This window comes from Morus notabilis, unplaced genomic scaffold (genome assembly GCF_000414095.1).
Source record: "Morus notabilis unplaced genomic scaffold, ASM41409v2 Scaffold112, whole genome shotgun sequence".
Lineage (NCBI taxonomy): Eukaryota > Viridiplantae > Streptophyta > Magnoliopsida > Rosales > Moraceae > Morus > Morus notabilis.
In genome coordinates, this window is record NW_010367100.1 from 298,020 (window position 1) to 350,170 (window position 52,151).

At 32.5% G+C, this 52,151-nt stretch overlaps 2 protein-coding genes and 2 pseudogenes across 3 annotated transcripts; 3 read left to right on the plus strand and 1 right to left on the minus strand.

Annotated features, from left to right (window-relative positions):
• Positions 1 to 9,534: 9,534 nt before the first annotated feature.
• Positions 9,535 to 16,017, minus strand: LOC21399841. 2 transcript variants are annotated; one of them, XM_024174628.1, is made up of 6 exons: positions 15,811 to 16,017; positions 13,123 to 13,755; positions 12,705 to 12,793; positions 11,803 to 11,902; positions 10,439 to 10,669; positions 9,535 to 9,962 (listed from the first exon to the last, which is right to left on the minus strand). In XM_024174628.1, exons 1-6 carry the CDS (start codon positions 15,967 to 15,969, stop codon positions 9,957 to 9,959), a joined length of 1,218 nt encoding a protein of 405 aa, XP_024030396.1. In that variant the 5' UTR covers positions 15,970 to 16,017; the 3' UTR covers positions 9,535 to 9,956. The 2 variants fall into 2 exon arrangements, with proteins under 2 accessions (XP_024030396.1, XP_024030395.1); XM_024174627.1 differs by having other exon boundaries at positions 10,410 to 10,669.
• Positions 16,018 to 18,244: 2,227 nt separating this feature from the next.
• Positions 18,245 to 21,810, plus strand: LOC21399843 (annotated as a pseudogene).
• A 5,666-nt stretch (positions 21,811 to 27,476) lies between these two features.
• LOC21399844 lies at positions 27,477 to 31,984 on the plus strand (annotated as a pseudogene).
• Positions 31,985 to 47,863: 15,879 nt separating this feature from the next.
• On the plus strand, positions 47,864 to 51,067 carry LOC21399845. Its single transcript, XM_010111888.2, has 2 exons — positions 47,864 to 48,082; positions 48,666 to 51,067. Exon 2 carries the CDS (start codon positions 48,753 to 48,755, stop codon positions 50,529 to 50,531), a length of 1,779 nt encoding a protein of 592 aa, XP_010110190.1. The 5' UTR covers positions 47,864 to 48,082; positions 48,666 to 48,752; the 3' UTR covers positions 50,532 to 51,067.
• Positions 51,068 to 52,151: the final 1,084 nt, after the last annotated feature.

The window sequence follows — 52,151 nt, forward strand, 5'->3', positions numbered from 1 at the left end:
TTATAAAAGCTTTAGCGATCAATATTAATATTGTTTAGATAGAAAGATTGCTGAGCTTGCGCTTGGAGTATCATGTCAACTTTTGTCTAATTAGTTGTTTTATGAGTTCTTGGCGTTCACTAGAGGAGGCAATTATTTGCAAAAGATTGATGCTTAAAAGTGTAAAATTATCATCCATATCTCATGGTTAAAACGGTTTCTTGTTATCAGGATTAATTATTTAAAGAGACTTGCCAATGAAACTTTAACGAATTTTAGGCCAGCCTAAGTTTTAGACTACTAATATTGTTCTTCAAATTATTAGTGTCAAACTATTGAAAGATGGTCAAGAAAGATCCTTGTAACTTTTGTGTGGGGTCAATAATAAAGTATTGCTATGTTTGTCTAACCTTGGGAAATAAGATTAGAAAAAGGTTTAGAATATGGAAGTGTGGTGCAGGGTCTAGGTCAAAAAATATGGATGGGTTGGGACACAATTCCGAAAGGGGTATTATTAGCACTCATCTTCAGTCGCCCAACTATGAGCATTCTAATATTTTGGTATTTAAACTTTTAATTTTACTAGATTATTGCCGAATTTATTATGTTCTTTTAGAGCTAAAACTAAAATTGAGGAAATATTTCTAAAATTTAACATAGATAATCAAATTAATTTTTCTCGCATTATAGCTGTAATTAAATATACATTAAAAGTTACAGTAAGTATAAAATATAATTTATAATGGATTTTAACAATAGTGAATAGGGCATTTTGTACATAATGTAATTATACTCACGTGATGGAGATTTGATTCTTTCTGTTAAATTTCAAGGGTTTTTGGCACAATTACTTCTCAAATTTGTCCTGATTTAGTAAATTACCCCTTAAATTTTTAATTTTGGCAACTTGTCCCCTGATTTATAAATTTATTGCAATGTGCCTCTTAAAATTTTTTTATTAGATTTAAGGGATTAAAAGTTGAGATATGGAAAGATTTGTGTTACATTTGAATTGAAATGTTGAAACTGAACGTACTTTTTTGACACTAATTTAACACAATAGTCATCAAAATGAGGCATATTGCAACAACTTTACAAGTTGAGGGAGCAACTTACTAAAATTAAAAATTTAAAGGTTAAATTGCTAAAGTATGACAAGTTTAAAGGGCAAATGTGCTAAAACCCCAAATTTCAAACACCCTTGCTAATTTTAATATTAAGGACCAAATTTGTCAAAAAAAAATTTAAGAAATAATCAACCAAAATAAAGAGAATAGGATCGAACTCTTACGATATTCATGATTAATATTAGAATTAAGGGTGCAGATTGTCGTATCTGCTGTGTTGAATATTTATTTTAGGGTTCAGAAGTCATGGTTGATGGCACATCATTTTAGTATCATTAGAAATTGTAGAACCAGCTGGCGGAACCAGATACTTCTTACCAACCATTGTAGTAGCCCACTGTCCCACAACAATACCACCCCATATTATAATTAAAGTCACCATTGCCCTTAATTAAAAACCACACAAATAAAATTGCCAAGAACCACTTTCAGCTAATTAATTAATTTCTTTCAATAATGTTTATGCTTAGGCCAAAAGGTGATGATTGCTAGCTATTATTATATCGATGAATGTTAACAATGTTAAAAGTTTTTTATATAGAATAATACCCATAGAATCAACTAAAGGTTGGATAATTTCTAACAAAAAAAAAAAAAAAAAAACAAAACTAGAGGTTAGATAATTAAAGCATGAGCTCAAAGCCTATAGTCCTAATCAATTAATTAATTTTTTAAAATGACCATAATGTAGTACTACTTTAATTTATTAGCAATAATAATTAATAGTTAGTGGACATAATTAATTAAGTTCGTCAGCTGTGTTTATTCTTTCATTTTTTTTTTTTTGTTGAAAGGCTGTGTTTCTTTCATTAATTATACGTATGATGTATTATATGATGTATAACACGTGCATATATATGGGATTTGGATTCCGTAATTTTGGCGTTATTAATCGTTTGAACACCGACCTAATGTAATGCTTTTGGTCGTATGCTTTTTGTATAATGACTATATATGAATTATAAACCGTGTACAACTCATATAAAATAAAACCCATAAAAACTAACACGAACGCCTAATGAAAAAGGTTTATTTTCGCCTAAATTTTCTGTTTGCCACGGAGGATAGAGGAAAATGCACGTGTTACGTTTATTAAGAACAAGTAAAAAGTGACTCGTGAACGTATAACTATAATGGGGAAAGAAAGTTTTTATAAGACTCTTTTAATTTGCTTGCAATTAGGGGTGGAAAACGGCAATAATAATGGCATTACCGTTGAAGCAGCGATCAATAGTGTGGCTAGGGCAACGGGACTAGCCTCGGTGGCTAGGGTTTTCATTTGAGTTTAATAAGATATTTAACGATAGCTTCATTTAATGTCGATTTTTAACGATGGTTTTAATCAATGTGATCTCTTAAAAAGACTTAGCTTCGTTTAAAATCGATTTTTAACGATGGTTTTAATCAATGTGATCTCCTAAAAAGACTTTTTTTGTTATAGTGTACATGTGACGAACGTTTTTGTTTTTTTTTTCAAAAATGATCGTTAAGTACGACCCTGTAAATATATAATAGGTGGTAGTGTTGCCAATTGATTTCAACGTGCATCCTCTAAAGAAATTAATGTGTTTGTGTTTGAGATACGTTGGTTCCTAAATGGAATTATATGCCCGATGGAAATGTCCATAATTGTAAATCAACATTATCGAAATATATTGCTTTTTAAAAGGATTCTCGAAACATACACTAATAAATAAGAAATTGAAATATGTAAAGATGTATTTGTATTTATTCGTACGCAATAAAACAGTCATGAGTAACTTACATATACTGACAACAATTATTCCATGTCAGAAATTTTCTTTAAAAGATATTTTATTAGCTTAGATTGTATGCAATCTTGGCCTAATTAGGAAAGTCATAATATGTAAAAATTAGCAAATCGGCAGTCTATTTGAATGTAACTAAGACAAATTAAAGTGTTAGCAAGTAGCTACCATGCTTATATTCGCATATCATATATATATATATAGCGTGCGTGTGTTGTCTATATATATATATGTGTGTGTGTGTGTGTGTGTGATTCACGGGCAAATAAAACCATATTATAGTTTCTCGTATCCATGCGTTTTGATTAATTTATGCGACATTCAACAGAACAAATTAAACAAATTAAGAAACGTAAGCATCAATCCTAAAGCCAGGATCTGATATGTAATGATTTTTCAATGCATGCATGCTTCATTTTGTATATTACTTAAAGAAAATGGTCAATGAAATAACGTTTAGAAAGGAGAGATTTTCCACGAAAATATATAAACGCATATGATAGCGAGCGATCAATAGTTTGAGAGGGAAGCCAAAGTCCGAAAATGGAAGTTAATTCAAAGCAGTAGACTTTTGTGACTGTTAGCTAGCCAGGAGTACTTATCATAGAGAAATCTTGTAGTTTGATTTTCGGGTAGAAAATTACATCGCGATTGCTCTAGAAAATATGGCTCCGTTCATTTCACCGATTCGAGTTTTCAATTCAAGTTGAGATGCGACTTTATGTGAGAGCTTTTAGCCCAGTTCATTTCACCGATTCGAGTTTATAATTCGAGTTTTGTTACAGTAAAAAGCTCTAAAAAGTCGCATCTAACTTTTTTGCTACAGTAAAAAGCTCTCACATAATGTCATATCTCAACTCGAATTAGCGAACTAAACGGGCCCTTTAATTGTAGCAAAAAAGTTAGATGTGACTGTTTCTGAGAGATTTTAACTGTAGCAAAATTGGAATTGAAAACTTAAGGGTGCGTTCATTTCACAAATTTGAGTTTTTAATTTTAGTTTTGCTACAGTTAAAAGCTCTTACAAAAAAGTCACATCTAACTTTTTCTGCTACAGTAAAAAGCTCTCGCATAAAATCACATTTCAACTCGAATCCTCGATCTGAATGAGACCTAAATAAGTGAAATCAACGATGCATGTATTAGAACTAAGATCAACAGAATTAATGAGGCCAATTCGAAGATATTGTTATTGCTTTCATAAAAGGAATTTGAAAGATTACTTTATCAATCCTTTCAAGAAAAGAAGTACCTTTGTCAATAGCCTTGTTGTCCAATGCCTAGACAATGTGATTGCTACCTCGTAACTTTCTAGGAAAGAAGTACCTTAATCAAGAACCGAGCGACCGTGAAAACGGACCAAACTAAACGAAACCGAACGACATGGATTTATTTATTTTTATTTATAATTAGTTTGGTCTGATTGATACGAATGTTCTATTTTTTATTGATTTAGTTTGCGGTTTTAGATATTTTGAACCAAGAAAACCAATCAAAATTCTTTTTTAATCTTTTTTAAAATATATTTCTCATGCTTGTTATATTTCTACAGCTTAATGTCATTTTACATTTTTATGATTTAAGTGATCAAGGTAACTAATTTAAAAGTAAAAAAAAAAAAAAAGGAAAAAAAACATTAACCGTTAATTTGAAAAAATCGACTCAAAATATTCATATGTCAAGGTTCATTTTAATTACAAGTTTAAACCGACCAAATCAAATTTAAAATGATTTGATTTTTTTTTTTAAATTTAAGCCCATCAAATAGATAAAGAATTGTTTAACATTTTTAGTTTGGTTGGTGATTTTTTCTATCAAACGGAGGAAACTGACCATAAACACTCCTAGTTCATCCACGGCTTTGTAAGTTTAATTTGATGATGATTCCATATAATATCTTCTAACGTTAAGTTCTAAAATTAACTTTCAATTTATTAGTTTTTTTTTTTTTACTATGCATGCGTGTATAATATTTCCATTTTTACGGGGTTTATGCCACTGCTTATTAAATATAATTTCTTTGTTATATATGGTCTGGTCCTAAGCTTTAAATAAAAATATAAAAAAACTACAGTACTAAAAAAATTCGGTAGCAAAACAAGAAAAACAAGAAATGAGAATTTTGCTTTTCGCCAGCATGAACGAGAAAAGGAAGAAAAAAAGAAAGAAAAACAACTTGTGTGAGAAAAACGCAACGTCCCACTATAAAAAGAGGTCCTGCCGACAAAAGAAACTCTTGTAAGTTGCAACTAAGAAGAAGCAACAACGACAACCTTATAAACTAAACCAACAATTTTTTGGGAGTGTTTCTATTGAATTTCCAAATCTTAAATCATGTATTTGAAATATTCAGTTTCATTAAAAACAGATTCTATACTACTAATCATATCAACTGGCTTCCTAATTGAAAAAAAAAATTATGTAATTACATTATTGTTATTCTTTTTGTTGTTGTTGTTGTTGTTCTTTTCCAATCTAACTGTGGCTGGACCAACAATATTAAAACCAATAAGGTGCATTTATGGTAGAAATTTTGTTTTAACCATTGTATTAGTTTTTCAACAGTCTAATTTGCAATAGGAGTAGTTCTGTATCGCGCACTGTAAATTTTTAATGTAGACATGTACAAATTTAATTGTTAAAAAATAAATCGAACGATTTAAAAAAAATAACTCCTACTAATATAGTAAAATAATATTTTTCACCGCAAAAATTCCCAATGAGCAAATCAATTTGTTAGATGAAAAAAGTTTATACCGTGTTTGGAATTGATCCCGTTTTTGTTTTTCACGTTTTTCAAGAAAAAAAATGAAAACGTTTCTAAAACGACGTTTGACGCAATAAAGACAAAAAACGGAAATGAAAATGATTTTTTAGTTTAGTTTAAAATGAGAGAAATGAAAAATGATTTTTAGTCGTTTGTCATTTTTTATTTTCATTTTCTCCTTTCTCGAGCACAAAAATATATATATATATATATTAATGGATTTTTTTATACTGAAAATAATTTTTAGATAAAACTACCAAACACATTTTTAAAATTAATTTTTATCTGAGATTGAAAACGTTTTTATTTTCATTTTCATACAAAAAATAAAATTATTTTAAAACAAATTTCAAACGCGCCCTTAAAATCCTAGAATGGACAGGAGAGGGTGAGAGGTCTCCCAAAGTCCCCACACGACTGTTTGTAACCACTGAGAAGAAGGAACAAATTTTATCAAAATTGCACGCACATGTTCCCTCTTTATTTGAAATTTCTGTCTAAACAAATTGTCCTTTATTCTTGTTTTTCTTCTTAGTCTTAATTACATAATTAAGGTTTTATAAATGTTTCCCGCGTTAGGGGAAAAAAGTTTGATTTTAAATGATGTCGAATGTGACGGGTTATTATTTGAACAAGCATAGCAACATTTAGAATCTGTCGGGACAAATTTATTCAGTGGTCACTATTATTATTTAAGGCATTTCCCTCTCACGATTTAAGATTCAACTTGCTTTTATGAGGTTTGAAGAATGACGCCCATCTACATTGCCACTGAAAGTTCAAACTGAGAATTTATCATTGATCATTGGGGGCTCATGCCTGAAGACTATAAGTTCGAATCTTGTCCCCGCCTAATCAGTAGAACATTGTTCACCGAGATAAAAGGCACAGAGCTTGAGAAAACAAAGCGAGCTTAGAGTAGCAGCCTATTACGGTTTTCAGGCCTCTTTACTTTAGATTATATTAATAAAACGTTGACACCCTTATAAAATGTGACGGAAAATCACAGGATAGTTAGGCCGCTCATTCTCTTTAATAAAATCGGTTCGAGTCGCCTTAGAAAAAGTCATGGCTCAAATCAATCCTACAGCAATATATCATGTGGAAATGTCAAGCTCAAAAAAAAAAAAAAAAAAAAAAAAAGAGTTTATATGATCTTGCACTACGTCTGGGAAAGAGAATTTGGAAATGGGATATTTATATTTTTCTACCTTATGTTTTAGGTTTATTCAAAATCTGTACCTTCAGTTTTTTATCTCATCAAATGTATACCTTCAAATTATATTTAATATATAAATTTATATCTTATCTCGTCAATAATTAATTTTAACTTTTAAAATGACCAAACTATCCTTAAGAAAAAGAGAAAAAAGAAAATTAAAACTTTTCAATATTAAAAAAAATAAAAATTAGAAACACAAAAAACACCAATTTCAATGGTATTTTGGGTATTTTTTAGATCAAAACTGTAAGTTTAAAGTTTCTTTTAGTTTGTTTCATTTTTTTATTCAACGATATTTTAGGTATTTTTAAATAGGTGTGTGCAAACCAATCAAACAGTTTATTTTATATGAAATGCAAACCAAACTAATTAGAAATTGGTTTAGAGATTTTCAAATCACACCAAACCAATTAAGGGATCTAATTCAATCCAAACCAAACCGATTGTAATTGATTTGGTTTGGTTTTCTAATTGGTTTGAACGAATATTTTACATCTTTTCAAGTCTCAACCATAACTGGTACTAATATTTTAGTTTATTTTTCTTTTAAAGACAAAATGAAATCAAAGCAATTAAATTATAGATATATTTATATAATATTAGTTGTGACTCATGATTTATTATGATATACAGCTTTTCTAAATATATGAAAGAAAACGAATATAGGCAAATTAGAGACACGTATTATTACAGAGGCTACATCACGTTAACAAAGGTGCAAGGCTTTAGAGAGAATCACGATCATAATCTAGAGGATTGGAGAATGAGAGAAGAGGAGTGGATGAGCTTATGTGTAGACTGATGAGACAGTGTTAGTTTCCTATAGATCGGTTATGATAGAAACTTTTAGGATTATGATCCCGTAATTTTGGAATAAAGTTTTTTAAATATCAATAAGTTATTGATATATGTAATATATAAAATTTTAGAAAAATTATATAGATAAAAATTCATTTGGTTTGGTTTGATTTTTTAGGGTTAAAACCACAAATTTAATTGGTTTTTTAAAAATTTAAACCAAACCAAACCGATTATTAATTGGTTTGGTTTGGTTTGGTTTAGTTGGTTTAAATGGTTTGAATGGTTTGTTGCACACCCCTATTTTTAAAGTTAAAAATGATGGTTGATTGTGAAAGGGTATAAATTAATTTTGATATTAAATTTAATTTGAAGGTATACATTTAATGAGATAAAAAAACTAAAGGTACCCAAAACATAGGGCATAAAAGGGTAAATATCCCTTTGGAAATTCTAGGTGACTGTTACTTATTTATGGGCCAGTTTGGCATTGTTATGCTGTTAAAAATTTTTGTTGATGTTGTGTTTTTTGTTAGAAGTTACTGTAACCAGAAGTATGTAGGTGTTTCGTAATTTTTTTTTCAAAACTGCCGTGAATACCAAAAGCAAAAATTTAAGTGTTTGGTAAACTATGTATAAAATTATTGTGAAGATGTATAATGACTAAAACAGCTATAATTGCACACATATTTATAGTTGGTCTTGTTTCTATTTTTTTTCCTATAAAAAAAAGTTTCATTTCTATTTTTAAGGTCAATATTTATAGTATTTTTATACCAAAATATTAAAAAAAATAAATATTATTTTAATTTATTATTTAAAATTAATATAAAAAATAAGTTGATAAATTATTATCTATTTTTGTTATTTTAAACATTTTGATAATTATAAAAAATATATTTAAGTCGAATTTAATTAGTATTTCATAAAATATTTTAATTTTTTAATAAATATTGATAAAATATATATTTTTCAATTTGGTATGAAAAAATAAAATGAGTAAATAGAAAATTAGGTTTTATTACTAAGGTTCTTTTAATAAATTTGGACAATAACAACAGAAACAGCTGCGCTAAAACAACAATGATCTACTTCTCAAATTATGTTGTTTGGCAGCAGTTTTTAGAAGCTACCGGTCAAAAGAATAATTTACCAAATACCTGAACCTACTATAACTTCTTTAAAAAAGTTAAAAGCAGCCTCTAAAAGTAATACCAAACGGGTTCCATATCAATAACTGAAGCATTTTGCCAATTTGTTTTTCATCGCCATTGTGTAATTTTCACTATTTTAACAAATGAATATGAAGGAAAATCTGGCAGCCAAATGAACAATTTTCGATTCAAACCAAAGTAACGGGGGAATACTACTATACTAGTGTGTAAAGGAGACGTGTATCTAACATGCGCGCGCTTCAAGAACTACGAGATTACATGAGTAATGGCCGTGACAAAACATGAGTTATCAATGCATACCTAAATGAAAAGTCCAATGGTGCTTCTTACTGCTACCATAACAAATGGCCAAACTTCTGTTATTCTAAGGCTGAACGTAAAACAAAGAGAAAAATGGCATCAATCGACCCGCGGGTGTACGGGAAAGTGATCAGACGGACCCGTCTTTTGTACTCCGCGTTCGGACAGCTCGTTCAAACAGCTCATCTGAGGACGAAATTCATAGATTACGTGAAAATATCAAGCTTACTCAAAATTGGTGCATCAAGAAATCCCAACTACCTAAACATATTAGAGTAAATTATGGCACTGCTTGCACGTGCAATTTCATAATTAACCGCTAAAGAATGCACAAGACAATTTCTAAGCAAACCCTTTCTAGCGACTTACAGCTCCCAACTATTCTTTCTACCAAAATTTCTTGCATTAATTTTTTCATACAATAATCAATTATATAATCTATAAAACTTCACTGGATACAGGACTCAACGAGCTTTAACACGCATCAAATTCCGACCATGCACAATTATGCATCCTTTGCAACGCTAAACAAGCAGTATGAAAAAAGAAAAGGAAAAAAAAAAAAAGTGAATTTGAATTGAGGCATGTTTTCAGCGCTCTTTCAATCAACGGTCAGCAACTACCGAATCTTTTCATCGATTATAATATGATGAAATGCTCTATTGGCAGGTTCACTCGTCATCTTCGTGAGGTTTCCAAGGCAAATTGTCTATTGCCAGAGGGGGAAAAAATCGAGCGCAAGTTCATACTCCGCTAAATCAGTTGAATGAACTTCAATTATTGCTTATAGAGACTGGATGCTTCATTCTGTTGTTAAATTCAACACTGGAAAAGTGACGAGGATTAAATATTAGTCCTTTGCACAAAAGGCTATAAACATGCAAGAAGAAGCAGTAGACTTCTACAGAAAAACAGAAGACAGAATTAGTCATTCTAATATCTTTTCTTTTTTTCCAAAACATGTACGACACTAAACACCTAAAACCTTGCATAAACCGAAAACTACACACCCAGGATTGATAAACAAGGACAAAAACAATTATTTGTCAATTCATTTAATTCAGAAAAAAAAAAAGAATTCTTTTACTGTCTTCAAGGAAACAAACAAACGCATAATCATAAAAGCTAGGATAGCCTCAAACGCATAATAGTGAGTATCATCCCTAGTGATAGTTCAAGACTTCAGGGAAAAACTTCAAAGAGTCCAAGTGTTACCAAATATGCAAAAGATGAGGCGGACCAAAAGTGTCTTGGTTTTTCATAAGAGTTTACCATTCCAGTCAGAGGGTTAATTTCGGTACCTCTGCTAGTTTCCGTTCTGCCGAATAGATCTTTTTACCGGTAAGAGAATCATTCATAGATGATAATTTATAGGCTCGTCCCAGTAGAAGATCTTGCAACACAGGGACACATGAAGGACTAAAGCAATCATTGAAGACCAAGCGACGAGTGTTTTCCGATAGAGACTGCGTAATGGCTTTTATGCTATCAACATAACCTTGTTTGCGATCAGCATCCAATCCATCAACAACCTATTTACATGAGAAATGAATTAATATAGGAGACATCTCATAGTATCATGTCCCCTCATTATTAGGACCTGGGAGATTTGTAAAATGAATAATGAATTCACAGCTCATGTGGTGCAAACATATGTTCATTACACCAGTAAAATCAATCACCGCATTGAACATCAGCAATGATTAGAAAGAGATAGTTACTCATATAATGTCCATGCAGTTACATAATAAAAATATAACAAAATTGGAAGTCCGCAAAAATGTTCCCCAATCAAATATTTAAACCTATCTCTAATAGCAATCAAAGAAATCAGACTTTGTGGAAAGACTTAAGTTTTGTATAGTAACTTATGCATGTATCATAGCCTCCCATTTTCTGAAAAATGATGATTTCAGTTTATACTACTCGTTAAAAATTCATTAATTGTGAATATGCCCATCCAATATTTAGAAGGCAAACTTGAAATATATACGTGAAAGTCAATATGTTATTATTCAATTAACAGTAAGAAAGTGCATTCACTCATTCCATCCTTTTGAAAAATAATATTGTATAGTTCTATGAACTAGGTTTTGGTATTCCTTCTCGAGCTTCTATTTCACACGCTAGGTGTAGCTGGCGGCGGCTATACTTATTGCACTACCTTAATGTAAATGCATATCGAAGTGTTGACAAGAAATGAAGAACAAAAAAGTACATAAAATAGTTAAAACAACACAGGGCAACCACAGGCAAAGATGAAGAACAAGAAATTGTCACCAGCCATCGAAAAGTATACAACGGAAATAATAAATTTCCAAATATACAGCCCGGCTGACTTGATACACAGTCTTGCGATATATGAAAAATAGAACTGAAGAAGACATCAAACCGTTAATTAAAAACAAATTTTCAGTATCAAAGAGATCCAGAAAAGAAAACCAAAATCAGTGTATCATTATACTTTTATTCATTAAATTCTCAAATATATTTAATTTCATAACTTGAATAAAAATAAGAGTTCCAGGCAAAGACGTAATGATAACCTACAAAACTAAAATGTGGTTTAAACCTTGCTTTACACTATCCATAATAATTCATAACAAAGTTGAATCGGAGAAAAAGGAGTATTATTGCAGAGTAAATAAACAGATTAACACATTACCAATAAAGAGACCCCAGATATATCAATGGCCTTCAGAGAAATAAGCTCCAAAAGTCTCTCAGGTGTTGATATGAGAAACTCAGGCTCGCAATTCTTCAACCTATTGATGAAAAGAAGTTTTTAGTGAGAAATGAAACAAGACAGAGATATGGTTGAGTTATACTAGAGAATAAACATAACAAGTGCATGAGAGCTAAGAACTTGGCAAATAACATTACAACACAAAAGGAAGATAGCTACATGAATTCATGCACGAATGCCCTCAGCAACAACCGTAATGTTCTAACCAAATAACCTATGGAGAGGCGTCATGATAAATGCATATTTAAACAAAAGGAAAATTTTCCTTTTAGTACCCTATATCAAAATATGAGTTTGGTACCCTCTACTTTTAATAATTTCATGCCGGTACCTTGACTTTTTAGAAAATCTTCTTTTAGTACCTTGGGATACTTTTTTTGAATATGAAATGACAAAATTGCCCTCATTATATAATATGTATAAAAACTTTTTAAAAAATCTTAAAGCTGCAACCGGACACCCAAACTTCACTCTGTCCCAAACATAAAGCAAAAATCTTAGTTGTAGGTTTAAGATTTTTTAAAAAGCTTTTTATATAGTTAATAATAAGGGTAATTTTATCTTTTGGTGTCCCAAAAAACTGCCCCAAAGTACCAAAAGAAGATTTTCTAAAAGGTTAAGGTACCAGCATGTTAAAAACAGAAGGTACCAAACTCATATTTTGATATAACACAGGGTGCCAAAATAAAATTTTCCCTAAACAAAAATAGTAGGATAGACCGGCAACTTGTCAATCTCTTTTCTTTTTTTTCATTTCTTTTCTTTCTTTTTCTTTTTTAAGTAAAATAACATTTAAATTGTATAGTCTGACATTTACATACCCTTGAATCTGGTGGTCTATGGAAGCACCTGGATGTATACTCACTGTATGTATTCCATGAACTTTCAAAGGTTTGCACACTGAACGTACCTGATATGACAATAGAAGAGGGGAAAAAATAGAAATTAACATATCCTCTGCATTTGATGTACAAACACAAGAATACTATTGCTTGTTGTTGTCGAATGGTTGAATAAGAGGCACAAAAATGATTGTTGGGCACAAACTAATCCCTTGTTAGTTGTTACCTCACTCTTAACATGTTTGTATTAAGTCAACTTGCATGTTTGAAAGTTCCTATGCAAGCTTCAAAATTAAACGAGTAAATGTCTAAAGACTAAAACTTTCATTTTCAAGAAAAGATTCACAGAACTGAAGAGTTCCAAAATGCCTCAAAAGACGCAATATATAGCACAAACCTTCACAGCTTTCTCTTGGGATGGCACAAGAAACAAAAGAAATGGGCTGGAATATGATAGACCTTCTTCCTCCTTTCTTGAAATAGTGTCAGCAGCACTGCAAACAATCCATGAAATTTGCTCTACAGTAGAAGACACGCTTGTCTCTAATATATCCTTTCCAGCTGAATAACATTTCCAAAACTCAATCCCCCAAGTACTAACAAACAAAGGTTTGTCCTCCTCGGCAGTGTGGGTGTCATCATGACGCAGTGCATTCTCTATTTCATTCAAGCACATAATAAGATACTTAGATGGACATTCTGAATTTTCAAAGTCCTGTTCTTGGTGATCACGCACACCTTCATTCCCATTGAACTGAGTCTTTGTTCTTAGCACCACATCATTGATAGACTTCAACGATATCTTTTCATTCTTCAAACTTGCAACCTTAGCTTTGTCATCAATGTCATTCACACTCGCATCAATTTTACCAAGAGTTGGTTTGCATGGAGGTACTTTCTTCTCCTTTGAAAACGCCTTCTCATCCTTTTTGTAAGGCCTAACTTTTCTGGTTACCTTTGTTTCCAGATCTTTTTTACCATGCCTGTCATTGAAGGGATCGTCAGGGGTAGGAACGCTAAAACACATCCCCTGTAATGTCATGAGAAAAGATATAAACAACTTTAATTTGGAAATCCGACACTTCCTTTAGAAATTATTTAAACATACTACTAGAAAAGAAAAAAAAAAAAGAAAAAAGAATAACGAGCAAAATGAGCAATCACTGGTTACTATGCGCATCACACAACTTAATAAAAGAATTCAACTTACGACCAAACGACATTTACCAAAAAAAAAAAAAAATAATAATAATAATAATAATAACAGAAAATAAAAGTTTACCAATTGCCTCAAGCCTAATGCAATGGGGTCATTTAGCAAGAATCTAATTGACTCATTTGCTACAAAAACTGAATTCATATTCACAGCATGTAAATATAAATATAACCAAAGCTATATATATAGATTATATGTGGTATATGCGAATCTCCAATGAAGAAGAATAAAGAAGATGCCCTAAATTGTAACAACTATAGGGACATAAAGCTCATAAGTCACACTATGAAGCTTTAAGAGAGAGTTATTGAAAAGAGATTAAGGGCCACAACTACCATCTTAGGTAACCAATTTGGGTTCATGCCCGGTAGATCAATCATGGAGGTTATTTTTCTTCTTAGAATGCTGATTGAAAGGTATAGAATAGCTAAGAAAGATTTGCATATGGTCTTCATAGATTTAGAAAAGGCATATGATAGGGTACCGAGAGAAGTGTTATGGTAGGTACTAGAGAAAAGAGGAGTGCATATGAGATATATCAAGGTAATAAAGGATATGTATGATGGAGCTGTCGCAAGTGTGAGAACTACTGGAGGCTACACGGAAGAGTTCCCCATTCGGATTGGCCTTCATTAAGGTTCCGCTCTTAGTCCTTATCTTTTCACTGTCGTGATGGACGAGCTGACAAGAGAAATTCAAGATGGGATTCCCTGGTGTATGCTTTTTGCAGACGATATAGTTTTAGTTGATGAACATTGAGAGGGCATTAACCGTAAGTTAGTACTATGGAAACAGACCCTTGAGACAAAAGGATTTAAGTTAAGCAGAACGAAGACTGAGTACATGCATTGTAGGTTTAGTAATTTGAGAGACTAGAGTGATGGAATTTTTTTGGATGGTGTGGTGATTGGGACTTTTAGGAAATTTAGGTACCTTGGATCCATAGTGCAATGTGAAGGAGATATAGATGAGAATATTGGACATAGGATTAAGGCATGATGGGTTAAGTGGAAGAATGTCATGGGAGTTTTATGTGATGATAAGATACCTATTAAGTTGGAAGAAAAATTCTATAGGACAACAATTCACTCAGCTATGTTATATGGTAGTGAATGTTGGGCCATCAAAAGACAATAAATATACAAGATGAGTGTGGCGAAGATGCGTACGTTAAGATGGATGAGTGGCCATACGAGAATAGATCGCATACGGAATAAATTATTCGAAGTAAAATAGGTGTAGCACCAATAGAAGATAAGGTGAGAGAAAACCGTCTGAGGTGGTACAGGCATGTACAACGTAGATCGTTAGATGTACCTGTTCGTGCTTGAGAGAACATCCAAATACCTAGTACTATGAGAGCGAGGGGTAGATCAAGAATTATTTAGGCCGACATAATTAGACACGACTTTCAAGATCTATAGCTTCATAAGGGTCTCGTGTTTAATAGAACAGACTGAAAAGGAGAAATTCATATAGTCGATTCCAATTATTTGGGATTAAGTGTTGTTGTTGAAATAGAAAAATACACACATAAATACATGACCAACCATTACCATGCCTACATTATCAACATCAGTGTCATTTTGATATCCACTCGTATCAAGTAAAAATATTGTGCACAACTCATCAGATAAATCATTCAATAAGAAAGCACAATCGAATTACTTCTCTAGCAATGTTAATCTACGCTCTCACAAATCATATAGATTCATCGCAAAAAAACTCATTCAAAACAAAAGCGCCACTTTCCTTTTCCACAAGCAAAAATCCACTTAAACCACAGCAAGATTAAACTGTTTTCCATAACTAAAACCGCAAAAAAAAAATCAAATGAAGCGAAAACGACGTTGCCCTTCGTGGAATCACCTGGCATTTGCGGCGCGTGCCGGACTTGCGGCGCTTCTTGGCGGCGATAAGGGCGGCGACGCGCGCGGAAACCGAGGAGGAACTCTGGGTCTGACTGTTGAGCTTCTTCCGATTGGCTTTGCTCTTCTTCCTCGTCACTATGTCGTCTCCTTTCGCCATGGAAACGCAGAAAGAAGGAGAGAGAAAGCAAAAAGAATCTAGAGAAAGAAAGAGAGAGGTCTTGAAGTGAGGTTGGAAATTTGGAACGGAGGGTTTAAGCCGAAGTGCAACTCCGTTATTTGGGATGATTGATAAGGGTTTGTACGTCATTTACATATGGAAAAACCTAAAATGCATGACTGTTACATTTTTATGGGTTAAATTTGATTAATACCGTGGTGAAAGAATTATATTAGTTCAAATTTTATTAATTAAGAATAAAAAGTAAAAATTTTATAACAATGCATTTGAATGATGAATTTACTAATTTTCTGGGGCTAAAATTACTTTTTTGTCCGGTCTTGTACATCATTTCTATAAGGAAAAACTCTTAAAATGTATGAGTTTTAAATTTTTACTGGTTAAATTTGATTAATACCATAGGTAAAGAACTATATTAGTTAAAATTTTATTAATTAAGACTAAAGAGTAAAAATGTTATAAAACGGTGAATTCACTAATTTTCCCTTGAATGTGAATGGGAAATTGGCCTCGGGCTGAAATTACTTTTTTGTCCAATGGCAACATCTAAATCTAAACTACATGCCGTTTTTGGGAGAGTGAATTGGTGAAATACATCGTTGGTGGGATATAAATAAACGACATATTGTTTCTGCTGTTCAGAAAAAAAATACATATATATATATATATTTCTTTTTTTTTCTTGAAAGAAAAGGACATATTGTTTTGGTTTGACGAAGAATCAAAATGTCGTTTCCAAGTGACTTATTTCCTTCTACCGAAAAAGATTGTCGTTTTATCTAAACTATGAATTTCATAGAGCATGTTACGATGATTCTTAAAAAAAAAAAAAAAAAGATATGTCGTTTTCACATGGAATATAAACGAAATATATGTTTTTCTTTTTTTCTATTTTTTTTTCTCATGACCAATATTTGTTCGGCTCACTCGGTTGTAAATTTAATGGAATATTCAAGAATGATTACAAGTACAAATTCAACGTGAAAAATACTTAAAAGAGACCGCCAAGAAAATGAATCTCATTTGTGGGTCTCGCAACACCTTCTATTAATAGATGGCGCTAAGCACCATCGGTGCCCAATAACATTACTCATTTAACTCAAGTTTTGCCAAAACTCATATTAGGAAATTAAACAACAAGAGTCTTTTGAGAAAATCACATAATTTACATTTAAGAGTGTATGTGTATAAATTTTTACCATTTATTATTGATTAATACCCTATTATTAGTACAGTTATTTGACTAAAAAAATTATTAATTAAAAGTAAATGATAAAAATTTTGATTTATACAAATCAAAATGTCGTTTCCAAGTGACTTATTTCCTTCTACCGAAAAGATTGTCGTTTTTATCAAAACTATAATTTTCATAGAGCATTTTACGATGTTTTTAAAAAAAAAAAAAAAAACGATATGTCGTTTTCACATGGAATATAAACGAAATATATGTTTTTCTTTTTTTCTATTTTTTTTTCTCATGACCAATATTTGTTCGGCTCACTCGGTTGTAAATTTAATGGAATATTCAAGAATGATTACAAGTACAAATTCAACGTGAAAAATACTTAAAAGAGACCGCCAAGAAAATGAATCTCATTTGTGGGTCTCGCAACACCTTCTATTAATAGATGGCGCTAAGCACCATCGGTGCCCAATAACATTACTCATTTAACTCAAGTTTTGCCAAAACTCATATTAGGAAATTAAACAACAAGAGTCTTTTGAGAAAATCACATAATTTACATTTAAGAGTGTATGTGTATAAATTTTTACCATTTATTATTGATTAATACCCTATTATTAGTACAGTTATTTGACTAAAAAAATTATTAATTAAAAGTAAATGATAAAAATTTTGATTTATACAAGAGTATTTTTCTCCCATTCCTAAGTCTTTTTTGTTCATTTAATTCGTGTCCTTTTCTGATCCTAAACCACTCCCCTAAGTTCTTTTTAATCTCATGTGGCATCCTAAGTCATCCAATAAGACAAACTACAACTTCAATATTCTTGTCTCACGTAGAATTGTTCTTCCACTAAAGGGGGGGAAAAAATCATGTAAGGTTTTCATTTAACTTCAGGCCAAGTTAGTTGACTTTCCGGCCAGTTGAATTTTCACCGCCGAAAAATTAACAAAACTAACCACATTATCAGTTCAACAAAACTAAAGAAACCAACCCATAAGATTATCTTGTAGCCATTTTACATTCTTCAAACACATAAAGAGAACGGATCAATCAATCCCAATTTAGTGATGGAAATTACAACCACGGAAAAGGAAAATCATACTAATGAAGCTAACATTCAGAAGAAACTTGATGCTGGAGCTCTTTTTGTGCTCAAATCTAGAGGTACATATAATTACTAATTAGTGTAAACAAGAATATTAATATATAAATATTTAAGTTCATAAGCTGTTGTAATTGAAGTGTTTTCTTGTTGATGATGTAATATAGGATCATGGTTGCACTGTGGATACCACTTGACAACTACAATTGTAGCCCCAGCGCTGCTTAGTCTTCCCTTCGCTTTGTCGTTGCTGGGTTGGTTTGCTGGGATCTCGTGTCTTGTAATATCAGCTTTGGTAACTTTCTACTCCTACAATATGTTGTCCTTGGTTTTGGAGCATCATGCTCAGCTCGGATGGCGTCAGCTCCGCTTCCGCGAAATGGCCACTGATATCTTAGGTGCTTCCACATCTGTTCTGTCATGTTTAGTTTACTGATTCGATTTTTTTTTAATTTGAGTTGAAATGTGACTTTATGTGAGAGCTTTTTACTGCAGTAAAAAAGTTAGATGTAACTGCTTCTGAAAGCTTTTTATTGTAGCAAAACTCAAATTCAAAATTCGAATCGGTAAAATGAACGGGGCTTATATATTCATGTCACGTATTAAAATGTGTGAAATTGTTAAAATGGGCAAGATTATTTCTAGTGGTTTCAAGTATGCATAAAGATGATCATTTGTATGCACGTATAGGACCAGGATAGGGAAGCTATTTTGTTGGTCGAATTCAATTTGGTTTATGCTATGGTGCCGTTATAGCCTTCATTCTTCTTGGAGGGCAAAGTCTTAAGGTACTCAGTTTTAATTCGTTTGCCATTTTATAGGATATTCTAAAGTGTACTTGGTTTAGGTGAATAAAAATAGAAAAAAGCAACTAGAACTTGTCAACACTTTTGCAAATATTTATCTGTAGTTTTTGTCATCTTAAAAAGTAATGATTGAATTTTTGAGAATTAAACTAAGTATTGTGAGTGTTCATGAATAAATTTTATCTAAGCCACTAAAATTGAGTGAATTAAGTAATTGAATCTAGAAAAGTAAATTAATTTAACTATTAAAGCTAGAACACAAGATCTAATAAAATCTATTTATCCAAGGGTCCAAAATTGGCCATCCATATTGATCAAGGGATAAAAATGGCTCAAAGTTCGTCATCAGCACACAGAGGGTGCAGTTGTGCGCTTCAATGGCGTGGCCACCCGGCTAGTGGCACGCCCACGTGCCCAATGTGGCGCGGGCGCACAGGTTGTGGTGCAGGCGCGCCCCTCAAGTGGCGTGCCCACACAAGTGGGTCTGCCCAAGAGGACCGTTGTGCGGCCTTGAGTGTCTTTTTGCTCTAATTTTTTACTCTAAAAAGCCACCGAGTCCCATTTCATTGTTGTTCCTATAAAATAACGCCAAAAACACATTAAACTAATAAAAATGTTTGAAGACTCACAAATATTTAAACTCAAAAATACTTGATTTGTCGGTAAATAACCTCGTCATCACCAATATTCAGCTCAACCCGGAGAAAAAGATCTTATATATGGTAAACAACTTTGTTTATTTGATATGAGATTTATGTGTTCTTACATTTTCTTTATCTTCTTTATTGCATTGTCTTGTGGAAGTATATTTACTTGCTCTATAGTTCAAAAGAAGCAATGCAGCTCTACCAATTTGTCGCCATTTTTGGGATATTGATGCTGGTTTTTGTCCAAATTCCATCCTTCCACTCCCTAAGACACGTCAACCTCATCTCCCTTGTCCTTTGTCTTGCTTATAGCGCCTGCGCAACAGCCGGTTCAATATACATTGGTAGGAACATTTTGTACAAAACAGTAAAACTTATACAAGTGTGTGTGTGTGGGGAGAGAGAGAGAGAGAGAGAGAGAGAGGATCATTTGTCACTTAATACTCCAAATCCTTCCATACTTCCAGGACATTCTACGAATGCACCGGAGAAGGTCTATTCCGTAAGTGGACATAGGCAAGATCGCATTTTCGGATCCTTCAATGCTATTTCAATCATCGCCACCACATACGGAAATGGAATTATTCCTGAGATTCAGGTTTTCCTTTTGCATCTTCTCAATTATTTTCATTTATTTATGCATTCCTAGGCAAACAGATTTACATGATTGTTGTATATAGTCATTAATAAGTTCAACGTTGTGTTATAACTCTTTAATAGAACTCATTTCTAAAAGTTAGTTTGTAAGAAAAGAGTGTCCAAATGGTTATATACTCACATGTTAAACTCATACTTTAACAATGTGAGACTTAATCAGGATCCTAACATACCACCACGCTTCCGACACCAACGTCTACGGCAACCCACTCTGGAAAGCCCACTCTGGCCTTTTCAGGCTGCCTCTCCTCAGGTCGTCCCTTCCGCAATGTGGGCCTGAGGAGGGGCATGCTCTGATACCAATTGTTATAACTCTTGGATAGAACTCATCCCTAAAAGCTAGTTTGTAGGGAGAGGGTACCCAAGTGGTTATAAACCCGCATATTAAGTCTAAATTTTAATAATGTGAGACTCAATCAAAATCTTAACATGTTGATTTCAAAAGAGGCTCTTTTCCCTAATGGTCCATTATATTTTGCAGGCAACTATATAGCACCACCAGTGAAGGGCAAGATGTTCAAAGGATTCTGTGTGTGCTATGCAGTTGTGGTGACAACATTTTTCAGTGTTGCAATTTCGGGTTATTGGGCATTCGGCAATCAAGCACAAGTAACAGTTCTGAGCAACTTTTTGGTTGATGGAAAACCTTTATTACCAACTTGGGTTCTCTTGATAGCAGCTGTGGCTTCAGTAAGATCCTTTGCCTAATATGTTCTATGTAAAAATTTAAATTAAAAAATGAAGGTTTTTTTTTTTTTTTTCAGCCACCTAATTATTTTCTGTCAAACCTTTAAAACCCAAGAAACACTTGTGAACTTTACATTAAAAACTTGACTTGAGCTGATCTCTCCAATCAACTAAAAATTCTGACCAGGCTCCCAAATTATCTTAAATAACTTCCAGCTCTATCTCTTACTTCTTTTGGCTGTAATCATTTATTCAAGGAACAATCAACTGTAGCCATAACATAACGAACACAAAATGGTCTTTTTTTCTTCCTTTTTTTTTTCCGCCCACTAAACTTCTGCACCTTTTATCAGGTTAACTTGCAGCCAACAAATGAAGTGCTTGAGCGCAAGTTTGTAGACCCGAAAATTGATCAATTCTCCATTGGTAACACCGTACGAAGATTGGTTTTTCGATCATTATCGGTGGTCATAGCCACAACTGTTGCAGCCATGTTTCCTTTCTTTGGAGACATCAACGCAGTGATTGGAGCATTTGGGTGCATCCCTCTCGACTTCATTTTGCCAATGATCTTCTACAATGTCACCTTCAAGCCTTCCAAAAACAGCCTCATTTTCTGGGGAAACACGGCGATCGCCTCAATCTACTCTGCTTTGGGCGCTTTAGGAGCAATATCTTCCAACAGACAGATTGTTCTTGATGCCAACAAGTACAGCTTTTTCGCTAACATATAGTTAGGATATATACGGTATTTCTCTCTCTCTCTCTCTCTCTCTCTCTCTCTCTCTCTCTCTCTCTCTCTCTCTGACAATGGGTAGAGAGGAAATTCTGGATTACAAAACTTCAGTTGATTAGAGAGAAATCATTTTCCACATGATCTGGTTGTGTTTTGGATGATCACATCGAAGCTAAACTCAAGACATGTCACAGCACATTTTGCACGATGTACTTACATAGAATGAAAAAATAAAAAATAAAAAATAAAAAAATAAATAAAAAGAAAGCAAGCTTGGCTGAGAGTTATCCATAAAAGAAAAAGAAAAAAAAATAATCAGAAAAAGCTTGTACCGTGGCAATAATATAGAATCATACGTTTAGGACCCGTTTAGTTCACTGATTCGAGTTTTTAATTCGAGTTGAGATGTGATGTTATGTGAGAGTTTTTTACTGTAGCAAAAAAGTTAGATGTGACTGTTTATGAGAACTTTTTACTGTAATAAAACTCAAATTTTAAATTCGAATCGACGAAATAAACGGGGCCTTAAACCATTTCTATTTTCCCCCATAATTTCAACTTTTTTGACTTGTTTCCTTCAAAAGCTTGTACCATGGCAATATTATAAAATCATACCTTTAGACCATTTCTATTTTCCTTCATAATTTCAACTTTTTTGACTTGTTTCTGTGAGTACTTCTCAGCGCACTTGCATCTTTTATACATGTTTGTGTCTTCTTCTGCTCTTATTTTTGGTAATTGGTGAGTGATAGCAAAGGAAATCGAAACGAAGGAAATTAAAGGTCTGTTTAGTTCACTGATTCGAGTTACGATGTGACTTTATATGAGAATTTTTTATTGTAATAAAAAAAATAAAATGTGATTATTTTTTAAAACTTTTTATAATGTAATAAAATTTAAATTTTAAACTCAAATCAGTGAAATTACGTAACTTAAAAACTGAGAAAGTTTTCTTTTAGGATTAAAGGAAGCTATAGGATATTTACTTCTACTTTTCTTTCCAAACTACGATTTGGTACTTTAAATCGGAAGCAACCATACGTACGTACGTACATACAAATTAGTAACCAACCATACATTCATTGCGATTGGTACGTTGCATATAAATCGCTTTTCTTAAATAATAGGCCTTGCTTAGAGAGCTTTTTAAAAAACAAAAATAGTAGAAAATATGTCAATATGAAAAATTTAAAAAAATATATAAGTCAATTTTTAGTTATAAAAATTAATAAGTTATAATTTATTAAGTTATGGTTCATAACCAAATAAATTATGGATAAATTTATTAAGTTATGGTTTATAACCAGATAAGTTATGAACAAAAATAGTAATTTAGCCTATTTATTAACTTATGTAAACTATTAGTCTATTAATTTTAATTCATCTCAAGTCTTGACCAATTTTTCTCTTTCTTTCTTTTAAAAGCTTCTTGTAGTTTTCTAGGTCCAAAAGCTATTATAAAAAATGTATAGATGATCTATGAGAAGTACTTCAACTTTTTAGAAGAATTCATAATCAAAGCTAAAAAAATATAGATTCTAAAAAAAAATATTGATATATAAACTTTAAAATTTATATTAAAATTTCATTAAGGTATTATAAATCTCATTCTAATATTTTTATTACTTACTAAAAAATTTATAAAATCATTTCGACTCATTAAACTCTTAATTCTTAATATTTAATAAAAAAACCATAATTTTTAGTTTTTTTTTCTACCGTCTAAAAGAAAAAAACAAAAAACTCGGTTAAAGCCTAAAGGGGCCAAAATGTCACACTTATTAAGGCCTTTTGCCTCCAACTAGAACCCAAAGGCAAAGCCGAAGAGTGCTTACTGCTTAGCTCTTAAAGTTTGACTAGTTCCCGCTAAATACCAATAATAAGGTCAGCGTCACTCCATCGAAATTATAAAGTTTATATAAGTCTCGTTTATTTCACAGATTTAAATTTTCAATTTAAGTTGAGATGTGATATTTTTTAAGAATTTTTTATTATAGTAAAAAAAATTAAATGTAATTTTTTCTGAAAATTTTTTACTATAAAAATTTAAAACTAAAAACTCGAATTGGTAAAATAAACGAGCGCATAATAATTCTTTTCTTTTTGAATACAAACACTTTTCAGAGAGCACCGAAGAATCATTGGTATTTAGCGGGGAATAATCCAAAATAGTTTTCGACTAACACAGTTTCCAAATGGCAGCCAAATTACACTATTGACAATGGCTGAGTTTGCTAGAGCTTTTGGGAGGCCAAAATCACTTTTTTGTTCAGCTAAAGTTAAAAAAAGTGTTTGGTAAACATTTTAAAAACAGATTCTTAGAGAATCTCAAAGCTATTTTGGGCTGAAATCAGAAGCAGCTCATTTGCTGTTTCCGATTGTAGATTGTGCGGGAATCTACTCCTTTACATTAATGAAATTTTTGTTATCCCCAAAATACCCCTGCTGAATCAAAAAAATTCTCAGCCCCCTCCTTCCTGCTCCTTCGCTCTCTGCTCCTTCGATCTCTCATCTCTCTCAGCCTCAGCCTCTCAACCTCAGCCCTCTCTCAGCCTCAACCTTGCTTTCTCAGCTCCCTCCGTTTATCTTGATTCTCTCTCTCTCAGACCCCCTCTCTCCGTTTTCGGCTAGGATCTCCTGCGATTGTCGGCGGCGGAGTCTCTCCTCTCTCTCTCTTCTCTCGGTGTTGGTGGTTTGCTCGTGTTAGGGTTTCATGATTTCGGAGCTGGCTGAGACCGGATCTGGTTGGAACTCATCATCTCTGCATCTGTAAGTACTCAATTGAGCTTTTTTTTAATGTTGATTTGGTTTTTCTGAATGTCGATTAGCTGGGGAAATCCTTCAAATTATGTCATGTTTATTCACTTCACTTCTGAATGAGATTTTGCCTATGTTATATATATAAGAATTTGATAGTTTCCAAGATTCAATCTTTTGATTCATTAGAATATAGTTTTAGGTTTAAATCGAGTTTTTTGGGGTATAATTTAGATAATAAACATTGTGGAGAAGCAAAATAATGAAGGTTTTAGTTAGCCTCTGGACTTTTTGCTGTTTTAGGCTAATTTTGGTTTCCTTCGGATCCAACTGAATTTGCAAAAATAGGTTAAGACAAATAGGTTTCTATGTTTGTTTATTTCTCATCCAATCTAGGACTTTTCGTCTTGGATCAAATTTGCATCGTTCTTGGTTTTTGGAGAAAAATATGTTAGATTTGTCTGCTTACTTGCTATTTTTATGAATGTTTATGAATTAGGACTCTCATCCTATCCGACAGTTTCTTTCATGAGCTGAATTTATCAACTGATGTTTTTGAGAAGGTATAATACTGCATATTTATTTTCATAACATGGATACAATACAATAACTTATTGACTGGTAGAAATTTATTTTATGTGTTTGTGTCATTGTAGTTCTTTTATTTTTATTTCTTACATGTATACTCCAAAAGAATTTCATAACTTGATTTTACTTATTAATATTCCTATTCTCATTTTTTCCCCCACACTCTTTGTTAGATATATGGATAGAATAGGAACTGTGGCAGTTATATGATGATCCACTCTTGAAATTATTATCGATAATATGTCCAGAAGAATAGTGTCCTATGATCTTTTGAAGGTAAAGCCATTTTGTCTAGTTTAATAAATAAGTTATGCCTTTAACTTTTGTCGTTCAAGCTTATGCCAAGTGCTAACATAAAGTTAAATCTTTTAAGGGGAAGAAATGTACTGGACATGGCTAAGTTGAGGCTATTTACCTTGTTCATTTACCTTATAATGTCTATTATTAAGCTCTAATGTTGGTGAAACGCAAAGTTTAATAAAGGTGCTTTTACTTTGCAAGAAGCTTTTGCAATCCCCCGTCAAAGGCCAAATTCATTTACTGTCTTTTATTTATAGGATTTAAAATGATTCATCTGCCTCTGCAGCATATTCTTTCTTGGCTGCTGCATAAATATTAACTATACAACCTTGGTAAATCAAGTCTATGGGTAGTGCAATATACCGCATGATGTATTTACCATTTTCTTGATTTCATCTTTTCATTACCTGCTTAGTCAAACTAAGGAGAACTTATTTTTGAATTTTCCTGCAGATAAAGGGCAGCTTACTTCTGATTTATGGAGAGGAAAAAAAATAATATTGGTCAAGAAATCCCTTTATAACTGAAGGGTTATATTGCTGGCTCAACTTCAAATTTTGGAGCAGGTTGATAACGGATCTCAACTGTTTGAGAAGTTTGATTCTTGATCTTATATTTTGGATGTTGTAACCCCATTGCCTTGGATTTTGGAGTCTGTTAGCTCGCAATTGATTTGTTTCAAGGATGTTAATATTAGCTTGAAATAGTTTACTTGGACTAGAATAGTCGATTCGGCAGGCCTCAAAATTTTACACATGAATTCAATCATTCTTTTCCCCGATAGTGTTGTTGTAACCGGAAATTTTCTTGTCTTTATAATTTTCTTTTGTATCCATGATTGAACAAATTTTCTTTGGATTGATTGTTGATTCATTACAAGTGCAAGCTAGCAATACTGAGGTTCATGAGTCTTTTGTGTAGGGATGGCATCAGGGCAGATATACTTCCCCATCTCCGCCCCTATACTTCCTAACTTGAGTTGGGGTTGGGAATTCCTATCGGATTTTTCTCTGTACCCTACCAATTTATTCATTTCTTGCGACATAATCAAAACTCTTTAAGTAAATTTTTTCAAATTAAATGTAGATTTTTGGGAAGTCCTATAATTAATTATCATTTGGCTTAGCCCGTTTCTTGGTATGAAATTTCTCAACAAATTTATCATATTTTTTGTAGATTTTTGAGAAGAACCCCACCAAAATTGATAATTATGGTATTTAGTTGGGTTATCAAGACTGTAACTGTCCCTGTCAAGCTTTGTAAGAGAGAGAGTACAAAATAATTCCACAACTCGAAGACTGGAATTGTCCCTGCCATATTGTCATTAATGCTCCTTTTAGCTGTAATTATATTGTGAATGAAAAAAAAGAGAATTAATTATCATAAATTTATTGTTAAAAAATTTAAAATCATAGCATTATGTTTTTTTAAAGTTAAACAAGTATTTCTAACTACCAAAAATAATTATATATATTTAAGTTTCATACCATGTCTATTTTGGTCATTTTACATACCCACAACAATTTCACCTCAAAATTTACCAAACGCTTTATACTGATTTTGGAACCAGCACAGCTACTATAATTACAATTTACCAAACACTCAACTGCTTCTTGTAACAGCTGCTTCTTCCTTCAGCACAGCTAAAAATAATTTTTCTAAAATCTCCAGTAATACCAAACTAAGCCAATAAGGTTTCATTTTAACTTCTTATATTGAAGTTTAGAGAGTTTCCTAGAATCAATTTTTTAACCGTTTGATTCAATTAAAATCATATTAAATCAAAATTTATATATAACAAACAGTTTTCATGCATTTCTAACCAACTAGCGAAGCTCCCTTAATTTTGTGGGATTTGTCTTATCTTTGCACCCCAACCTTGACTTGAATTAGCGTGACATTAACAAGTCTTTGATACTCTCCTTTCCTCTACTCTACTCTCTCTCTCTCTCTCTCTAATACCATCCTTCTTTCCTCTCTCTCTCTCTCTCTCTCTCTCTCTCTCTCTCTCTAATACCATCCTTCTTTCCTCTCTCTCTCTCTCTCTCTCTCTCTCTCATACCATCCTTCTTTCCTAATAGATACTAATCTTAACCACCAAGACAGAGAGACGGGAGCCGTGGCTCCTCTCTTCATGGAAGCATCTAATGGAACCGGAGTCCGCGACTCTCCGAAAGAGCTCGATGCCGGAGCTATGTTCGTTCTCAAATCAAAGGGTTAGTGTCTTCAGAATTATCAATTTACTAGTCTAACGCTTGAAATGTATAGGTAATTATATAAGTTTTTTTTTTTCTCTCAAGAACTTGCAAAGCAATACAACAAAAAGGCAATGCAAAGGAAGCTGGTCTTTTCTACTGTTATTTTGACTTTTCTTATTCACGGGCAGTAGATATTTTCTGTTTTGATCCACGTGTCACACCCTTCTACCTTTCCTTATTCTTCACGGACTTTAACTAATGTGTTCACCCTCGTTTCTCGGACCAGGATCTCCTTGTTATCCGTTAACATCGTATCAGAGTACAAAATCCTCAATTCAAACTCTTATAATTATATTTTCTAAAATTATATCTCATAATTGGGCATTTAATATATTTCGAACCTACTCACTGTGTATAGACATTGAGAAGAATCTCTCCTTTTGACCATTGCTTTTTAATTTTCTTGCTAATGGTTGTTTTGGAACTATAAAATCTATTTGAAGTCGTCTCTATTACTTTATAACCATTATGCGATGACATGAATTAAGAATTGATTTTTCTTTCTTTTTTTTTCCCCTAATTTTGAGATTAATTGTTAGGGTCTTGGCTGCACTGTGGGTACCACTTGACAACATCAATAGTGGCACCAGTGCTTCTGAGTCTTCCATTTGCCCTGGCATTGCTGGGTTGGGTTGGAGGAGTGATCTGCCTGGTTTTGGCAGGCTTGGTCACTTTCTATTCCTACAACCTCTTGTCATTGGTTCTGGAGCACCATGCGAAGCTTGGACGACGTCAGCTCCGGTTCCGAGACATGGCGTGAGATATTTTAGGTGAGTACGCAATCCTTAATTGATATATTTTAAAAAAAAAAAATTGACATGGTATCAGAGTATATGAAATTCTGAGTTCAAGTTGACTTCAAACAAAACAAGACTAAAAACAAAATGTCAATTTGATAATAATGAAGTATACCTAACTTTTTGGTAATATGTTGTTAGGATATGGGGCATTGATATTGTAAGCATTTCGGTCCCGTTCATTTTATTGATTCGAATTTAGAATTTGAGTTTTGTTACAGTAAAAACTCTCAGAAACAGTTACATCTAACTTTTTTGTTACAGTAAAAAGCTCTCACATAAAATCACATCTTAACTCGAATTAAAAACTCAAATCAACGAATTAAACGGGCATCTATGATGTTGATCATCATCAGGTCCAGGATGGGGCAAATATTTTGTGGGGCCACTGCAGTTATGGATATGCTTTGGGGCGGTTATTGCCTGCACTCTTCTTGGAGGGCAGAGTCTTAAGCTCAGTGTCTCATTATTGGAACATTTAGGGCAAATTTCTATTATATGTCTCCCAGTTGAAACAGAACAGAGTAATTTACATCACTTGTCATTTTTGGCAGTACATTTACTTGGTGGCAAATCCGGATGGAAAAATGAAGCTTTACCAATTTATTAGCATGTTCGGAGGCGTAGTTTTGGTTCTTGCACAAATGCCATCCTTTCACTCCCTAAGGCATATCAACCTTGTCTCTTTAATCCTTTGTCTTGCTTTCAGCGCTTGCGCTGCAGCTGGTTCCATATATATTGGTAAGAAACCGCGGTACTATTATTTTCAGGCTCGACAAAACTATATCTATATGGGTCTTTTCATGAATTAAATTTTTAAAAAAAGACCCTATATGGGTCTTTATGTAATTAATTTCAGTTAAAACTATCAATTTTGATTCACTAGGGTGATACTAGCACTTCTTTACCTATATTTAAGGCCGTGAATATTTGTTTATCTCACTTTGTCTCGTGACATTCACTTGATTCTAACATTTTTTAAATATGCAGTTATAACTATTTGGTTAATGAATTATATATTTTTTAGATAGGATCGATTTTAAAATGGATAAAATTACTTTAAAAAAAAAAAAAAGAGTAACAGTTTAGAAAAAAAGAAGTTCTAAAAAGAAGAAAAAGCGGGTTTGGAATAACAAGAATAATAATAATAATAATAATAATAATAAAACACATATGTTTTTTGAGATATTTTTTCAGATATACTTCTTTAAAGTTTCTTCCCATGAACAGGGCATTCCAAGGATGCACCAACAAGAGACTACTCCGTGACAGGAAGTGACGCGGATCGGGTTTTTGGGACCTTCAATGCTATTTCAATTATAGCCACAACTTACGCCAGCGGAATAATTCCTGAAATTCAAGTGATTCCTGAGCTACTCTTTTTTTTTTTTTTTTTTTTTTTAAATTTGCTAATTATCAGTTAATGATAATTACTATTGCTTTTTTTTTTTTTTTATAACAAAATTAAAGTGGAGCTTTCTAAATAACCTACTATCAATACGTGTTTCTAAATGTTAGAACGGATATGGCGGTTCAAAACAGAGTCTATTGGTAAGGTGTCTTTTCATACCTTATCGTAAATTTCTCAAATAACACTGGTTTGTAACTTTGCAGGCCACAATAGCACCGCCAGTGCAAGGGAAGATGTTGAAAGGGCTGTGCGTGTGTTATAGTGTAATAGCAACTACATATTTGAGCGTGGGAATATCTGGATATTGGGCGTTTGGTAATCAGGCCCAGGGAACACTTCTTTCAAACTTTATTGACGCCCAGAAGATCTCTTTGCTTCCCAGTTGGTTCGTTGTCATGATCAACATCTTTACTCTTACTCAAGTCTTGGCCGTGACTCTGGTAAAGCGCACTCTCACTACTCGTAGATGTGTTTCCTAAAATTTTCATGTCACGTGTCTCGATTGACTTAAAAACTTGTATGTAATGGCTCTCAACCTGACATGAATACAACTTGCACGTCACATGAATCGCCACCTCACTAACTAACCAACACCTTTATTATTGTTAGGTAAATATAATGTGCAACAACAGTACTCTTATTTCTTATATAAATTTTTCGTTCTTTTCAAGAAATACAAACTTTTTTTTTCAAGAAAAATGAATAATGTGGAAACGTTGTACAACTACAACTGTAACGACCCGCACCCTCACTTAGTATGATATTGTCCGCTTTGTACCTGAACCTTCACGGTTTTGCTTTTGGGTTTCACCTCAAAAGACCTCATACCATTGAGAGGTGGTGTCATTCCGTATAAATTAGAATCTATCTTTATCCCCAGACGATGTGGGACTGCACAACTTATCCTTTTTTAGTCTTGTGCCTCAAAAGATTGATGACTGTCACAACCACACATAAAATTATATAACATTTTTTTCGTCTAAAAATAGACAATTACAATATTAATGTCGACGAACTATGGCATTCTCTTTGGTAGACATTCAGAAAACAAAAGGCGCGTTTTTACTATATGGTTTCCAGCTAATTTCCTAGTTTAGACAAACACTTTAGTCTATGGTTTCAAAACTAAATTCTAGACGAGTGAACTATGAGAAGTGTATGCATCATGTGCTTTTGCCTTTTCCCTTCTTTTTAATCATACCAACAAAACATGTGATTATGTTTGTGTATGCAAGGTTTACTTGCAGCCGACGAACGAAGTGTTTGAAAACAACTTTGCAGACCCAAAGAAGGATCAATTCTCCGCGAGGAACGTCATTCCAAGGTTGATTTTTCGGTCACTTTCCGTCATCATAGCAACTCTTTTCGCCGCAATGCTGCCTTTCTTCGGAGATCTAATGGCGTTGTTCGGGGCATTCGGATGCATCCCTCTGGATTTCATCTTGCCCATGATTTTCTACAATGTGACTTTCATGCCCTCTAAGCGAGGCCTCATTTTTTGGGTGAACACACTCATAGCGGCAGCTTCTTTGGTGTTGGTTGGCATTGGGTCTATAGCGTCTGTGCGCCAAATAATTCTTGACGCCAAGGAGTATCGCTTGTTTGCCAATATGTGAACGCAGTTTGTTAGTTTCTAAAGATATTATAGTGTGCATGTAAGTGCATGCGGCATGCCCTTCTAACTAGGTCAGTAATGAAGTAAATTTTCTTATATATCCTTAGTCCTTACGTTTGTGCATATTATGTCATATGAATATCTACCTTTCTAATTATATATACATGTTTTACGTACATTCATAGGAGTGATCATCAATTGTAAATTTTATCCGCCTCCTTCCCGAGCTTAATCGAGAGCTTCAGTCTGTGCAGGAGGGTGTTGAAAACCGATGCTGGAATCTTGATCGTTCATGGTGGCCGGACGTGGATATATAATTTGGAAGTATTTAATGCCCTCCATTAATTGATTGTTAATGCCACATATGTAGTTTCTGTCTATTTGATACACGGAATTGGATGGAAGTGGTTGTTTAACCTATTTTACAAATTTATGGGCATTTTGAAACAAGATATATAATTTGGAAGTATTTAATGAAAATAATCTTTAAAATATGAAATGATATCATTTAAAAGGAAAAACAAATGACATTTTTCCTATTCGTACACGCTAGTAGTGGTATTTCTTTAATTGATTCTAAAGGCGAATAAAAATGAGAAAATATTTATTGTTACCAACTACGCGCTAATTCAAAAAGTGGAGATATTTTTTCTTTCTTTCTTTCTTTCTTTTCCTTCGAATTTTCATAACCTAGTTAGCCCATGCAAAAGTCAAGTATTCCATGACGACGTCAAAAGGTTAATAGACACCAAAAGCAATAATCCTTAATCTTTTGAGGAGAAATTCAGTACTGCCTCCAACTTTGAATAGGCAATAAATCTTTAATGTTGTTATCAGATGTATCTGCTTCATCGTCAAGTAAGTACTAGCTAATCAATTAATAATTTCAACCCATTGAATCTTTTACGTATCATGTATTAATTTTTGTCTTTATGAATCTCTTTTTATTCTAACCATTTGAAAGTATTTTGCCAAAGGAAGAATCTATAAAAACTCAGTCTTTCTAGTGAGAATCTATCGACTTATAGTTAAGGACGATGTCACATGGAAAAGTAAAGGGGACGAAAAAAGAATTATATGTAAAGTTAATTACATTAACTTTGCATATATAATTGTTGTAGTGCTATATATATATATATATATATATACACACGAAAGAAACGACCCCTTCAATATAATAAACAGGTATCAGAGAATGAAGATGTATTAATTAGTATGTATGTCACAGATTTAGCCTCACCCAAAGAGCTAATAAAAAAGGAGCCTCTACGAAAAGACTCCTAGCCAATACTGAATGAAATACTATAATATGTTGTAACCATAGAAGTAGCACTATATTAAGGGAGAAAGAGAGAAATAGGCCAAGATTTGAGATGAATTAAAATTAATAGGCCAATAGTTTACATAAGTTAATAAATAGGCCAAATTACTGTTTTCGTTCATAACTTGTCTGGTTATGAACCATAACTTGACAAGTTATTATCCATAATTCACGGTTTTTGTCCATAACTTGTCTGACTATGAACCATAACTTGACAAGTTTGTCCATAACTTATCTGATTATGAACCATAACTTAACAAGTTATGGCATATTAATTTCTATAACTAAAAATTGGCCTATATACTTTCTTAAGCTTTTCATATTGACATATTTTCTACTATTTCTCAATAATTAACTATATATCCACATAAAGTTAGAAATGGGAACTGCTCATGAATATTATCACGTGAAAATGGATCAAAATTCTAAGAACAAATCCAATGTGTGCAACATGGAAAATGGCATTCTCAAAGGCGGCACGCCTCCTCCAACAGAGGCCGATACCGGAGCCTTGTTTATACTCGAATCACGAGGTAATCGACGAGGAATTATTCAGTACACCGGGTGTACCACGTCATATTACTTATATGGTACATCCATCCAATGAAATTGTATCATTTGGACACTCATCCAATGAGATTGTATCAGTTTTTCACTTTTATTTTTCTCTTTCTTAATAAGTATCAATGCAAATACCTATTAGGAAAGAGAAAAATAAAAGTGAAAAGTTGACATAGACAAAATGTCTAAATGATATAATCTTATTAGACGGGTGTACCACATAAATAATATGACATGATACACTCGGTGTACTGAATAATTCCTCGTAATCGACTTTATGAGTGATTCATATGTCCCGGAATTATCAGTGATTGATTCAAGATTTGATTTGGTACATATTTAATTACATAATATTTAAAGGGTAAAGTCATCATTAATTTAACTAGTGAAAACTACAAAGTTAAGCAAGAGGAGTTATATTTTTGTACAGGATTAAATTAAGTTCATAGTTATAATGTTGAGAACATCCAAAATGCGTGACGAGCATTTTTAATGAATTTAAAATGCAACGCATATTAATGTTTTGTTTAGAACAGGGTCATGGTTACACTATCACTTGACGACATCAATCGTGTCGCCGGCTCCACTCTGTCTTCCCTCGGCTCTAGCCATGTTGGGATGGGTCGGAGGGATTCTTAGCATGACTCTAATTGACGACATCAATCGTGTCGCCAGCTCTACTCTGGCTTCCCTCGGCTCTAGCCATGTTGGGATGGGTCGGAGGGATTCTTAGCATAACTCTAATTGACGACATCAATTGTGTCGCCAGCTCTACTTTGACTTCCCTTGGCTCTAGCCATGTTGAGATGGGTCGGCGGGATTCTTAGCATGACTCTTGCCGGGCTGGTTTCCTTTTATGCTTACAACCTTTTGTCTATCGTTTTGGAGCACCACACACAGTTTGGAAGACCCCAGTTTCAATATAAGGACATGACTACTGATATTTTGGGTCTCTTTTTTTTTTTTTCATTTGTGTTTTCTTATGCTATAAATAAGATGACACATTTTCAATCCAAAAAAAAAAAAAAATTAATACATTTTCATTAGTTGATCAAGAGCCAAACCCCTCACTTGTAAAAATGATGACCCTCCCTTTAATTTTTTTATTTCCTATCTCTTTGAAAAATTGTACAGCAGTATACGTTATTTTGCCTTATCAGCGGTGACTCAGCCACATGGTACTAAGTGAGACACGTGCTCCACTTAAATTTTAAAATCTTGATTTTTTTAATTCTTTTAAAATTTTTTAGTTGTTCCTATTTTATAGTTAAAAACATAAGTGTACCTCACCAAAAATTAAATATATAATTTTAATCTTTAAAAAAGATTTTTTCTAATCTTTTTTTATAGTGTTCCTATTAAAAAATTTCTCCTTATTAAAATAAAATCTCTCTTGCTATGTATTATTATCTATATTAGAATTGTTTTTGTTTTCATGTGTATTTATATATGTACATTTGTTGGGATGACATTTTTATTTGCAGGTAATCCATTCCTAATAATTCAAATGGATATCAGGAATATTGTGTAAGAATAAAGCAAAGTATGGGGTTAAAATAACCCCGAGTTTACATAAAGCAAAGTATGGTAACAACCCCGAGCCAAGGTGGGAGAAGCTACCCGACCTGATTATATATTAATTGCTATAAATTTTTTTGATCAACTATCCAATTTATTACAATCTTTATATCAATATTTTAGGCTAAATTAATGATCCCATTAGTGAGTAAATATTAGAATAACCATTAAAATCACACGTTATATAAATAAATATATATATGTTGAAATATATGAAATCAAAAATGGAGGGGAAAAAAAAAAGAAAAAAGAAACTGGAAGCAAAGGGGAAACTACCCCAACCCTAATTATGTTCTACCAACTACAATACTTAAAAGGATCAAGTAACAAAGTTGGCATGGACGGAATTGACAAAGAAGAATAGTTCTTAGGGTTTTAATGTTTCTGGATTAAGTTTTAGAAATGTTTAGTTTCATATTGTTTGAGTTTGGGTTTAGTTTTGAGATTTTCGTTTCTTTTCATATGTATTAGTGACTATCTTGTTGAATCTTAGATTAATTTTTTTAATTCTTTCAACACTTAATGGATAAATGGATAGGATATAGAAATAGTCTCTTGAAAAAAAATTTCAATCCTAGTCCCACTTAAGATGGTAAAAATATTATTTATGTCATTACACTTAAAAATAAACTATTATTATTCAATTAATAAAGAGAAAATTAAAGGCCACAAGGGCATTCTATTTTTAGAATATTAGTATAAATAATAGGCCTTTACAAAACCATGGCAACCATGTACTTTTCTCATCAATTATGATTCTTTTTGTTATTACTAGATCTGGATCTGGTCAAGTTCTTAATCCCGCTTCAGTCCATGATATACTAGATTCATATGTGTTTTATCTCGTATCGGTTTTGACTCACTAAACCTTTATACCATGATTGTATATAAACTTAAGACCCCATTCGTTTCACTCATTTGAGTTAAGAATTTAAATTAAAAAGTAAATTCATGTGAGAGAAAATACTGTAGCATAAAAAGTTTTTGTAAAAGAAAATATTGTAATAAAAACTTGAATTAATAAAACAAACGAGGCCTAAAATTTAAAATCTTAGGCTTGAGCACATCTCGTGTACACATGCTTGGCACAATAGAACTATCATGCCGACTCATCAAGCCCTTCAACCTTTCCACAATTTTTTTTTTTTTGTCTTATAAAAATAAGTTTCGAACACTTTTCAAATAAAAAGACAATTCATACAAATTAAAAGAAATAGTAACATTTCAAAAGAAAATAATTATTTCATATTTGCTAGCAAAAAAAAAACGTGATACTATCATAAATCACAAACATGCATGTGCATAATAAAAAAGAACTAACATAAGGATAAATTAACACACAGCTAACATAATAATGTGTGTTTTATACGATATGTACTTTTTTAGTTATTAAAAAATACATGATATAAACATGAAAATTACAAAACATAAAAATAAAAAATAAAAAAACACTCGTCGTGTTGGCCCACCGCTTCCTATGGATCATGCATGATTGAATTGTGCCTCTGCGTCTGCTTGTCTTCGTCTCATCATGCAAAACTCACATACTTCAAACCATAAGTCCCATACGACCAAATATAACCTTGTGTTATGTCGTGACCATCGCACTCAACAACGACCCACTCCAATATTTGACATCTTTACAATTAGGGATTGAGCGAACTATTGACTGACTCCACTGATGATCAACTATATTTTAGTTTCAAAATTATGTTTCCCCCTTTTGGTGAAGATGTGATGTTTTGTCATGAGGGATAATTTTTCAATATTTAATGTTTTATCAATTAAAAAGGAGTTTCTATGATAGGATAAAAAAAAATAAACTATCGCAGTTTTCTATTTTCAGTCGTTAAATTTGAATAAGAAATTATGGCCGTGTTTGGAATTGATCCCGTTTTTATTTTTCACGTTTTTTGAGAAAAAAATGAAACGTTTTCAAAACGGCATTTGACGCAATAAAGATAAAAAACGGAAATGAAAACGATTTTTTGGTTTAGTGTAAAATAAGAGAGAAATAAAAAATGACTTTTAGTCGTTTTTCATTTTTTGTTTTCGTTTTCTCCTATCTCGCAGACGGTTGGGGGGGCAGTCTCAGAAGTTTGGAAATGAAAACAAGAAAAATGAAAACGGAAAAAATTTGTTTTCAGAAAGATGAGAAAAAAAGAGAAAATGAAAACGAGTGTTTTCAGTTTTGATTTTAGAAAATTTTACGCCAAACGCGTTTTCTGTACGCGTTTTTAATTTTTTTCTCGAAAATTGTAAAAAATGAAAACGAGACCGGAAACAAACAGGCCCAAATCATTTTCATTTTCATATAAAAAAATAAAATTACTTTGGAATGAGTTCCAAACACCCACAAAAAACTTCTTAAGATCCACTATAAGGAAAGTCGAGCAATTAATAGACACACAAACACCAAGTCTTTAGAATGGTGGCTTAGCATGATTGCATATACATTTGCAAGCAACAAATGACGTGCTAGAGAAGACTTGTGGGAACCCAAAACTATAAAAGTTGATCAATTTTGACTCAATAATGTTGTCCCACTTAATTGGGTACTTGAATTTCCAGTCAATATCGGTGATTGCAACGCTTCCATCTTTTCGGAGATTTCATTGGATTTTTCTATGCCTTCATGTGTAATTTCCCGGTTGATATTTATATATATATATATATATATATATATATATTCCAATGGTTTTTTGCATTATGACATTTAAACTCAAGTGCAGCGTAATCTTAGGGTTTCAATAATAAGGTATGGTACTTTCTACGATGGCCAACCAGGTGGGATAAAGTAAATTTGTAAACTAATTCCATAATTTTTAAAAATGAGAACATCTATACCTTTTTAAACTGAATATTTACACTTATTTTTTTTAGGATTCTTCGGTATAGTGTAAAGAAAATACTCTACTGATAAGTCTCTATTTTAAACTGTTGGATTTGTAGCAGGTTTATAATAGTTTTTTTTTTTTAATCAATAGAATATTTTCTTTTATAGCTATTATCTATTTCCTTCACTCACCCACTTATTTGGCAAGTTGCCATTGGTGATAAAGTCGGTAACTGCGCATGACTTATTCTCGACATGTTGGTAAAGTTGATTGGCGATTATGAGGCACCTTTAGGGGATTATCAGACTAACTCAGTAGGTTACCATCGGTCACCTACATAGAACTGGTGACCTCACAATTGAGAAAAACGTTGTGAACACAACGGTACCCTCTTTCCTGCAGCTTAGCTTGTTGGTGAGTGCAAACCAAAGAAATTTGATTTAGCAACAACTCCTTGGTTACACTAGATGCCGACTAGATCCGACATCAGAAACGGTGCAATCACACGGTGCAATCATGTATTCGCGAGGACGTCCGTTAACCTTGAACCGGATTCACGCTAGATTTGGCGGCCGGCAGCCAAGAAAAGTTGAATAGCCATGCTTGCCTTGGTTTACTTTGGCCTCACATCGACATGCTCGTGCCTCAACTTTGGCTACTGCTAGCAAGCTGGGAGGCACTAGCAATGTCGGCAACCTATGAGTCAAGGGAGAAGACGAGGGCGAATAAGGTTAAATTTTTTAATACGTATAGCGTTGATAATGAAAATTCGCCTAACAAGATTATCACTCGCGTTCACATCACCACAATCGAAATGTATATGAAACAAGGACTAAAAAGTGCAAAAATCAGAGAAAACGTGACAAACTTAGAGCGGCTCACTCTCAATATGACAGCTTAGTCCATTATATATTTAGGATTTTACTCTAAAGTTGAGTACACGGATGGCTTAAAATGCAAAATAGCGACAAGGGTTCCTAGTCGACGCAACCACTTTTATTATACACATTTAAGAGATAAATACACAACAAATAAATCTAAATGATATGACCATTCTTAGTTAGTAGTTATCCTTGTTTATTCTAATCTTGAAACGTATCCTTATTGAAAGGTATGTTTTTCAGTCAGTGTCACAAAAAGTGTTATAACATTGATGATAGATACGTGCAGATGGATATATTTTTTCGTTGATTCAACAGCAGCAAATTATAAGTACAGAAAGATCAACAGAAACATAAAAGACACAAGGAATTGATATCGCAGTTCGGTGCGTACACCTACATCTGCGGGGACAAGCCCAGACAGTGAACAATCCACTAAGATAAAGAGATTGCAAACACCAATCGGTCTTACACACTCAAAGACTACATCATTGATGTTGTCGCCGCTGTGTAGAATCTTCTTAGAGCCCTTGTCCAATGAGCACCACTCGTCTTTGAAAACTTTCTCCCAAAAGCAATACGTTCTTCTCCCAAAGAACCACCTTTTGTTTTGTTTTTTACTCAAAGAACATCAAAGCAACTTTTTTTTTCTGCAGATTATTTCACTCAAAAAGCACTACCACGTTCATGGCTGGAAACCAAATATATACACCCCAAATTGGTATATAGTCCCCATCTATTTCTTCCACTAAAATCACTCTAAATAAAGTAATTTCTCCTCCAAGGATTCTTCCTAACCAAAAGTCAACCAAATCAGCTCCATAAACTTATTTTCTTTTATTGGGGAAATCATCATCCCAAATCCAGTGTAAGTAGCCAAAAATAGAGTTTACATAATAGTCCACAATTTTACTGGTTTTATTTTTAAATTTACAACCTTTTGCCAACAAATTAACCAACTAATAGTCGTAACACTTATATTGTGGAGGAGTTTTCTCGAGAATATTTCTATATTTCTAGGTATTCCGATCTTCTTTATGGACACCTTTAAATCAAGTTGGCCACCGCCTTATTTTAGTAAGTCTAACAAGAGCGCCCAGCTACATATATCGCCGAGTAAAAAATAAGAGTGAAATATGACATAACCGAGAAGGTTAGCTTGGTGACCTATCAACATATAGGAATATTGAAGGACTACAAATTTCACACTTTCTCAAAGATTTCTTTTTCTAAGACAAATATGATGAACTCTCTAAATCAATGACTAATAGTTTTTCACTTTAGGATAATTTGATATTACAATATGTACACGTGTGCGTCATATGTATTTGTATAATTAATAGAGTTTTTTTTTTTTTTGTTTTTTGAAAGGGAGTATAATAAATAGAAGTTTGGATTGAGATTTTTGTCTAAATCTAATGTCGTAAATAGCGTCTTACCAACGACACTAAATCATGTTATTTAATAGGTTAAAACATTAAAATATGTAACAGTCAAGTTAAAAGGTATTTTAAAATTTTAAACAGCGTGTCATAATATAGTTGGTCAAACACCATTTTAAAACGTTAAAAATTAAATAGGTGATATTTGAATCATATTATTCTTCAAAGTATCTGTATATTAATATTGTGGCTTAAAGGGGAGAAATTTTCCGTCTTGATATGAAAAGGAAAGATGTCAAATGGGCTTGTTCACTTCGTTGATTCGAGTTTGTAATTTGAGTTGAGATGTGATTTTATGTGAGAGTTTTTTACTGTAGCAAAAATGTTAGATGTGATTGTTTCTGAAAATTTTTTACTGTAACAAAACTCAAATTCTAAACTCGAATCGGTGAAGTGAACGGAATGTTATCAAGTTTGACATTCTACGCCTGCACTAATTTAATTGATCCGTGAGAAATTCAAACTAACATTTTTTTAATGTTTTTATCCTCTCTAATTAAGATTTAGGAGTGGTCAAGAAGTATCCACAGAGAAAAACTTGTACCTTGAAAAGAGATCATGTTCAAGAACCGTCAACGCGCCATCATATCAAAAAGATATCTATGGAGAGATAAAATGCTATTTTCAGGGCGAGATGGATCAAATCTACCTAAATTATAAGAATTCTTAAATGATAATCCTAGTGTCCAACAAGCCTCGAGACATAAATTACAATTATTATTTTAAAAGTGACGAAGATTAAAGAGGAATATAAAATAATGACAATAATCATTTCCAACATAAGATTAATGGGGCACCATCACAATACACAATCAAATCCTTCAAAATTGCAATTTTTTTTTCTCTCTCTCTCTTTTGCTGAATTTTACCATCTAACTGACATCATTGATGTAAATATATCAAGGCTCCGTTTATTTCACTTATTTGAATTTAAAATTTGAGTTTTGTTGCAGTAAAAATCTCTCAAAAACAGTCACATCTAATCTTTTTACTACAGTAAAGTTCTCACATAAAATCATATCTCAACTCAAATTAAAAACTCGAATCAGCGAACTAAACGGGTTCCAAATATGATTTTTACAGTTGAATAATTTTGGGGACAATAATGACTTTTTGTTTTTGGTTGAATAATATAGGGAATAGTTAAGCCCTTTGTAGTGCAATTAACGTCATTTTACAAATTCTCATGCCTTCATCATTGCAAGTAGATTACACTCATCACATCATGGTTTGCACTACTTCAAAATAGAAGATGGAGGAATTTTGTAGAAGAGGAAAAATTATACTTTGGAGTACTGTACAGTTTTGAACTAACCGCAAGAGGACGTTTGGTTTATGTATTTAGAATTATGATTCAGAACTATTTTCGTTTTACGTGTGTTTTTTGTGAGAGAAAAATACTGTAGAGAATCATGAATCATGATTCAGAATCATGGATGAATATAGGAAACAAACGTCAATTCATTTAGTTATGCTGAAGTTTTGTGGATCCGAATTTTGCTGGGTCAGTTAAAGAGTTGTTTGTTACATGTATTTAAATTCAAACTATGTTTTTGTTGCAGTATTTTTCTTCACACAAAGAATTTAAATAAAAAAAATTTCGTCGGTTGTTCTCTCACAAAAAATTTAAATCAAAACTTAAATCATAATTTAAATACACTTTCTAAACGGGCAATTAATGTCTCCCTTCTAAAATGTCCAACTATTTTTGTAACAACATTAGAGCCACCTTGAATTAATTATCTGGTTCTTCATTCCAAAATAAAGACATATCCGTTGATCAACATTTTGTTCGTGATCTTCTGTATTATTCGAGTTAACTGATTGATGTATTAATAAAACCAGTATCATCTCAAACTGTCTATTGTTTTCGAACCAATATTAGAACAATAACTCCAATGAGAGAACTGTCTTGTAGCGGCATGTAACAATTATTACGATCTTCCATCTCAGGGAAAAAGAAAATTTTAATTTCATGGCATCGATTTTTATTTTGTAATCTCTTCAATTCAATTTTGTAATTAATTGGAGGTCTACGTATCAAGGCTCTATTTTGTTTCTTGTATAAAGTGTTTGATTTTTGAAATCGGATTCTGCAGCTCTTGTGTGTTATATAGGTCTCGTTCATTTTACCGATTTGAGTTTTCAATTTTAAATTTTGACAGTTAAAAACTCTCATAAAATGTCACATCTTAACTCGAATTGAAAATTTAAATCCGCAAAGCGAACGGAATCTAAATCTTGTTGTAATCTTTAAGCAAAATAATGAAGCAAATTCTTCAGAGGGTACTTGACACAAATGCTAGTTGATTGGTAACAGATTGAAAATATCTTTTTGGTGGAGAGAGAGTCGTATAAGCTAAAGGTTTGTTGGTCTAAACGCACAAAAAAGGACGGTTGGAGAAGATTCAGATTTATGGGTGTGAACTGTGAAGACATCTACAATGGGATCAAGGACAAAAATATATGTTTTTTGAAAATTTTTTATCTTTTTTTGGCTGTGAAATACCTCCTCTAGAGTATTTTACTATACCATTTTAAACCCCAGAATTCCAACTATGTCGTTGTAATTTTACGTAAATACATTAAAAAAAAACAAAAAAAAACCAGACATGATGCCCTCAAGAATGTGGAATCTATTCAAATTTTTCTGAACATTTAGGTCCCGTTCATTTCATTCATTTTATGATTCAAATTTAAAATTTGAGTTTTGTTACAGTAAAAAACTCTAAAAAATAATCACATCTAACTTTTTTATTACAGTAAAAAATTTTCATATAAAATCACATATCAACTCAAATTAAAAATTTAAATCAACGAATTAAACGAGTTCTTAAAATTTTATGGAGAATGGATTGAAATGTTTTCAGAAATATTCGGGATCAAAGTAAGATGAGAACTACTTTTAAAAATATGATTAATAGAAATAGAGTGACTGATGATCTACCCTTCAAAAAAATCACGTTTGCTTTTAAGAATTTGACTTTTTTTTAATGTTTTAGAATGTCTAAGAAATTTATTTTTAGGTCCCGTTCATTTCACGATTTAAGTTTAAAATTTGAGTTTTGTTACAATAAAAAATTCTAAAAAATAATTAAATTTAATTTTTTATTACAATAAAAAATTCTCATATAAAATTACATCTTAATTCAAATTAAAAATTTAAATCAACAAATTAAACGAGTTCTTAAAATTTTCTGAGAATGGATTGAAATGTTTTCAGAAATATATCGAGATCAAAGTAAGATGAGAACTACTTTTAAAAATATGATTAATAGAAATAGAGTGACTGATGATCTACCCTTCAAAAAAAATCACGATTGCTTTTAAGAATTTGACTTTTTTTTTAATGTTTTAGAATGTCTAAGAAATTTATTTTTAGGTTTAGTTCATTTCACGATTTAAATTTAAAATTTGAGTTTTGTTACAGTAAAAAACTCTAAAAAATAATTAAATTTAATTTTTTATTACAGTAAAAAAATTCTCATATAAAATTACATCTCAATTTAAATTAAAAATTTAAATTAACAAATTAAACGAGTTCTTAAAATTTTCTGGAGAATGGATTGAAATGTTTTCAGAAATATATCGAGATCAAAGTAAGATGAGAACTACTTTTAAAAATATGATTAATAGAAATAGAGTGACTGATGATCTACCCTTAAAAAAAATCACGTTTGCTTTTAAGAATTTGACTTTTTTTTAATGTTTTAGAATGTCTAAGAATGCGTTTAGTTAGTAGATTCGTATCCTAATTTAAATCATAATTTATGATTTATTATAATATTTTTTCTTATAAAAAATATACATAAATAAATAATAATTATGAATAATAATTTTAAATATATGAACCAAACATCTCATAAAAAACTTATTTTTATTACAGGCAGATAGATTTTAATGGCTCCACACTCTTTTTTTTTTATATACTACTGAGGATAGAATTTAAATTAGTTAAAAATATAAAAATAAAAACAAAACCATTAGATAATGCCGAGGACTAGATTGAAAAGGATACGTGCGCCGACTGTAAACTAAACATGACATGTAATGATGTAAAGTAGAAATTTGTATCAGCCAGCAGTCTGCAGTTGATTTGTCTAGATGAATCCAATCTCTCTTCGTTCTTTATGACAGAATACGACATATAATTTAAAATATAATATTATTTTGTAGGTCGTAATCCCCGTGGCAAAAACAACTTATTAACTAAAATTATTAAATGATAAAACTATTTTAGTACCTCTCTTATGACGAAACATTTCACTAGTGTCCTAATATTTTTAATAATTTTAAAAATGACACCTTAATTGATAGATTTAGAATTATGATTCAGAATTATTTTTGATTTACATGCGTTTTTTTATGAGAAAAAATATTGTAACGAACCACAAACCATGATTCGAATCATGACATGAATCTAACAACCAAATAACCTAACATTTTTTTAATACCCTAAACTAATAATTAAGATATAAAATATTTATTTTATGATTCTCACTAATTAAGAACAAATTAATATTTTTCTAAACAATTCAAAAAATACTTTAAAATATTTAAAAAGTAAAAAATTAGAATAAGTAAAATGTTTTTTGAAGTTATTAGTTTCTATTTGATTAATGAAAATGACAGTTTAGATGTTGTATGTTTTAAAAATTAATATAAGAATACTGAAATAATATTTTTTTAAATGTGAAAGTACTGTTTAAATTTTATTAAAAACACAGAGTACTAACAAGAGGTTTTATTATTATAAAAATATTAGGGTACTGACTTTTAGATGTTTTATGATTTTATAAAAATATTAGGTGCTTTAAAAAAAATATTAAGCAGTTTACAGTTAGACATTCCCTATTAAAAGAATTATTTAGACTAAAAAGTAAAGAGAAGGATTAAAAATATTGTTACCGATAAAAAATAATGAGCATATGTGTTTTAATCGTTGAATTAAGCAATCTAATCTGAAATAAGAACAGTTTTGAGTTTATTTTTAACGGGATTGAGCACATTTATATTATGTGTTTGTATCTATCCCTCGATGTTTAAGAAGAACTAACTTTTTTTTTCATCAAAAAAGAACAACTACTCTTTTTATTATTTTTTAATGAAAGGAACACATTACATTGGTGGCATGTTTACTAATCCGTAATCGGAGTGGACATGAATTGAAGTGGACAAGATTCGAAGCAGACATGGATCGGAGTTAGAATAAGTTGTTTACTTTCTAGGTTTCAGAGTTAGAATCAGTCTTAATCTCATTCATGCATTTATTTACACCCATAATCAGAATAAACTGTTATAAATTTACATACATACCCTTTTAGTAGATTTTTGTGTGTTGAACTTTAAAAAAAATTGTATATTATGCTAACTATATTAAATTAGGATAACTAATTAATAATTATATTTTTTTAGTCACACCTAATTAATCATGTAAATTATTTTTTCTCAACAACTTTTGAAATAATTTAAAGAAACAAAATATAATGATAAAATAAAATAAAAACAAATGATTAATCATGTATATATATATATTGAAATAAAATAAAAGGTATTAATGGTTAAAAAAATATATATATATATATATATATATATGGTTAAAAAGGTAGTATTCAGTTAATTTTTTTAACAAAAAAAGACTTCGATAATTAATTGATTTTTCTTTATCAAGAAATAAAATCAACCCTCTGTCTTTAATTAATTATCTTTCTTTCACCAAAAAAAAAAAAAAACTCTCTCTACTCTGACTTATATTTCTATTTCTCTCTTTCTAGTATTTTCTTCTCATTCCTCTATTCAATTTCACTCTCTCCTTTGTCAATCTAAATAGTTGACTTTTTATTTATTTATTGTTTTTTGAAAGGACTCCGATACTTAATTGTCACTCTACAAGCAACATGAATAGACTTTCTCATAAAAAAAAAGAAATAAAAAAAGAGGTACAGACCTGTATTTTTGCAACAAGGTATTGTGATTAGCAAAAGGAAATAAAATAAAATTAATTAAATTAAAACAGAGCATAGTGTATATCAGTTACCATGAAAGCAAAAACGAAAATTAAAAATACAAACTACTGATCAAAGCATATTATTTCAATTGGTCTTGAAATGTCTTTAGGATTAGCAGCTTGGCCGTTGAGAGCATAGAGAGAGATTTTTTTTAATTTTTTACTTTTTACTTTTTATTCACAAATTTGTTAGTAGAATTAAGGGTAAAATCGTAATTCACATTTACTATCAGGATTGAGAGTGTCAATCCGATGGGGGTGGGGGGAGTGCCAATCGATGGGGGGTGGGGAGAGTGCCAATCTCATTCCTCAACCTCAAATTGGTGTAGGACCCACACATTTATACTATCCATTTCAAGATAAAAATGGATAAGTAAACATGAGATTAATTTCGATTCTCAATTCCTATTTTCCACTCTTGATAAGTAAACATGCCATGAAAAAAGAAAAAGAATGCACATAAGCACTTGCCAAACAAAAGTTGCATATTGCAATATTTTTTTGGATCCTCGAGTCTTCATTTGGTGGCTTTTATTTACCGTGTGTTTCACGTGTGCATTGTTTTAGAAAGTACGGTTTGACCCGACCCGAATACGTTGGCGTCTGATGGCTGATGAGGATTAAATGCGTAAAACGACAAGTTTCCGCGTGGTCGCCATAAATGATTGCGACGGATCTTTTCCATTTCTTATTTTTGCAATTGAGTGCTCAACCTTGGGTTTTATTGTTATGTTCACATTTCAAATCATAGTCTAAAATGAGAAAATATTTAGCAAAGAGAGAGAAATTTTTTTTTTCAAAGTTGTTGCAAATTCCAATTATTTTTCATTATCGTAATGTAGAGCATGACGGGGTATTGGTTAGCATGCTAGTGGGGTGCTTGTTCATTGAGAATATTTGGACTAGATTTGAAGGGAAAAAAAATACATATCCTAATATACTATTTATTAGATTAAAAAAAAACAAAATTTGACAACAACTAATGATTTTTTTTTTCTCTAGATGGGATTGGCGTAGAAAAAAAATTGTTGCAACCATCTTTCCAAAAATTAGTGGGCCAAAGATATTTATTTAAAAGTTAGAATAACGTATACCATTTGTTACGAAATCTTTACCGTATATCAAAATATGTTGGGTATATATGTTCGAATATTATAAGATGTTTGGTTCATGAATTAGAATCATGTGATTAAAATTATTTTTAATTTATATGTATTTTTTATGAGAGAAAATGCTGTAAAAAATTATAAATTATAATTCAAATCATTGTTTAAATTCTCCCACTAAACATATTCTTAATCTATTTTTGCATGTTTCTTTCGCCGATAAAAAAAAAAGGAAAAAGATATTAGATCCATGTCTTTTGAGAGTCAACAAAGGTAATACAAAAGCAACTTTCTTTGAGGGGTATAATCTTTTAGTTATTATTATTATTTTTTTAAAAAGTTCAGTGAATTTAGGTCATATAACCAGCAAAAAAGCCAAAACAAGAAAAATAAAACAAACGATAAAATAAAAGGCTTGAGAAAAGAGAGAAAAGTCTTTCACGAAAAGGAAAGAGTTCAAGGAGGGGAAGAAAAGTGCAAGAGGACAAAGATGGCAAAAGGACTTAGCCAGAGGGACAGTTGGCCAATATAAGAAAATCAAAGGACGAAAAATGCAAAAAAAAAAGTAGACATTTAAATCACTTGTGTCAAATCTTCTTTTAATTTCACTCGCTTTTCAGCTCATTCATTCTACTATTTTCTTCTGCAAGTCCTCTTTTCTCCATGTGGCCCAAGTTACCACTGAAACTTCCCAGCTATTTCCTCTCTCTCTCTCTCTCTCTCTCTCTCTCCCTTACTTTCTCTCTCTAACTTCCCATTTTCCATTTTCGTGCTAGGAAGATACCTGAGGTAGTTGCGCTTCGCTTGATCGGTGAGTCTTCTAATTGTTTCGATTATTTTCTCGTTATTCTTTACCAATTTTGTTTGCGTTTATTTTCTTTTCGTGATTTTTTTTTCGGTAATTTTCCGGGAAAATTTTGCGCATGATTGGAAGGAATAACCTGTTGTATGAATGTAGGTTTGAGATTTTTAGTTTGTCAAGTTGTCTGATTCTGATGTAGTGTTAAGCGATTTAGGAAATTAGACCGATTTGTATGAGGGGAATTTTAGGTTTTTAAGTTTTTTTTTCCCCTCATATTCGTTTATGGTTTCAGCATATTTTGTTGTGAATTATTTGCCGTTAGATGCGTATTCTTCTGAATTTAGTTCTCAGTTTCCTGTCTGAGAAGAAAATCTGTTGTTTTTTCAGTCAAAAAGAAAGAGAAAGACGAAGGAAACTTAAAATTTGAATTCAGTTTAATTTCTAGAAGTAGGTTGGGATATTCTGCATTATAATTTCTGACTTCTTAATGCAGGAATGGAAAAATGATCCGAATTAAACTCTTCTTAGTTTTCCATTTGTTAACTTAGCTATCTTCTGGGATTGTATTGGTAACTAATTGTTCATTCTGCAGGTGCCTTTTTCAGTCTTTTTTGTCGGCTGAAATCTTAGTTTATCTTTGACGATGAGTGTTGCTTAGAGATCATATTAGTAAGAAGAGATGGTTGCGGAGTCGTGGTTTCGCAGCCTTTGGAAGACTCACAAAAAGCATGAGGCTGCTTTTGAAAAAGCGGTTATTGGAGTTTTGGCGTTTGAAGTTGCAAGTTTGATGTCCAAGCTGAACCATTTATGGCACTCCCTGACCGAAAAGCAGGTTTCTAGGTTAAGAGAAGAGATTGCAAACTCGGTTGGTATAAAGAAACTGGTGTCGGATGACGATGAGTACATCGGGAGATTAATATGTGCTGAATTGATTGATAACACATTCCATGTGGTAAACTCTGTGGCCAGACTTGGACAGAAATGCACTGATCCCACTTTGAAGAGTTTTGAGCAAGCTTTCAACGAATGGATGAAATTTGGTGTTGATCCGAATGGTTGGGTGTTTACATGGAAGAAAATGGAAAAGAAAGCTAAAAAGATGGAAAAATTTATTGCACTGAATTCAAATTTGTATCAGGAGATGGAAGTGCTTGCAGATCTTGAGCAGACCTTGAGGAGAATGAAGGGTAATGATGACCACGATGTAGCCAGTTTTCTCGAGTTTCAGAAGAAGGTCACATGGAAGCAGCACGAGGTGAAGAATTTGAAAGATATCTCACTGTGGAACAGGACTTACGACTACACAGTTCTTCTCTTGGCACGTTCTCTCTTTACGATATTCAGTAGGGTCAACCATGTCTTTGGAGTTCCACAAAATATTGGCGAATACGAAGATTCTAGGGTTATAGACTCAGATCATATTTATCGAAGCCAGTCAGTTTCTGCACTTCTGCGATCTTCACGTCATCAATCTGAGAAGGGTCTTCCTAGATTTGCATCTGGTCCCCTTGGGAAGTTTGCGGCTAAATCAGGGCCGATTTCAAAACCAAACAAAACCAATAATTTCTATTCTGGGCCTCTGAGTGTTGGTGCCTCAAGTACGAAATCGGGTCCTGTTTCCGGGAAAAATAGAAATGTTTTTAATTCAGGTCCACTTGGAAAGTCAATGAATAAATACACCAAGAAGATGTGGCAGTCTCATGACCGCTCACAGTCCAAGAAATCACACATGAAATCTAATAGAATGACTCAAGTGGGACCTTTTAAAGGTTGCATGATGGCTGGAATCAGTTCTCCTATGACCGATTGTCATTTGAGTTCAAATGGAGTTCATTCAAGAATTCTCAATGGAGTCATCGATGCCAACGCAGACCCACTTATGCCTGGCAACGTCGTGCATCTTAATCCATCAAGTTCTATTTTCAAGGGTAAGCTGTTGGTTGCGCCACCTGAGACCCTTGGTGCCGCTGCTTTGGCACTTCACTATGCAAATGTTGTTGTTGTCATTGAGAAGCTAGCAGCTTCACCTCACTTGATTGGACTTGATGCGAGAGATGACCTGTACAATATGCTGCCTTCAAGTGTGAGAAGTGCCCTTAAGGCAAAGCTAAAGCCGTACAGCAAGAGCTTGGCCTCAGCAAGTTATGATACTGTTCTTGCAAGAGAGTGGAATGAGGCAATGGCGGCAATATTAGAATGGTTGGCGCCTCTTGCTCATAATACGATAAGATGGCAATCTGAGCGGAGTTTTGAACAGCAGAACATGGTTTCAAGAGCAAATGTGCTGCTCGTGCAAACCCTTTACTTCGCAAATCAAGAGAAAACAGAAGCAACGATTACCGAGCTTCTCATTGGTCTGAATTACATCTGGAGATTTGGTAGAGAAATCAATGCTAAGGCTCTGTTAGAGTGTGCAAGCAGTAGGATATATGATGAGTACTTGGATCTGGATGGATGATGTTACTTTTTGCTTATGGTAATTACCACGTGAGTTCTGATATTGAGACTGGCTACAGTTGTGTTGGGAAACAGCCCTGCTATTTTGCTAGTCCATGACCTTTTCAATCCTACCCGACGATATCAATGGTTGCTCGGTAGTGAAGAGAAGAAAACAGTCTACTCAGGGCACTACGCATTCTTGATGACAAAAAAGGTATTGGTTTAGCTGCTAATTCTTTTCTTTCTAGTGAGAATTTCTAGCCACCGGACCTACTCTCCTTCATAAAATCCTTGTTTGCCTTTTCAAGTTAAGCCGTTGCACCCAGAGGGGTTATTATTAGCTATACTCTTGTGTAGTTGTTGTAAAGTTACTATATGAAAGTACTATTTATATTCATAGATAGAAGACCTGTAGAGGGTCGCACATCTTTCTTTCTGGGTAGCTGTCTGTAACTTTATTCTTGGTGAGCTTTATGCCGTGTTGTAACTGAAGCGTATATGTTTCTATACTTATATCCGATTCAAGATTCCGCCCATATGGGCTTACCTGGTGCATTAGCAGTTCAATTATGAGCATCGCGCCGTTAGCATTGTCCAACAACAGATATTTGAACATGTTCTCTTGTTTTGTGGTGTTTTTTGTTTTTGCCTTTTTTTTTTCCCCTTTCATATGTCGTGCTTCATCATATTGCAAAATGTTCTTACAAACTCCTATAGTTGGCAAGATACGTATTGTTTATTCGTTTATTTATGGTGTGCATGAGGATATTTTTCATCGTTAATGTGTAGTATAGTCGGGTTCCTTTGCCCAAACTAGCTAAACAGATGTTCAAACAGTTCTTTTATTGTGATGCTAGCCTTCTCTTGTAGCTCATGCACTGTTTCTGTTCCCTTTCCTTCTTACGAGGCTCTTTAGGGTTCAAATCTTATGGGAGATTTCAGTTCATTTGGTCCAAAAAACTATCATGTGGCCGCATATTAGTGCTGCAGGATTCTATATGGTCTCTCTTGTTTTTCCGTTTTTGTGTTTGTGTTTGTTTTTGTTTTTGTTGTTTTTTGTTTTGTTTACTCTGGGTTAGCGGGATTTAAGCATAGAGATTTCTACGGTAGGAAATGAAGTAGAACTTTGTTTTAAACAATTGGATTTGAATCCGACTTTGTCAACTTTGCATGAGTTTTTTTTTTTTTTTTTTTTTTTTTTTTTTTTTTTTTTTTTTTTTTTTTTATGAGATTTTACTTGAGGCTAGCTTAACTAGTTGAGTGCATGCTTGTGTGATCCTAAATTTAAATTCTGGTGGTTTCACTTCTTCTTAATATATGGGTGCTATATTGTATAATTCGATTTTGACCCGGATCTAAATTCAAAGAAAGCTCCTTCAAAAATATTAGAGGTGGCGTAGAATTTTCATCTGCTTAAGCCTAAGCATGCAACCGTGGAAATTTATACTACAATGTGAAATTTGATTCACGGTTTCCCTCGTACTACGTTATGCAATTGTGGTGGCTGTGATGCAATATTTTTCTAGAGGACTTGAAAATGTGAATGTGATAAGACTTGAAAATCCATAGAGCCAAGCAGGAAAAACGCTAACATGATTTTTTTTTCACTATCTTTGTTATTTTATGCATTCATTGTTTG

What these genes read in the sequence shown, in the direction of transcription:
- LOC21399845 (XM_010111888.2), top strand. Translation starts at nt 48,753, where the DNA reads ATGGTTGCGGAGTCGTGGTTTCGCAGCCTTTGGAAGACTCACAAAAAG.
- LOC21399841 (XM_024174627.1), bottom strand. Translation starts at nt 15,969, where the DNA reads ATGGCGAAAGGAGACGACATAGTGACGAGGAAGAAGAGCAAAGCCAAT. An exon ending in GCACGCGCCGCAAATGCCAG is followed by an intron (nt 13,756 to 15,810) that starts GTGATTCCACGA and finishes ATGACATTACAG; the next exon opens with GGGATGTGTTTTAGCGTTCC. An exon ending in TATCTGGGGTCTCTTTATTG is followed by an intron (nt 10,670 to 11,802) that starts GTAATGTGTTAA and finishes TCATGTAAATAG; the next exon opens with GTTGTTGATGGATTGGATGC.